We start from the raw sequence: 64086 nt of genomic DNA, 5'->3' as shown, positions 1-64086 counted from the left end.
CGCGCGGTTTAGGAGCATGCATTAATGAAAACACTTTTATTCTGCAAACTTAATTTTAACAGTTACATTTGGTTTTAAGTCGTCCTGCGTGACGCAACTTTTGAATTAAGGTTTTACGCTTCCGCATTTACTTTCATTTAAACGTTTTTCTTTGGTTTAGTTATAACTAATGAATCCGATCCTGTCAGTTCACACCCTCTGACGGTAAAACTCCGTTAGTGGATTTTGAGGGTGTGACAGATTGGTATCAGAGCCATTGGTTATAGCGAACTAGAAAGCTGCATGCATACTAGACTATAACCGCGACGACCCATTAGTTATAATGATACGCACTGCATAGGTTTGTGTAGTCTTGAAATCTTATTCTCTTACCTCTTTCGCTCATACGCGCGCGCATATACACGGCTTACCTGTAGAAATGTCGACGCCACCCTCATCATCATCCGATTCGATGACGCATGCTCACGGGAAGGAACCGCAGTTACCTACTGCCTCGCCACCCCGTGTAGTCCCGGAACTCGAAGCTCCTACACCGAAGAGGTACCGCCTATCCGGAGGCTAGTATGACAACAACGTTAGCTGGGATTGGTACCCTAACATGATCAGACGTATGGTCTACCGTGAACAAGTTCCCCCGTTGCCACACCCGAACCACCCTGCTTATCCCAACACCCTACCACTTATAACCGAACCTGTAGAGCGAGTTCTCGCAGCTATCGTTTCTTGTTTGGAGCGTGATGTGGGTTACATGCGCTACACGAGAGAAAATGTTGCCAGACTGTTTAAAGATGGAACCGAGACTCAGGAGGAGATTGCCCGCATGGCAGCGGCAACGAAAGATATGCAAGGGGCTAGTGATCAACAAATGAAGGTTATGATGAAGAAGATCCCGAAGAGGAGCCTGAGGAGAAACCTGAGGAAGATCCCGAGGAGGAACCCGAAGAGGAACCGGAGGAAGAACCGGCTGAGCCAGAGGCACACTCGGATGTGTCCTCAGGCGACGACATCTCGGGATGATAATACCTAGATGGCTGGAAGAAACGCTGGACACGGACGTGGTAACATCAGCATGACTGCAGCTGAACTCCAAACTCTGCTGAATGACCATGTCGCGGCCGCTTTAGCCGCACACGTTCAGAATCAAACAGGAGGTCCGAATGGAACGTGTACCTTCAAGAACTACCGTGACTGCAAGCCCAGTACGTTTAAGGGCACTGAGGGAGCTATAGGCTTCCTGCGTTGGGCTGAGAAGGCCGAGTCGGCCTTTGAGATGTGTAACTGTCCCCCTGCCAGTAGGGTCAAATTCGCTGCTGGGACACTTGAGGATTCCGCCCTCACTTGGTGGAATTCGAACGTCCAGATCCTTGGATTGGAACTGGCTAACGCAATGAACTGGGAGGAGTTCAAAAACATGATGCGAGAGGAGTACTGTCCGAGGGAAGAAATTTCGAAGTTAGAGTCGGAGTTTTGGTCGTTGAAAATGGTGGGTTCAGAGATTGAAGCCTACACTACTCGTTCGCACGAGTTGGCAGTGATGTGTCCGCGGATGGTGGATCCGCCGAGCAAGAGAATAGAGATGTACATTGATGGGTTAGCACCACAGATTCAGGGTATGGTGACGTCTTCCAGACCAGCCACGATCCAACAAGCGATCCGTTTGGCTCACAAACTGACGGATCAGGCTGTGACCCAGGGTGCGTTACCACCGAGGGGTTCGACTGTTAAAGCCCGTGACAACCCGAGTTATGACCACGCCAGCAACAGTAACAACAACAGCAACCCGAACAGCGGGAAGAGAAAGTTCGACAACACCAGATCTTCATCCTCGAACCTCCCACCGCAACAACACTACCGTAAACCCGAGTTCACCCGGAGCTTTAACACTCAGAATCACAACAACAACAACTCCAACAACAACGGTAGCGGGCAGGTTTCGAGCGGATATGCTGGGAAGTATCCAAAGTGCAACAGGTGCAACTATCATCATGTTGGCCAGTGTGACCGTGTCAAGTGTCAAAGATGCGGAAAGATAGGTCACCAAGCGAAAGAATGTAGAGGAGACCTTGCGGCAAAGGGTGCTCCTAAGCAACCGATGACAACTAAGGGATGTTTTGAATGTGGACAGGAAGGTCATTTCCGGAAGGATTGCCCCAAGCTGAAACATAATGACAACAATGGGGGCAATGGAAGTGGCACTAACGGTGGAGGAAATGGCAAAGGAAGAGCGTTTGTGATTGGATCGGGTCAAGCCCGCAATGATCCGCATGTGGTGTCCGGTAAGTTCCCTGTAAACGATTATTTTGCTTCTATTTTGTTTGACACTGGAGCTGATAGGAGTTTTGTGTCGAAAGCCTTTAGCCAACTTTTAGACCTTACTCCAACCCCGTTAGACGCTGAGTTTCCTGTCGAATTAGCTAATGGTAAAACTGTAGTAACAACTCATATACTTGCGGGATGTAAGTTGAAACTGTCAGGTCATGTTTTTGACATCGACCTTATTCCTTTTACGCTTAGTAGTTTCGATGTCGTTGTCGGCATGGACTGGTTATCCGAGAACCGAGCGGAGATTATATGCCATGATAAAATAGTCCATATTACCACCCCTTCCGGCGAGATCATTTCGGTCCGAGGCGAGAGAAGCGGCATGACCAACAGCATCATCACCCTTATGAAAGCACAGAAGTATCTACGAAAGGGTCATCCGGCAATTTTGGCGCAGATTGTTGAGAAACCCGCGGAGGAGAAACGAATTGAAGACATACCGGTTGTGCGAGACTTTCCGGAAGTTTTCCCGGAGGATTTGCCCGGACTCCCTCCTATTCGTCAAGTCGAATTCCAAATCGAGTTGACACCCGGTGCAGCACCCATAGCACGAGCCCCGTATCGGCTCGCACCGGCGGAACTTCAGGAGTTGTCCACTCAGTTGCAAGATTTGTTGGATAAGGGTTTTATCCGACCTAGCTCATCGCCATGGGGAGCCCCTGTCTTGTTTGTCCGAAAGAAAGACGGGACTTTTCGGATGTGCATCGACTACCGGGAGTTGAACAAGGTGACGGTCAAGAACCGTTATCCTTTACCCCGAATTGATGATTTATTTGACCAGCTTCAGGGATCGAGTTACTACTCGAAGATCGATCTACGATCCGGTTACCACCAGCTGAGAGTGCGCGAAGAAGATATTTCAAAGACGGCTTTCAGAACACGGTATGGTCACTACGAGTTCTCGGTTATGCCTTTTGGCCTAACCAACGCGCCAGCCGTATTTATGGATCTCATGAATCGAGTATGCAAGGCGTACCTCGACAAGTTCGTGATTGTTTTCATCGATGATATTCTTGTCTACTCCAAGAACGAGACTGACCACGAAGAGCACTTAAGGATAATTCTGGAACTACTGAAGAAGGAACAACTGTATGCTAAAGTCTCGAAATGTGAATTTTGGCTTCGCGAGGTTCACTTTTTAGGACATGTGATCAACGAGAATGGTATCCATGTCGATCCCGGTAAGGTAGAGGCCATCAAAAACTGGGAAGCACCTAAGACTCCGACTGAAGTGCGACAATTCCTAGGACTGGCCGGCTACTATCGGCGTTTCATCGAGGGATTTTCAAAGATTGCTCAACCCCTCACCGCTTTGACTCACAAGGGCACTAAGTACAACTGGGGTGACGCGCAAGAATCCGCTTTCCAACTGTTGAAAACCAAGCTTTGTAGCGCCCCTATTTTAGCTCTCCCCGAGGGAACGGAGAACTTTGAGGTACACTGTGACGCATCTATACAAGGTCTCGGTTGTGTGCTGATGCAACTCGAGAAGGTTATAGCCTACGCCTCTAGACAACTACGGGTTCACGAGAAGAACTACACGACCCATGATTTGGAACTCGGAGCTGTGGTGTTTGCTCTTAAGATATGGAGGCATTACTTGTACGGTACCAAGTTTACCATTTACACCGACCACAAGAGTCTCCAACATATCTACGATCAGAAAGAGCTGAACATGCGACAGCGTCGTTGGGTCGAGCTGCTTAAAGATTATGATTGTGCCATCAAGTACCACCCTGGCAAGGCCAATGTGGTGGCCGACGCCCTCAGCAGAAAAGAAACAGAAAAACCCAGACGAGTAAGAGCATTGCAACTTACGATTCATGCCAGCTTACCCGATCAGATTCGCGATGCGCAACTGGAAGCTTTGAAAGATGAAAATCTTCCATCGGAACTCATGCGGGGCATGAACAAGCAACTTGAAACCAGATCGGACGGGGTCCGATATTTTGAGAACCGGATTTGGGTTCCACGATACGGAGAGTTGAGAACTCTAGTGATGGACGAAGCTCACAAGTCCCGATATTCTATCCACCCTGGCTCAGATAAAATGTATCATGATTTAAAGGCACTTTACTGGTGGCCGAACATGAAAGCCGACATTGCCACCTACGTGAGCAAATGCTTGACTTGTGCCAGAGTCAAGATTGAATACCAGAAACCATCTGGTCTACTGCAACAACCGGAACTCCCAATGTGGAAATGGGAGCACATCTCAATGGATTTTATTACGGGTTTGCCTAAGACACCGACGGGATGCGATACCATCTGGGTGATCGTTGACCGGTTGACTAAATCGGCACATTTCCTAGCGATTAAGGAAACGGACAAAATGGAAAGACTGACTCGAGTATACATGAAAGAAGTGGTGTCTAGACACGGAGTGCCTGTCTCGATCATTTCCGATCGAGATTCTCGTTTTACCTCACACTTTTGGAAGTCGCTGCAAAGCGCACTGGGCACACGTCTCGATATGAGTACAGCATACCATCCTCAGACGGATGGGCAAAGTGAACGGACTATTCAGACCCTGGAGGATATGTTGCGTGCATGCGTTTTAGATTTCGGAAAAAGTTGGGAACCCCACTTACCCTTGGTAGAGTTTTCGTATAATAACAGCTACCACGCAAGTATTAAGGCAGCGCCGTTTGAAGCGCTGTACGGACGGAAGTGTCGATCACCACTCTGCTGGGCAGAGGTGGGTGACAGCCAAATCACTGGTCCAGAACTGGTACTCGAAACCTCGGAAAAGATTGTTCAAATCCGAAATCGCATGGCAGCAGCACGGGATCGCCAAAAGAGTTACGCCGACAAGCGCCGAAAACCTCTCGAATTTAAAGTGAACGATCGGGTGTTACTCAAAGTCTCACCTTGGAAAGGTGTAGTTCGCTTTGGTAAGCGAAACAAACTCAACCCACGGTATGTTGGTCCGTACCGGATAACTGAGCGCATTGGTCCGGTGGCGTACCGACTGGACCTACCAACAGAACTCAGTGGCGTACACGATGTATTCCACGTATCAAATTTGAAGAAATGCCTATCTGATGAAACCCAAGTAGTCCCTTTGGAGGAACTGCAAGTTGATGAACAGTTACGGTTCATTGAGGAACCAGTCGAAGTTTTGGATTGGGAAACCAAAACACTCAAACACAGCAAAATTCCAATCGTTAAGGTTCGTTGGAACTCGAGACGTGGACCGGAGTTCACGTGGGAACGCGAGGATCAAATGATGAAAAAGTATCCTCACCTTTTTGAAGGGCTAACCAAACACCGAAAACCGCGAAACCCGGCAAACCGTCAAACATCACCGAAGGTATGAATTAAATTTCGGGACGAAATTTCTTTTTACTAGGGGATGATATGACAAACTGAAAATTTTTCTTCTTACTCTTTCAGACTCTCATCACGACTTGACTCAAATTTTCGGGACGAAAATTCTTTAACATGGGAATGATGTGACAATCGTCAATTTCAGGTTAACTCCGTTAACTCAACTCCGTCAATTCAAACTTTAAGATCGTTGAATCTATAACGTACACTTCATTACATTTAAACTAGGGTTTAAATGACGCGTAACACTTACTACATGTGTAGTCTTTCGGGATTTGCACCGAAACGCAAACGAGTTGACGCAAACGATTGATAAATAAACGATAAACGTAAAAACAATAATTATGTGATTATTATGTGTTAGGATTATGTGCTATGTGATAAAACTATGGTCATGTTAACTTATTGGGCAAGTATGATGGAATGTTCTAGAAAAACAACACTTGGAAAGAAGAGGGACTAGAGTGTAACTTGTATTATTATAAATACATCACTAATAAACAAACCCTAACTTATTATTAACCTACAACCCTAAATCGGCTCTCTCTCCCTCTCTTGATCCACGGCTGCCGTCCACCTTCATCACACACACACACATCAATCAAGAGATTAATCCAAGAACTAGGTGCTAGGAAGGTATACTTGATCATCTCTTACCTCCTTGTTGTGTAATTTTGATGTTTAATGGGTTGTATGTAAACCCTAACTCAGCCGATTATATGTATGTATGTGATCAATATGATAGTTGTTAGTTGAATTCATGATGATTGATAAACTAGATTGATATTGATACATGATTGATTGTTGTTCTTGATTTGAATTAAAACACAAACCCTAATCTTGTATGTATGGTGTGATTTATATGCATGGATAGTAGTTATGGTGTCTAGAGGGTTATATGGATGCATGATAGTTCATAGATTGTTATGATGTTGAGTTTTGATGTGAACAGATTCTGGACAGAATATATATACGATGTTTAACTGACTGTAACGAAGTGTAAACGTGAAAATTGATTGAGATTGTGAGTACTGCAGTAAACTAGGTTGAGTCTAGTTTCTATAAAGTATAAATTCGTAATTTTTGGATAAGTGGAAGTATACTTTTATGATTTTACAAAGACGTGATGCAAAGCTGAGCTGTTAGACCTGCTGTTAGGTTATATTGTAAATTCTATATCTCATGAACTACGAGGCCAATTGGGTTGGTTCCACTTCTGGAAGTTGACTCACTGAGTTAGGAACCAAACCCAAGTGGTCTTGCATTTATTGGATTTTTCGTTTACCGGGAATTGCAAATAACATTCTGTTGTGCATGAATCTGACTGATATGAGTTTACTGTAGTGTTTTGATCATTATGAGAAATCTATATGGAATAAAAATAATATAAAATATGTTCTGGAAACCTAAGACATGTATGTTTCAGTGGTGATTTTTGGTGAATTAATTGAGATGATATGATCGGTGAAATAGTACAATCTTTCAAGTAGAAATTCTGTCATAACGAAACTAGCTGCTGAGTTGTATAGGAATGCATGAAATATGATAGTTTTTATATAATTGTTGTATTTTGACCAAAATACCCTTGCGGGGAATAGTTGCTAGTTTGATTGCCATGAATTGACCAAATTGCCCTTATGGGGAATAATGGTTAGTTAGTCTTTGTTTGTTGACCAAAATGCCCTTACGGGAATAATTGCTTGTAAGTATGTTATTAATACATGACACGAAAGTAATTGCTCACTCGTGTATTGTATCACAATTGTACTTGTTTAAATCACACACGGTTCACAAACGAAACACGAAACATGATACGTGCATAGGTATTATGTGCCGAGTCTAGAGACTCGTTAAACATTCCGACACTTAGAAAATCTCTTTGTTATTTTAGAACGCTAGAGAGTTTTCTACGACGCGCATCACTCGGTGATCTAATTTGGAATATTCTTCGCAAACAGTGAGTTCACTTACCCCGCTCTTTGAACTGTTTTCAAACGTTTTTCACTTGGGGGAGATAACATACTCCGATAAACGCATTTTTGAGATAAACACATATTTAAGATTTTGTTATAAATTATATATATCACTTGTAGAGGCTAAGCGGCACGTAACCCTTGAAGTCCCACGCATCGAACCGGTTAATATTTGGAATAGCGAGTCACTGTTGAGTAGTACTACTGGGTTTGACAAACCCCACCCGACGCTAAGCTCAACTGGAGGTTGAGTGGGTGTAATTTTGGCTAACACTTACCATGGTCTGGGTTGACCTGGTGACGGGCACTTGATAAACAGTCAGCTTCGGTCTCGAACCACTTAGTAATACTTGTTGTATAGATTAGCTACCTATCGATATATAATTTGACATAACATTATCTGGTAACACTTAAACGCTGTAACGTGGTTACACACTTAAATGCCGTAACGTGGTTACGCAAAACACTTAAACGCTGTAACGTGGTTACACACTTAAACGCCGTAACGTGGTTACGCAAAACACTTAAACGCTGTAACGTGGTTACACCCTTAAACGCCGTAACGTGGTTACGCAAAACTTTTAAACGCCGTAACGTGGTTACACAAAACACTTAACGAAAACGCTGAACTCGAACGCTAAACGATTTATCTTATATAACTTGTGAACTCACCAACCTCGTGTTGACCCCTTTTAGTATGTTATTCTCAGGTAGCCGAGGCGGGCGCGCGGTTTAGGAGCATGCATTAATGAAAACACTTTTATTCTGCAAACTTAATTTTAACAGTTACATTTGGTTTTAAGTCGTCCTGCGTGACGCAACTTTTGAATTAAGGTTTTACGCTTCCGCATTTACTTTCATTTAAACGTTTTTCTTTGGTTTAGTTATAACTAATGAATCCGATCCTGTCAGTTCACACCCTCTGACGGTAAAACTCCGTTAGTGGATTTTGAGGGTGTGACACAATAGCAACAAACCACTGCAAAACAGATTTCATCTTTCTCTTTCTTTGAACTTAAACCTATCTAGCTGTTGCTTCAGTCTGTCCTTCTTTATGTCTTTTAATTCAGTGTTTCCCTCAAAAATTTCTACAATGGCATCAAACATAGCCTTTGTAGTAGTGTGATGAGCCTCACTAGTCAGTATTTCCCAAGACAGACCTAATTTTAGCATGGACAGGGCTCTGTCATCTTTCTTCTTCAATTGTCTTTCAACAGTTTGGCTGTTGTTTATGCCATCTGGAACATATGATCCATTTTTTATGGAGTTCCTCATTTCCACATCATTGTAGCACACAGCAACTTCAAACATAATCATCCATTTGATATAGTTTTCATGTCCTAACAATCTAGGAATTTTGTTAGTAGACACCTCTTTTTCATCCACAGCTCCAGACATATTTTTGGTATTTTAAAAGTATTTTTTAAATGAAAAATTACTTAAACTATAAGAAACTTTTGAAAATTTTTAAAAAACAATCAGATCTGTGAAATAAATCCTCAGATCTGATGAATCTGGATGGATAATAAGAAAATATAGACACACAAAGAAAGAAATCAAGGTAAATCTGAGTGAAAAACACTTTTAAACCTTAATGAAACAGTAGATCTGAGAAAATGAAAAACAGGGCAACTAACGTCACAAATCAATGGAAAAGTTGTTAGCTGACGTCATTCTTCATATTCAAAATCAACAATTTTCAGCAATAGTTCTTCAAAAATGCAGCAATACAAGCTCTAATACCACTTGTCGGTCTCGATTGTCTAGCTCAATCACACTCATAACCCACACAAAAGTGTCGACAAGAAGGTTTTGAAATGCTACTTTTGTGAAACAACGAAGAATATCAAAGGCGGAATCAATGATACTCAAATGATTACTGACTAGGACAGAAAAGTAAACAAACACACGAATAAACTCTAAATATTTCCATTTATATTTTGAAGGATACAAAGAAAATCATTTAGGGTTTCTAGGTGAATTTTGGATTTATGGCAGCTTTTCTAGTACAAGATAAAGACAGGCGTCAAATCACAATATTCTTTCAGTGTCCGTTGTGTCATAGGCATGCCCTAAAGTTTCCTTAATAGGCCTGCCCTGTCACCTTCTAGAAACCCTAATCATTGATTCTTAACATATTTAAACATATTACAAAAGTTACTAAGTGTAAACAAGTCTTCGAGTAAGCTTTGCAGCTTTTGTCTTTGACGAGAAGACCTGGTAACCATTAAATGTGAGGGGGAAAAGTTCTCCGAGTAAGCTTTACTTAGAATATTTTCCTTAAAAAATATTCATCAAGCAAACTTCAATCTTCCTGATAATATCAAACATTGCTTGATATAAATCTTACGAGCAAACTTGTTCTTTAGAGATCCCTTCAACCTTTTGTTACTTAACTTATTTGAACAAAACCATGTGTGTTGGTGACACTATAGTTTGCTCGACGTCGAACCTTGGTCGTTGAAAGTCGTTAGAGCAATTTCTTCAGTATCTTTCTTCAAGCTTACTGGGACCACTTTTTATTAACAAACCTTGCTCGATCCACCAAAATACTTGGTTTTAGCTTGGTTTAGTCAAGAGTTTGCACTGAAACAAACCCTGCTTGACTTGAAGAACAATCTTGCCTAATGAAGAGTAGTTTGCTCGAACTTACACTTTAAGAAGAACTCCAGAAGATAACTTTGCTCAGTTTCTATACTTGGCTACTTTCCAAGGAGGTTGAGAAGATTTCAATCTTCCTTAGTAATTTTCTCATCCCAATACGTTACGAGGAAAAGCCTTTGATCGGATGATGATCGCCGGCACAAAAACCCCGGGTGATAACAAATCGTCTATCACCACTATATTAATCAAAAATAAGATTACAATGGTGGAAGCTTTGATCAGTGATTACAATAAATTCTAAGTGCGTGTATGTTGCTAATATTGTAGAGCAGAGTGTGTAATGGTCTGTGACCTAGCTAATCTTAGCTTCTTTAAATACCAAAATTAGATAACAAATATCATTATTTTTATCCTCTAATCAAGCCACTCCTTCAATGTAACCATTTCATGCATTGACCACGTTGTTTAATGACTTTAATTGCGAAATTATAGGTTATATTTGGTCACTAGCCGTTGTACCTGCCATAATATTATTATAAAAAAAACAACAATCATTGGTACGTAATAAGTACCGAGGATCCTTGATCCTGACATGATCTGGAATACATGCTAAGGATAACTGGTCTAGAACATATGCCAGGATAATGTATCCACAGCGTCAAATTTCCGTGCACTAACACAAAGCACAACATTGTAGCTTACCTTGAAAAAGATGATTCTAAGGTTGAAAAGTTCAAAGTGATCATGCCATTTTAAAATAGATCAAAGATTTAAAGCGATTACTGAAAGACGTAATGCTTATGAATCTATCATAACGACTTTCTGGATGCATGCGAAGTTGTATGATAAAGAGATACATTCTATAGTGCAAGAAGAGAAGATTGTGATTTTTGAAGACTCTATCAGAAGGGTTTTGGGTTTTGGAGATGAAGCGACTGATCCTGTTGCTCTTGATAAGAAGCTAGTAAAGAGTTGTTTCTTGAGGATGGGGTATTACGGTCCTTTGGTTTCGAACACTTATCAGAAGACTAGCAAAACACACAAGTTTCTTGTTGATATTTTTATTCATTGTGTTGGACATCGGAAGGAAGGATATGAATAAATTCATCAAAGCAATGTCAAAATGAACCAGAGAAGGAGTCAGGATATGGTGCATGAGAGTAACATATTGATGCAGTTACACGAGCTAGACAAGCTGAGGGTGCTAGCGTATGATAATTCAACATCCTGATTTGTTCACTTCTGATGGACGAGAGATCCTTAATGTGATTGAGCCTATAGTTCAATTTTTTAGGAGAATCATAAATCCAGTCGGGTGTAATATTGTTGATCCTTTGTCTGCTGATGACCAAACTTACAATCTTGATAATATCCTCACTCACCATCCAGATAAAACTCAAAAGGCAGGGTGCGGGTGTAGTTTACATCATGGTCGCCAAGAACATGCAAGTTGAACAAGATAAAGAGGAAGCTGAGCTCAAGGCACAATGTGAAGAAGCAATTAAAAGAGCTTTGTGGTTAAAATATCGATTCATGAAAGGTATAAGACCTATTTTAAGCCTCAAGAGAAGTCAAAGGCCAAATCATTTGAAGAAGTTCGGAAGGCTTATCGTAAAAAGTTCTTTAGCCTTGATGATTGATTTAGAATTTTGAAGATTGTGAAGATTTTGAAGACCATGACTAAGCAACATCCAAGGGGGTGTTTGTTAGTAATTAATGTTTATTGCTTAGGTCTTGTAGGTTTTGTACTGTATAAATAGCAGTGTGGAAAGTCATGTAATGTTGAAAGTAACTGAGTTATACGCCGGATAACTTATGCGGTGCATAACATATGCTTCGTATAAGATACACGACGTATAAGATTCAAGCTTGCCTATATATTAGATAGGTAACTTTACATATACGTTTTAGATTTTGGTCCATAGAATACATGTATAGATATTTTGTCATATTCACTTTGTACGCCACCGTTATCGATTAATATAAAGAAGTTAAAGAGATATCAACGTGTTTTTCACCTTTGTTATGAATTCTGCACATAGCATTTCCTAGTAAATCTCATTCTAAGTGTTCACTCACAACAATTCTTCGTTAAGCATTCACTTACGTCAATTCTACGTTCCTACAAGGCTTCTACAATGGTTTGTTTTGGTAATAGTTGTTGTCCGTGAGTTCATTTTTAACAATACAGGTTGAAAGATGTAGGTTCCCAGCCGGAACTACACAGGAGGGTGCGGAATACCCACGTAATACGATACGAGCGTAAGATATGTAATACGTTGAGACGATACACAAACACACGTTACAATACTAATAAACACGTTGTATTGCAACTCTTCAACACGTGATCTCGAATATCACTTACACGAACTGCCCAAAAATAAAAAAACTTTTTTTTAAACAAGCCGAAGTTAGGCATATATAGGCCTCGACAACTTCGCCTAACAGACTAGGCGAAGTTGTCTTAACTTCGCTTGTCCACAAGTTCGCTTACATCAGGCGAACTTGTGTGACACCATATCTAAAACCAAAACAACCAATCTAACACGATTACAGACACATACAAAACACTAGATACTGAACTACTGACATTATGCACCAACAGACTCCCCCTTGGTAGTAGCTTCATATCTCTATCTTCATTCACGTGTCTAGTAATCCCTAAAATCTCGTGTCACCCGTCTTCAAGCATGAACGCCCTGTCTAACACAAACCGAGACCACTCTCTGGTACTTCTTGGCTTCATCTTTCCATGCAGGAATATAGAATATCTTCTTATCGTTTAGCACCTGCAAGTCAGCTTGAGACTAGTTTACCAAGTGCATGGGATCATACACTCTCAGAACTTCTTGTTCATCTTCATCTTCCATAACCGCTTCAGCTGTTTGGCTATCAACATACCACCACTTTAGATTCTTTAAAACATCCTTAGGCATTGTCTTCATCGGCACTTCTTCCAAACAACGAACCGGCTTATATTTCATCACCATCCAAGGTTTGCCATCAGCTCGCATTCCTCTTTCCTTATCTTCAACTAGCTTCCCTTTCTGCGGCTTTAACAACTCAAACTTTTTCTCTTTCACACTTTCTTTCCACACAATCTTCCCAATAATTCTAGCCATATTATCATCACTTCTATTAATCAACCCCAATTTAGCCAAATCCTTCACCTCACACTCAGGCAAGGTATTGAGAGATCTCAACATCCTCTTAAAGTACTGAATCCCATCAAAGCGTTTCATCACAAATAACCTCAACTGCTCATCATACAGCCAACAAATAATACCCTTCTTCGACTCAGCATACCCTTTGATATTGTAACTCTTTTTGAACATTGTCGGAACCGCTGGCTTCTTTGTCTTAACAAACCACTGGGCGTAGCCTTCTTTCCATCTCGGCTGTTCTTCCCACTCAGACTCATCTGACACATCCATATCTTGACTCACATTACTTTTGTCAACGTCTGGAATATCATGTTCTACACTGTCATCCACAATCTCTCCCTCTTCAATCTCACTATCAATCACAATCTGTTCTCCTATCTTTTCTATCTCCTCAACAGGTAACATATCATCATCACCCACAACATCATCATCCAACATTTCTTCATCATCCACAACCACAACATCTTCACCACCTGATCCACCTGTTGTACCAGTTGACTCCCCCTGAGATGTGGAAGTCCCAAGAGTTTGTTCAATTCTTGGCAACTCACCACCTGCACCTTTCGATGCATTGGGATCATCGTCTCTATCATGACTCTTCTTTGTTCTCAACTCGTCGCCCTTGCAGCTCGTCTCCCCCTGAGATGCTAAGAACTGCTTTAGAGCATCAAAAAGTTTACCATGTTCAACAAGGAGGGACGATTGGATCTTATTCTCTGCTACAAGGCGCTGGACAGCTTGAGTCTGGATTAGATTGATTCTTGACTGTTCAGCAACGACCCGTTCAAGAGCAGCTATCCTTTCATAATCGGATAAGGTAGCATCAAAATCAAACCGCATATGAGAAACGTCTTGAGCATAAGGTGGAGGTATTCCCAAACTAGCTGGAGTGTCAGAAACAGACTGAAAAGTAACCGCGGGTGGTATTGTGACAGATAACCCCGCAGTAGCAACCAACGTCGACTCAACAAATCATGCAACAACCTCCGATGGAGTAAGAGTAGGAGGTGGCAAGGAAACTATCTCCGGAGCCGAAAACTGAAACGTGGTTGGTGGAATACCAAATGATGATGATGTTGTCACCACGGGAACACTGGAGGTGATCGGTACTGTTACAGTCATCGAAGCCGGAACCATGGTCATACCAGATAACGAGGGTGGAGAGAAACAAACCACCCTTGAGCTTTCACCAGCTCCCGAACCCTCACCAGTTCTGGCCCTCTTTGATCGACGTATCAACTGGTCACTCCTCCTCAAAGTCAGATTCACTGTCATCTGAGTCTTTCTTTCTCTTACCATGTATTCTTTCTTGTGTGACCAGAATCTGTCGTGCTTCAGCGATATCGCCAGCGGAGGAGTCAGAGTCGGTTCTCTCAGAATCTGTTATAGACGTAGCTACCATCGAAACATTCACACCAGATGCCTCAGCTTCTGGTGCTTGAACCTCTGCAGCTGGATCAATCTTCTCCATATCAAAGAACCCTTGGCCACCAAAATCAGCTTCAAGATCTACCTGTTCCTCTGGATATGCAACAGGATCAGCAGGCAAAGCCTGCTGTACCACAGGTGGTGGTTGAGGAACATCAGCCTGTTGCTGTGTCGGGTCCCGAAATTCATCTCCACGAGGAGCAATATAAGCAGGGTTCACCAAATAACCAAATAATGGAGTGTGCCACGGACGAAGCTCTGGTTTGCTGCGTGCGCTTGACGACCTACATTACGCAAAGATACTCTTACTTACACTCTCAACATAACGGATGGGACGTCGTTGAGGTAGCATAGGTGCTACATGATTCAAAATCATCTGTAAGAATCTGGGGCACATTAAAAATCTCTCACGAGCGACCGTGCGTCTCTGACGATCGATTTCATAAAACACCATCTGACTGAAGCTGTAGGGCTTGTTGTGAGTCAGGGCTGTCATTGAAGGCTGCATCGTTGCCCCCATACCGTCAGTACCAGCTTTACGACCCGACATGCACACAATCATCACGTGCATCAGAAAACGCCACTGATCCAGCAAGAATCCCTTTCGCCTTTGAGTGTCACCCAAAGAACCCGAATAGACCATACGTAAAAATGCACCATCTCTGTATGGAGCTGAAAAATCTGTAGGATCATCTCTAGTTTCAGTCCCGAACTGCAAAGCAACTCTGATCTGATCTGCTGAGAACTGCACCTCCTGATTGTTCACTGTGGCGCGCATAACCGGAGGCTCAACTCTACAGTCATATTCTACCGTTCGCCAGAAATCTTCAATATTCGGTAGAGATGTGGGGAGATTTGTAGTAATAGCGTAAAAAATACGTGAGCGAACTAGGAAGGAGATGATCTCGCGATAATCGTCGATACCACTAGCATCCGGATCCAAAGTAATGTACATGTTGTGACCCGGAAAGAACTGTCGGTTGTTTTCACCACCTTCGTCACCACCAGCACCACCAGCTCCTGCTACAGCAGCCATATCTGCACAACAAACGGTCTGAGTTAGAACATCGACAAAGCAGATCATAACTTCGCTTGGTACCATAAGCGAAGTTATGATAACATCTTATGTGCAGGCGAAGTTAACCATATGGTGAAGTTGAGTACAACTTCGCCTTAAACATAACTCCGCCTGATAACAAACTAGAACTTTTAAATTAAATAAGATTAGCAGCAGGCGAAGTTATGCATAAGGCGAAGTTGAGTATAACTTCTCCTAACCCTAACTTCGCCTGAGAACAACCAGACTAATTAATTAATTAATTAATTATGAGCAGGCGAAGTTATGCCTAGGGCGAAGTTGAGAACAACTTCGCCTAAAGTTAACTTCGCCTGAATCTGAAACGGCGTAAAACAGAGGTCCGATCATGGTTTGTTTGGTGTTTTTGTGATTGAAAACATGAAAAGATGTTACTATGGAGATCTAGACAATTTACTGAGTTACGAACATATTAGAAACAGATTGGTTTATTAATTGTTTAAAAGTTAGCATAAACAATGTCACACATCGAATCACCACGACCCTTGATTATCACCATTAGTATGAATTACATGTAATACCGAGCCTACACACCTTTAACAGGGATTGGAAACAGATAATACGGATTCAAGGATTAAGTATGCCGAGGGTTAGGAGTATATATAAGTTCGCCGAGGGTTTGACCAGGTTGACCCTTATATAGGTTTGAAAATGCAAGGGCGAAGTTAACCTTAACTTCGCCCCTGTGACAACTTCGCTGGTCAACAGATTATCATTAACTTCGCTCAAGGTCAACCATGGTCAACTTCGCCTCTTTACAAGTTCGCCTAAAGTGTACTCGGAAGCAAAGTGTGCTCGGAAAACAAAGTGTACTCAGAAAACAAAGTGTGCTCGGAAGTAAAGTCTACTCGGAAAGCAAAAAACTTGTATTTTTCAATTTTTAACTTGCACAAAGTGTACCCGGAAGCACTTTCCTAGCACAAAGTGTACCCGGAAATCAAAACACTTGTGATTTTCAATTTTCAACTAGCACAAAGTGTGCTCGAAAGTAAAGTCTACTCGAAAAGCAAAACACTTGTATTTTTCAATTTTTAACTAGCACAAAGTGTACCCGGAAGCACTTTCCTAGCACAAAGTGTACCCGAAAATCAAAACACTTGTGATTTTTCAATTTTCAACTAGCACAAAGTGTGCTCGGAAGTAAAGTGTGCTCGGATTACTTAGTGCTCGAAAACAAAGTGTGCTCGGATTACTTAGTGCCTTTTCATTTTCTTTCACATAACACCAAGCATGCTCAGGAGCAAAAGTGTGCTCGGGAGCAAAAGTGTGCTCGGTAGCAAGGGTGTGCTCGGGAGTACTTGTGATTTTTTATTTTCTTTCACTTAACACCAAGCATGCTCCGGAGCAAAAGTGTGCTAGGAAGCAAAAGTGTGCTCGGTAGCAAGGGTGTGCTCGGGAGTACTTGTGATTTTTCATTTTCTTTCGCTTAACACCAAGCATGGACAACTTCACCTCTTTACCTTAACACAAGTTCGCCTAACTTAATTTACAAAACAGGACCTTATAAATTTGATCAAAGTACAACTGTCTTTTAAAATCCTCCGTTAAAGATTTAAACTTTACGATCAAATAACCAAGTGACCAAGTTTTAAACCATAAAACAAAATATGCATGTGAAAATTGTAGTAAGTAAATAAAAGGGATCAAATTTCAATCTTGACGAGAACCTGCATGTTTTAGAAAAGATCCGAACAGGAATCATACTAATTAAGTGGCTGTCACATAGATCCATGTTCAGCGGTATTGTGACATAAAGACAGGTTGTAAGCAGATATAAAACTTAGTATGGTTTTCATCGCTTCTGTGATACGGATTAGGTTCAATTAAGCTCAAAATTTAGATGGACATCATATGAGAGATTGTGATGCCTCCTATCTATTTTCAAAGCGTATTTGGCTTTCCCCAAGTCACCCCGAGTTGACCTTGACCCGTAGTGTCTGATTAAATAGTAAGTACATATTGATCTTTAGAGTCTTCTTCCCGTTCTCTTTCTTGCCTCTTGGTTGATATTTGAAATAACATAAGCTTCAAAAAGGCTTAACAACATTTTTTTTTAAATAAAGATATTAATACAGCTTCAAATAGTAGACGACTGCAAGTCCCGAATCTGGATCACTGCAGGTACTTGACACACCATCTTCTCGGGAATCAGAACACTCACGGGCTCGTGTATGACAGGGTAATCACTTTTCTGCCTATCATTCGGAAAGATGTATATGGAGACATGCACAACTCAGAATGATTCTCCACATTAAATCGAGGAGATTTAGTTTGTATCACTTCTACTTTTACGCACCATATAAAGCTACCATAACTTACAATGGTTGTTCTAGAGTCTTTTAGGCCTAATAACTTCACCAGTTAAGCACACAGAATTAGTTTTTCTATCACTTTCCATGGTTGGATCAATTTTCTTTTAAACATTGTATTGAAACTTCTTACGAAGTTATAGACCTGAAAAATTATATCATCTCCCCTAAAAAAAATTAAATTATATCGCCCCGATCAAGTCAAAGTCTTCAGGTAAACGGCTATCCTGAAGATCCACTGGATCAGCTGGACCGACCACATACGAGTACGTGTCCTTCTAACTAAGTATAAACGACTACTTCTCAGCGAAAGAATAAAAACCCATCATAAACCGCCTCGGTCACTTTCAGTCATTTGGTTAATGGCTATCCTCATAATCTACTAGTAGAAGTAAGGACCAAACATATCCGAAGATGTATCCTTCAAACTGAAGCAACCGACATAATTCTAAGCGATAGTGATGTTTTTTTTTTAAGAAAAACGGAAAACAAGGTTACTCGGGATTGATCATCCCATTAAGTTCAACAAGATTTTGAAAACGGGATCGGTCAAACGCTTTAGTAAAAAGATCGGCGAAATTATCCAATGAATCAACCTTTTCTAGCACAATTAATTTCTTCTCAGCACAATCCCGTATAAAATGATGACGAATGTCAATATGTTTAGTTTTGCTGTGTTTGAAGGGATTGTTAGTTACTGAGATTGTAGCAGTGTTATCAATGCAAATAGGGGTTTGAGTGAAATTCAGACCGTAATCGCGCAATTGCTGTTGTATCCAAAGAACCTGGGAGCAGCAGTTCGATGCTTCAATTCTTCTACAAAATTCACCTTCTCTAACTTCATTTTTCCATTCGTCACAGTTCCAATACCACTGATTCTACCTCCATTCTCTCCAGCGAAACTAACCCTACCACCTTGAACAGGTTTCCAATCACGTAACAAATTCTTATTACCAGTCATGTGCCGGGAACAGCCACTATCCACAACCCACAAATTGTTTACAGCCCTGTTCGACTGTTCCTGCACAATTAGAGAAAAAGATTAAAATCTGGGGACCCAAGACCTACTGGTCTTGGGTCAATTAAATCTATCGACCGGCATCTGATGTGCGAAAATATATATAAATAAAACAAAAGTCGCAACTAAGCTTTAAAAACCAAACAATCTATCCTAGTTTACACAAATGGCAAGTGTACCGGTCGCGTATAGCAAAGATGAGGAAAGTCCGGATATCGAACTCGAAGACACGTGAAAACGTTTATAATTTAAACTCTAACCAAGACTTACCAAAATATTTAATTGATTTATTTTAGAATTTAATTTAACTACTTAACTTAACTGAATGAAAACTTTTAACAAAACTTTGAAAACTTTGACTGCAGTGATAAAAACGTCTACCTAGGAATGAATCATGTTGATAGAAATAACAAGACAACGGATTGAAAATATTCAAGACACCGGTTATAAAAGATGACACAACTAAAACTTGTTTAAGAAAGTCAAATTACCTCTCAGTCTCTCTAACAAACTCTAACTTATTTTAGTTGATTTTAAAGAATAAACCGGAAAAACAATTATTAACGTATTCAAATGACGACTCACCTCTCAGTCTCACCGACACACTAGCCTAATGGAAACGAATACTACGTCACCAAGGATAGAGGAACAATTTAACTTAACCCAAATTAAACCAACTAATTGCACATAAACACTCAAACTTGACAAGACAAAAACCCGCTCTCGCGCGGTCTTAATTCTAACAAGTAAAAACAACGAGACAATATTACTTCTTATCACCTCTCGGTCTCAAAGAAGGTGTATTTTAACTGATTTTAGATGATTATATTACCCACTTATCCCTACGGTTGTACACCCCGCAAATAAACCCTAAACACCAAGTCAAGAGTTTAACAAGCAATAAATTAACCAAAACCAATTCAATTAACTAATGCAAGAGGATTATAAGTAATAACAAATAAAACACAGCCATCACACACAATCTAATTTATGGTTTAGTTAAACTTTACATCAATAATTCAAGTCTTGAACATTAACAACCCATTAAACAAGTCAAAACCACTCAACAATCATCTATCCTAGGTAGAACCAGCAAGTTTAGCCTAACATAGATTTTGGACAGCCATGCATACTTAAGAAAAACATCATAAACATCAACTTAAACATGATTAAACTCATTCAGGATCCAAACAATATCAATCACAAGACAAACTATCAATCAATTGCAAAACAATTCAAAGCAAAAGACCAAATCAATAAAGTTAGGGTTCTTGAACAATAAGTAAAGTTTATGAGTGTTTTACTATCAAGTATGGCTGAGATCTATGCTTGTTATTGACCCCTAGCAGCTGCACAAGATCACCCTTGATGTTATCCTTCCTCTCCGGCCATCACAACCCCTCAGCCGCCGTCCTTTTTTTCTTTTTTTCTTGCTGCCCTGTTGTTCCGATCGCAACCTGCCCTAGTTAGGGTTTTAGGTTTTTTTTTCTTTTGTATTTCGGGATTATGATGGAATGAATGGCTGGAAACTTCATTAATCAACTTAATATAATATTATATAAGGCCTTTAAGATGTGGGCTTGGGTCGGGCTTTGACTTATAAGTTTGAAAGTTGAACAATTAAGCCCCTAAACTCTTCAATTTAACTCCTTTTTCCACCAAACTTCATCACCTACAAGAAAACAATCATCTTTGTAATATCAAGCATAAACAAACCATAAAACTTAATAATTAAACTAAAAATCAATTAAAACATGATAAAAATGATACGGAAAGTAAGTGTGTTTCACTACACATCAGCATCCAGCACTTTGGTTGCCCAAAGTCAGTTTGAGAATGATTTCTGTAAGTTCTGAAAGGAAACCTTCTCGAGGATTGACTATGAGGCCATCCAAACCTTAGTGAATTAACTGAGTTATAATTGTTGGTTTGGTTGTTAACTGGGAAAAACTGAGACCGATTTCTTTGAAATCTTGGATTAGTCCAATATCTGAAATTTGATGAGTTCGCAATCTTACCCGTATTATAATTAAAATTCCTTTTATTCTCAGTTTTCGAAGGCCTCATACCTCTAAATATTCTCTGGTTTAGAGGACAATCAGCAATAAGGTGTCCTATTTTATTGCATCTGAAACAACTTCTGTGTTCAACTTTCGTCTCAACAGTTGTTGCAGATGTCGAGGTTGCATTACTACCCGTTTGTCTAACATATGGTGGGACGAACGGGTTTAGGAAGAATTCTTTTCATCAGGCTTATATTCCTCCACACATTTTAGTAACACTACCTCTTCTTTTATCTCACCCGATTCGAATGACTTGTCCGAATTTGATGAGACAGAACTAGGAACAGAAATCTCAACATTGGAAATTGGCTTACTCGTTTCGCTCTTATTAACTTCAGGTTCTTTAGTCGAAATTTTGACTGGAACTGTCTGACTAATCTCAACATCAGCAGATTTCTGATTACTAGGATTATAGGTATAGTTATTGTTATACGGTGGTGGAACTTCAGAAAATCCAATTCCCCCTTTGTTAACTGGGGAACGTTGAACACTTATGATGTGATCAAGCATTGCTGAAGAGTTTCTAAATTGTTCAATTTTTCTGTTTAGTTCCACCACTTTTACCTGGTAATCAGCTATCTGTTTATCTCTTTCAGCAATCAGTTTGGTTTTTTCTTCTAACACTTGATAACTAAGATCAATTACTTGTATTTTATCAGCTAGACTTACTTTAAGATTTCTGATATCCTTTTCACTAGCTTTTATTTTTACCGAATAACTGTTTTCTCTAGTTTTAGTGTAGTGATGATCTTCTTTTAACGTTTTAAATTGTGCATCCAAACTAATAAACTGGTCAGTTACTGTTTTCAATTGTTCAGACAGATTTTCACATTGTATACAATGAGGTTCAGAACTTACTCAGAGAGTTGATCGTTCACTTCTGCCATATATGCTTGATTTTCTCCCGTCTCCCGCTCACTTCCTCCAGTTTCGATGTTTACCAAATTAGCATGTTCGAACACTTCCTCAACTTGTATATTCCAGTTGTATCCACCATTCTGTCTAGATACCATAGCTCTATTCTCACTACCACCCCCATGCTGTTGTGCAGGCCTGTTCTGACTTCGTTCGACTCTCTCATTTGTACATTCCTTAGCAAAGTGACCATTCTGTTGACAGTTGTAACATCAAACCTTTGATTTATCAAACCCTGGTCTTTCTCCAACGAACTTTCTACCTGTTTTCTTCATGAATCTCTTTACCCTTCTTACTATCATAGCCATCTGCCACTTCAGATCCATCTCCTCCAAATCATCAGCATCGATCTGATCATATTCTTCATCCAAAGTTGCAGGGTCGACTATTTTACCTTTGATGTAGTTCTCATAAGATGCAATGAAGGATGCATAAAGAGCAAACTGTTGTTCAGCTGATTTAACACTCATGGGCATCTGTGAGTAGTTGTAGCTCGGAACATTAGACGAGAAATTTCCAGTTGTGGCTTGAGGTTTTGAATGATTACTACCTCCAGCTACGAAACATACGTCGCCATCCATATTGAGAATCACATGACCATCACGAGTTGAGTTTGAATTTGATTCTCCCTTTGAGTAGTAGGTAGAGGATTCTGACTTTGAACTTGAACTTGAAGTGACTTTCGCACCATACATTCCCGGATCCTGAACCTGATCAGTTGGTGTCTCCTTCCGAACCATGTTAAGTTCAAAATTTCGTAACTTATTGACTGCTGTTTCCAAATCAATATTGGAAAATTCTTTATCCTCTCTCATCAAAACCGTATACATTTCCCATTTCGGTGGAAGAGCATCAAGAAGTTTCTCTACTATCTCTTCTTCTTTGTATTCAATGGAGTAATTACTGAGTTCGGTCATCAAGTGATAATATCTTGTGATAATATCGTCAAGTGATTCATTTTTCAAGTACTTGAATACAGAGAATTGGGTTTTTATCAGCTTTGTCTTGGAAGCACGTATCCCCACATTACCTTCATAACGATTTTCTAGTGCTTCCCATAGCTCTCTAGCAGTTTTGTACTTCTTGAAGGTATGAAGAATCTCTTATGGAAGAGCCATGGTTATTGCTGCATGAGCTTTACTCTCTGCCTCATACATTTTCTTTTCCTCCTCTTCCATCTTACTGTACTTCTTAATTTGATCACGACCTTCAAACAAGGATGTTGGTGGAATGTATCCATCTTGAATGCAAACCCACATCTTAGCGTCTTGATACTTTCACGTACTGTTCAAACCGATCTTTCCATGCAACGAAATCGGTACCCTTAAGCATTTTTGGAGCTTTAGTTGCTGAACCAGCTTCAACCTTCATTTTTACCAGTTCTGTAATGTTTATCGAAGTCATAGTTGAAAGAAACACGTCTCGAAATACAAAGAAAGTATTTAATTTTTCTTTATTTTGAACAGTGATTAGATGGCGAAGTTGTGCTTAACTTTGCTTGAGCTTAACTTCGCCTGCTTAACTTCGCTGCTTCTTCCTATATTCGTTTGTCCTTAACTTTGCTTGCACTATAACTTCGCTTAACAACTTAACTTCGCTTAACTTCCCAACTTCGCTTTCTCTATAACTTCGCTTAAACCTTATAAGTTCGCTTAAACCCTACAAACGATGACGGCAACTTCTCCTGATGAACACGAGGTTTTTGCAGGTTTTAATTTGACGTATTGCGAGGTATGTGAAGGTATAATGGGTTATATTTGATGGTGGGAGATGGGTAAGACACAAAAACTAGGTATTTCAACGTAAACTCGTTCCGCGAATAGTCAAACAGAACGATCTTGACACCCGTGTGATAATCCCGAACCACACAATCACGAGGAGCAAAAGCTCTGATACCAATTATAGGTTCCCAGCCGGATCTACACAGGAGTATCTCGTAACACGAGGGTGCGGAATACCCATGTAATATGATACGAACGTAAGATATATAATACGTTGAGACGATACACAAACACACATTACAATACTAATAAACACGTTGTATTGCAACTCTTCAACACGTGATCTCGAATCACTTACACATACTGCCCAAAAAAAAACTTTTTTTTAAGCAAGCCGAAGTTAGGCATATATAGGCCTCGACAACTTCGCCTAACAGACTAGGCGAAGTTGTCTTAACTTCGCTTGTCCACAAGTTCGCTTACATCAGTCGAACTTGTGTGACACCATATCTAAAACCAAAACAACCAATCTAACACGATTACAGACACATACAAAACACTAGATACTGAACTACTGACATTATGCACCAACAAAAGATATTGACAATGTCTGAAAGGTATTATAGGTTTAATGTGGTTAAAAGTGTTAGATTAGGGAATGTTTGGGATTGAGTTTGAAAAATGTTTATTGGCTTATCGGCTTTTTCAAAAACTCATTTTGAAAAGCCTGGAATTGGGGCTTTTAGAAAACTGTTTTTTAACCCTTTCAAAAAGCGAAAATAAAAAAAAATTGTGATTGCCAAACACATTTTGGCTTATTAGTTTTTGAAAACATCTAAATATCGAGATGGATAACCTTAAATAGTCAAAAGTAGGTTCAGAAGTTTTGAAATATTCAAATTCGCATTGGATTTTAAATGTATCATTTTGACAATGATTAGTAGTTTGTATTAGTTTACTTGCCATGTCAGTTGCATTATGAAACTTTTTATGTTATATTTATATCCATTTGATTATTACTGTTCACTTAGTGGTTGTTTTTTCTTGAACACATTTGAGCGCAGACAGTGTTTTGGCTTTTGTCTGTGATTTTATTGGTTGTCGGGTAAAGCTTTGTTTAACAGCTATTTGAGTTGTTTTCTAGGGTTAGATGGTTAAATTAAATTAAGTGAAAATGTGAATCGGATTTACAATGGGTCTAGTAATGCTTTTTTAGGGCGAAATGCAGTTTGTGCCAATGATTTTATTCTATTTTGCATAGGAGATTGTTAACACGATTCTTATGTTTTCTGGTTGTGAGTTTGTGTTTGTTATATGTAGTTAGGGTATGAATTTGGTTGTAAGTAACTCTGATACATGAGATTATAGTTATTCGTGTGTGTATATAATTAACGTTCTTTTTCTATATAATTAACATTCATTTTATGGCTCATTTGTGACATAATGTAGCATTTTTATATAACAATTAAAGCATAAATTTTGTTTTGAGATTGCATACACAATCACAAATGCTCCATCTCCATTGCAACCAACTTCAAGTGATCTGATATGTTATATATATATATAGTACATCTTGTGTCTAAAACAATAACAGTTTTTGCTATATATTTACTGCTTTAATGGAACGTTAATCGTTTTCAGAGTTATTAAATGACAAGAACATCAATTTCGGCTATTGCCAATCCCATCAGATTCTACCATGGTAAGTCTATACCAATAAAGGTAATATTACTAAACCCTAAATCTTTTTGTTTTGTTATATTATATATGTAAACCTATAAACAACCCGAATGAACACGAACATGTAGCCATTGTTCGTGTTCATTGATTTAACTTTAAACAAACACTTCATCGGACAAATATTTATTTTCATGTTCGTCGATTAAAAAATAAACATGTTTTTGTCCATTTATGTTTGTTCATTAATAAGCTAAACGAGCATAGGTTAACAAATATAAATGAACATATATGAACAAATGTAAATGAACACAAAGATAAATGAACACTATAGAATTAATTACTATGAATATGTAAAATATAATTTGTAAAATACAAATATTATTTAATTATTTTCTATTGATATGTAAACAAATGTTCATGAACAAACGCAACATGATGTTCATATTCATCAGTTTAATTCAACGGAACAAAACCCAAAGTTAAATGAACATAATAGAACAAACATAAATGAACACAAATGAACATTCCGTACAATCAAGAATATTATAATCAGCCTATTTCATAAACAAAAATATCGTTGCAGGAAAGACGAACGGACAAATCCATCTTAAATCAAATAAAATGCACTATCAAGCCTAAAATTCAAATCTGAAACAACAAAATGTTGGATCATATTAATTGATAAGGAAAAATGTCAAACTTAAAGTGGAGACAAAAATGAGAAATGTGAGAATGATTTATGGCCAAAAAAATCTATCAAAAATATCAAGAAAAATAATTAAAAAACACATAACTTAAAGTATAAATAAAAAACCGGAAAGGTATAAAAGTTATAATAATGATTAAATAAATAAATAAAATGTTTCTCATGTCTTACTCGTTCAAAAAAAAACCCTGAAAAAAGACATAATAATGAAATATTTATTTGGTTATATATATATATATATATATATATTATGATTGCTAAGAGTTTACTTTATATTACAGATGACTTTATCACATGCCGTTGATATCCCCAACTCCGAGAGCGGCACCCATGGAGCACCCTTTGCCCCAATCGATCCCTCACCCGCCTTTGATTTGTCTCATCCCGTACCAACTTTTCTGGGAGCTCACCCAGGTGAGAGCTCGCGAAAAAGGGCAAGGGATGACTATGAGGCGAATCCCGCCTTCTTTGTTCCACTCGTCATAGAGGCACCCCCACCGCCCCCTCATGGAAAGGGAAAGGAGTTAGGAAATATCCCAACTGTATTTGAACAAAACCAAGTGTGCTGGTGACACTTTAGTTTGCTCGAGGTTGAACCTTGCTCGTTGAAAGTCCTTAGAGTAATTTCTTCAGTATCTTTCTTCAAGCTTGCTGGGACCACTTTTTATTAACAAACCTTGCTCGATCCACCAAAATACTTGGTTTTAGCTTGGTTTAGTCAAAAGTTTGCCCTGAAACAAACTCTGCTTGACTTGAAGAACAACCTGGCTTAATGAAGTGTAGTTTGCTCGAACTTACACTTTTAGAGGAACTCCAGAAGATAACTTCTCAGTTTCTATACTTGGCCACTTTCCAAGGAGGTTGAGAAGATTTCAATCTTCCTTAGTAATTTTCTCATCCCAATACGTTACGAGGAAAACCCTTTGATCGGATGATGATCGCCGGCACAAAAACCCCGGGTGATGAGAAATCGTCTATCAGCACTATATTAATCAAAAATAAGATTACAATGGTGGAAGCTTTGATCAGTGTTTACAATAATTGCTAAGTGCGTGTATGTTGCTAATATTGTAGAGCGGAGTGTGTAAGTGTCTGTGACCTAGCTGATCTTGGCTTCTTTAAATACCAAAATAAGATAACAAATATCCTTATTTTTTAGCCTCTAATCAAGCCACTCCTTCAATGTAACCATTTCATGCATTGACCACGTTGTTTAATGACTTTAATTGCGAAATTATAGGTTAGACTTGGTCACTAGCCGTTGTACCTGCCATAATATTAATATAACAAAAACATCAATCATTAGTAAGTTATAAGTACTGAGGATCCTTGATCCTGACATGATCTGGAACACATGCTAAGGATAACTGATCCAGAACATATGCCAAGATAATGTATCCACAGCGTTAAATTTCCGTGCACTAACACAAAGCACAACATTGTGGCTTACCTTGAAAAAGAGGATTCTGAGGTTGAAAAGTTCAACGTGATCATGCCATTTTAAAAGAGATCAAAGATTTAAAGAGATTACTGAAAGATGTAATGCTTATGAATCTATCATAACGACTTTCTGGATGCATGCGAAGCTGGATGATAAAGAGATACATTCTATAGTGCAAGACAAGTAGATTATGATTTTTGAAGACTCTATCAGAAGAGTTTTGGGTTTTGGAGATGGAGCGACTAATCCTGTTGCTCTTGATAAGAAGCTAGTAAAGAGTTGTTTCTTGAGAATAGGGTATTACGGTCCTTTGGTTTCGAACACTTATCAAAAGACTAGCAGACCACACAAGTTTCTTGTTGATATTTTTATTCATTGTGTTGGATATGGGAAGGAAGGATATGAATAAATTCATCAAAGCAATGTCAAAATGAACCAGAGAAGGAGTCAGGATCTGGTGCATGAGAGTAACAGATTGATGCAGTTACATGAGCTAGACAAGCTGAGGGTGCTAGCATATGATAATTCAAGGATCTACAAGGAAAGGACGAAAAGCTTCAAACTAGACAACATCCTGATTTATTCACTTCTGATGGATGAGAGATCCTTAATGTGATTGAGCCGATAATTCAATTTGTTAGGAGAATCATAAATCCAGTCGGGTGTAATATTGTTGATCCTTTGTCTGCTGATGACCAAACTTACAATCTTGATAATATCTTCACTCACCATCCAGATAAAACTCAAAAGGCAGGGTGCGTGTGTAGTTTACATCATGGTCACCAAGAACATGCAAATTGAACAAGATAAAGAGGAAGCTGAGCTCAAGGCACAACGTGAAGAAGCAATAAAAGAGCTATGTGGTTAAAATATCGATTCATGAAAGGTGTAAGACCTATTTGAAGCCTCAGGAGAAGTCAAAGGCCAAATCATTTGAAGGAGTTGAAGGCTTATCGTAAAAATTTCTTTGGCCTTGATGATTGATCTGAAATTTTGAAGATTATGAAGATTTTGAAGACCATGACTAAGCAACATACAAGGGTGTGTTTGCTAGTGATTAATGTTTATTGCTTAGGTCTTGTAGGTTTTGTATTGTATAAATAGCAGTGTAGAAAGTTATGTAATGTTGAAAGTAAATGAGTTATACGCCGGATAACTTATGCGGTGCATAACATATGCGTCGTATAAGATACACGACGTATAAAATTCAAGCTTGCCTATATATCAGATAGGTAACTTTAAATATACGTTTTAGATTTTGGTCCATAGAATACATGTATAGATATTTTGTCATATTCACTTTGTACGCCACCGTTATCGATTAATATAAAGAAGTTAAAGAGATATCAATGTGTTTTTCACTTTTTTTATGGATTCTGCACATAGCATTTCCTAGTAAATATCATTCTAAGTGTTCACTCGTGACAATTCTACGTTAAGAGTTCACTTACGTCAATTCTACATTCCTACAGGCTTCTACAATGGATTTTTTTGGTAATAGTTGTTGTCCGTGAGTTCAGTTTTAATATTACAGATTGTAAGATATTGACAATGTCTAAAAGGTAATATAGGTTTAATGTGGTTAAAAGTGCTAGATTAGGGAATGTTTGGGATTGAGTTTGAAAAATGCTTATTGGCTTATCGGCTTTTTCAAAAGTCATTTTGAAAAGCCTAGATTTGGGGCTTTTGGAAATTGTTTTTTAACTCTTTCAAAAAGCTAAAATAAAAAAGATTTTTGTGATTGCCAAACACATTTTGGCTTATTAGTTTTTTGAAAACATCAAAAGCCAATAAGCATTTTTCAAACTCAATCCCAAACATGCTCTAAATATCGAGATGGATAACCTTAAATAGTCAAAAGTATGTTCAGAAGTTTTAAAATATTCAAATTCGCAGTGGATTTTAAATGTATCATTTTGACAATGAGTAGTAGTTTGTATTAGTCTACTTGCCATGTCAGTTGCATTATGAAACTTTTTATGTTAGATTTATGTCCATTTGATTATTACTGTTCACTTAATTTAGCATGATTGGTTGTTTTTTCTTGAACACATTTGAGCTCAGACAGTGTTTTGGCTTTTGTCTGTGATTTTATTGGTTGTCGGGTAAAGCTTTGTTTAACAACTATTTGAGTTGTTTTCTAGGGTTAGATGGTTAAATTAAATTAAGTGAAAATGTGAATCGGATTTACAATGGGTCTAGTAATGCTTTTTTAGGGCGAAATGCAGTTTGTGCCAATGATTTTATTCTATTTTGCATAGGAGATTGTTAACACGATTCTTATGTTTTCTGGTTGTGAGTTTGTGTTTGTTATATGTAGTTAGGGTATGAATTTGGTTGTAAGTAACTCTGATACATGAGATTATAGTTATTCGTGTGTGTATATAATTAACGTTCTTTTTCTATATAATTAACATTCATTTTATGGCTCATTTGTGACATAATGTAGCATTTTTATATAACAATTAAAGCATAAATTTTGTTTTGAGATTGCATACACAATCACAAATGCTCCATCTCCATTGCAACCAACTTCAAGTGATCTGATATGTTATATATATATATAGTACATCTTGTGTCTAAAACAATAACAGTTTTTTATATATTACTTCTTTAATGGAACGTTAATCGGTTCCAGAGTTATTAAATGACACTTGTGTTAAAATCAACTAGAAGTACTAGGATGCATGAAACTTGATTAACTTAAGCAAACAAGAATTTGTGTTAAAAATTACTAACAAAAGAAACTTTTTAAATTGAAAAAGAGGTTTTGTAAGATTGGTTTGATAAGTGAACATAATCTTGTATAAGTAATTAAAGACTTGTGGTTTGGATTACTTTAATAAACTCTATTGTGAAAATTTTCGGGATAATAATAAGATTTGTAAAAATGCTACTTACTAGTAATAGTAACTTTGTTAATAGGTAAATGGAAAATCTAGGAACAAGTGTTTAATAAATTGTTAAAAGTTTTCTATCAAACTAGTTGAATGAGATAGAAATAAGTTACATTTAAATACATTTGAAAGCTTGAATTAAATGGAAGTTGTTAAAATAACCGATTTTGCTAAATATAGAAACTTTGTTGTTAAAGAACCAAGAATGTTTTTGTTTAAAGGATGATAATGGGATGGATTAGAACTATATTATGGGCTGTTAAGATCTGGAAAGTTTGGTATATAAACACCTTGTAGAGATTATAGAAACAACATGCTCATTATATTGATAAAAGCTTAAGCTAAGGCTTGAGCATGTGTAATGAAAGATTTGTTTTGTGTGCATACTTGGTGCTAGATGATCAAACATGAATTTGATGACATGTTACTTGTTATTATATGTATAATTTTTGTACCAAATGGTTTAGTTTTGACATTATGACTTATATAGCTTGTCGGTAACATTAACGGTCGAAAAGTTTGACTTTTAACGTAAAGCGACATGAGTTTTTGGAACTGAATTAAAACAGCTCCTAAAGTCATGATATTCTTATATTTAACATAAGTTAAAGTATAAGAGAAGTCAAATGTAGAAAAACTTAAACTAACACTATTCGTGTCGCGAAAACCGACACGAAAACATTAAAATGAGTATCTTTATGAAATCGGTAACAAAAATGAAAACCATATCATTGTTATTGAAAAACTAAAGAAATATGATTAAAAACTATATAAAAAGTGTTTTTGATAATTTAAAACTAAAAGTTTTCACAAAATGACAATGTTCGTTTTTAAGTTCGAAACCGACGAAACCGGCAATACCGACTATAATAGAGTCAAAATTCTAAATAAAAAATAAAACTTAAATTTTTCAGTACACTACAGCAACTAAAGTAAATAATTTTTACAAATTATAATATTTAATTTAAATTATTAAATAAAACAATTATTGGTTGATTATTACTTGTTTATATTTTAAGTGTGTATTTATAGAATTATAAGTTAGTAACTCTATGTGTTGTGTGCTTGTGTGAACTTTTAGATTAAGATTATATATAAATATATAAGTATATATATATAAAATAGTAAACCAATTTTTGGTCAAACCTGAACTTAAAATTAACGAACGTGTATTAATATAGGACATGAGCAGTTGGACACCTACCAAAATCGAAAGTGAGTTTTTCCTCCCAAAAGCATATTATATATCTATATTCGCATTTATATATATGTTTTGAAAACTCATTATACTTTACAAATTGTCGTTATTGTGGGATGAATCAATTTGGTTAAATAACTGTTAATTGAATTGATGGCACAGAAATGTTGGTAGATCTATCGGGGTGACGCCCCCCACTTCCATTCGCGTTAGGTTACAAGTGGGAATATTTCGAGTATGGTATGTTTCGAGTCATCAGATTGGTAGCCATACACGCGTTGTATTCTTAGCTAGTTTACAACTAACGCTTTTTGTGCTTAAAGGTAAAATGCGGGTTTCGTTATTGTGTTGTACCGTGTAAAGATCGGTACTGTTGGGAGCATAATAGCCGTACACTATTATATTCATGTGTTATTTATATATAAATTGTCTATGTTTATATAATAAGTTTTTCTCGGGAATAACTCACCAACATTCGTGTTGACCCAAAGAGTATTTAAAAGTGTTTTACAGGTATGGGACCGTAATGTAGTTTCTATAACAAAAACTATGTAAACTCTGATGTTTATTAAATATGTTTAATATTATATATTAAACGTTGTGTTATTATGATTGGCTATCGATTAACAACTGTCACCGCCCGAAAATTTGTTTAGTTGTAAAGACTTCCGTTGAAATTATTGTTATGAGGTTTTTGGGGTGTGACAATATAATATATATATATATATATATATATATATATATATATATATATATATAATAGATATTAGAGAGAGAATGTTGAGATGTTGAAAAATAAAAGTTTTACAATGTATAATGCTTGATGTACAACTCACCATTGCATGTTTAAACCAACCCTTAAATCCATAAATGCTTCAAGCTACGACGCGGGCATCTCAAACTATATTCAAAATTCAAATTTAACACTCTGAATCTCAAACACAGATTCTGTTGTCAAACCCTCAAACCTAGCAGCGGCGATGGTGAGAATCGTTCATTCTCCGGTGACTCGAAAACACCACCAAAATCCCCTATGAAAGTGATAATCGTTCCATCATGTGTCGCTCAATAAAGAACCCTAAATCGATGGTCGCACTCAAACTCATCATTGGCTGGGCTAGCAAGGTAGGGCATATTATTGAATCTTGTTGTCAATGTTTTTAATTGCAAATGATATTCAACAAACCCTAATTTTATATGACGAATTTTAAACTCAAGCACGCCAACATCCTTAGCCTCCTTCTGAATTTGTTTATCGACATGAATTGGGGATGCATTTAGGGTTTATGTTCCACATCTCACCTATTTCAGTATGTTATCTCACCTATTCATTTTTCAAATTGTCAAACTGATTTGAAAGCAATCCAGTCAAGTTGGGTTAAGAAGCAAGAAAGTCGCATTCTTCGTTTCAATTCTGGTACCAATAGCAGAAACTAAGGGTTTCAAGTTTCAATCTCACAAAGTCATGATATGAAATTCCATTCCAATTGTATGTGAAGTGGAATTTTCATGTTATCATTTGACTAGCAGGTTCATAGATGATAACATTTTAAATCACTATTAGGGTTATGATAATTTGTTTGTTTTACAAAAATTGGGTTTAGTTGTGGCGAATTGAGGCAATAGATAATTCTTTGAGTAAGCATTCTATGTTATATTCTCTTTAATATTTCTGTTAAATTAACATTACAGTTATGATAGTTTGTTTGTTTTACAGGAATTGTGTATGTCACAGGCAATAAAAAGTCATTTGAGTAAGTATTCTGTATGTACCAGATTTATGTCAAGTCTTAATTTTGTTGTCACTGTCACAATGATATTTAAATAATTTGTATATACATGTTTGTATCTTTCTGATGCTTATGTGTGTGTGTATACATATATGCAACAAAAAGAAAATGAAGTGAGATAACATCTAAGAAGAATAACACAAAGACTAAGATTAGCCATAAAGTCATGCGAAACCTATATGCAGGTACTTTGTGTTTATCATCTTCGACATTTATCCATATAAGATTCTTTATATCAAGTGAGTGATTTCAGGTAACAGGAAGCGGGCTTGCGGGCTTGGTTACAACAAAAGGGATTGAAGTATGCAAAAAGGGGGAAAAAGAAAGATAAAAAATTGATTTCAAGCTATTATTAGCTCTAATTTATGTAAGTTAAGGCTTATAATGATAATAAAGATTCGGCTTCGAACCGGTATGTTTGCTTTCCCTTTCCCTCACAAGTATATGACTAAGACTTTAATTTTGACATGAAATTTTATGTTATATATGCGGTGGCGGTTAGCAGCAGGAACAAGCTTGGGCTATTGTTATTCTGGCAGCTGCTTACGACGAATTTTGGTTCAACTGTTAGCTATGGCAAGCGCTATGAAATTGTTTGGGAATGAGTCAACTTAGTCAATCGGCTGACCAGATCACATTTGTAATTGTATATGTTTCAGAATAACATTGTTGATTTGATGCGGAAGTCGAGTATGACAGTATGTTGAAGATATCACAAAATTTTACAAATTTCTAGAGGTAAGATTTAAAGGATCCTTTAGTTATAGTTTTATTGAATTTCTTGATGTGGGTTGTGAGAAAAGGTCACAGATTTGGGTTAACTTACTGTTTTAAACATAAACAATTTCATGATTTGGAATTCTTTTAAAAAGGCATGGATTGGGTTACTGTTTTTTTGAAATTGGTAATTTATTGATGCTCAGTATTGACTTATAAAGTCAAACGAACATATAAAATATAATGTGAAAATCAGAAGCTAAAATAAGATATTATATCGATCTATGTGCCCAACCCGGTTCAGGTTATAAACCGAATTGGTTTGGTCAACTTTGGTCAAAACTAAAAGGGCTACAAATCGCTGTGGTTTGGAAACTGGTTCGGGTCTGTCCGAAACAGTTTTGTTTTGTGTAGGTTTTGATCATTGTCAAAGTTACCCTGGTATCGGGTGTTCATACATTTTTTATTGTGAGGCCAAATTAACCCGATAAATCATTGTTATGAGTGTTTTTTTTGTTGTCAAAAAGTAATCTGGTAACCCGTTACACATGTTTACAAGGTCTTTATTAACGTGTCGAAAATAACTTGATAACTGTTTCAAAGTGTACGCATTAACAAGGCCTCTTGTGTTTCTTGATAAAGTTACGTTATATTTTCAAACTTTATGTATTTATATAAACATTTATATGATATGTGCATGTATAGATCAGCAGCAGTTGCATGCATTGATGAAGGGAGAGTAATTTCCCAAATTCAGTCGTGCATGTATAGAAACAGAGCTCAAAAGCAAGCTGTGCTTGGGCTTTCGTAAGTTAAACGAGCTGTACTATTTAGATTTTTTCTTTTGCAACTAAACTGACCCATTGACTGGTTAGCCAAGCAAAGCTATTTAATTCCTGAAATTGCCCGTGGATGTCAAACCACTCTTTTTTCACTGCCTGAAACACCTTTGAACAAATTTCATGTCCGAAAGAATCTGAAAAAACACCCAAAATACCCTTCCCTTGGACTTTGTATAGGTCATATAAACCCTATGTATGTAAATCTCAATTGAACAGAAGCATGAATTTGCTGTCCTAATTTAAAAATAAATAAATTTTGATCGAGCGTAACTAGCAAAAGGAAAGAAAGTTGAAACAAACAAAATACATGACCCGTTTCTGTATGGTAAAAGAATGCTTATTTTTTTCCGCTTTCTGTATGCAACTTTTACTTAGGTTCATGTATTTGTTTGGATCATGATTTGGGTTTTTTTCGTTGATTATTTTGTTTTTTATGCAGTTGGACTTTGTTGCAATTAGTGAAGAAGAAAACCCCATGGATTGAAGCGTACGATATAATGGTTCTTATCGTTTGGAAGGCAAAGCTTGCTTGATGGTGAAGAGAAGGTTGACTACGTTTACTTGCATTTAAGTTCTTTAATGACTCTGATTTTAAGTTGTTTAGCTGAAGGGTATAATCACAATCGGCTGGTATATATCTAATATGCATAATGGCTGTTATTTTAGTGATATCAGAGTTATCTTATTTTAATGTTAGTTATATGGTTTAATAATACTCATAAAGCCTTGAACAACGTACATTTTGCTTGCTTATATAAGTTATCTTTTTTTTTTTTTGGTTTTTTCAACTTAACAAATTGAATCGATATCGATCGCGTTCTTGTTTGAGTGTGTGGGTAGATAATTGATATAGAATATATTTTGAGATGATTGATTAACTATAAACGTGTGTCGTGCAGTAAATTGTCGTATTCGCTGCATCGCGCTGGTTTCTCCTGGTATATATATATATAGAGAGAGAGAGAGAGAGCAAGGTTAAAATAAGAAGTAAAACTATCCTAAAAAGTGTAAGAAGTGGTTTTTACCCTTAAAAAAATAAAACACACCGAACTACCAAAATAAAACACATCGAACAAAAAACACAATAACAATATTTACCATCAGATGGTCAAATCCAACGCCCGATATTACTTCTTACACTTCTTACAAATAACTCACTTGTTATTCTAACATCACCCTATATATATATGTATGTATATATATATATCAATTAATTAAGTATTCCAACAACTTTCCATTATATTAACTAATAAGTAATAACACGAGATCCGTATTCCAAATTTAAACATTTCTCATCCAATACTTTGAACTATTATAAATAAGAGTCACTTGCTTCACTTTATGCAACTTTATAACTTCTAATATTCTAACTCAGAATAATCACTGTTATTTGAACAATGACTTTAAGATTAGTATGTCTTTGTAATTTTCCTGTGAATTACATTCATATGAAATGAAACAAATCGTTTTATTATATCTTAACTTGTGATTATGTATGTTGCTTGATTATACAACTTTTAATTGTAAAATATAAAATCAATTAAAATTGTCATACATAGAATATTAATCACAACAAATTTATCATGATCAATCAATTTCAGATTATAAAGATTCTAAGGATGATTATATCATAAATGTTTAGGTAATCTGTTTTTGGGGTAGTCGTGTTTTTAATTGTTTAAAAGGTGATAAACATGAACGGATGATCTCAAATGACATAATATTAATTGTTTAAAAGGTAAGTTATTTTATGTGTATGAATATTTTTTTGTTAGTTTCATGGATATATTATCATTATTTAGGGTTGGTAATTTGGCACATGCTTGAAAGAACCTTATTTGTCACACGGACAACTATATGTGGCTACGTCAGGAGTTACAAGCAAACCTACATATTACCTTACTATCTGTTACAAGCAGACATGGACTAAACATTTGAGTTTTGATAAACAATGTATACCAACTAATACAACAAATGTAGTGTACATAGTAGTTTTTTTAATTATTTGTATCATATTTGTGTAATCTTAGTTATTATATAATTTTTACAATTTTAATATAAATTGTAATTGTATTTACTTGATGACTAGAGTTTAGAATTCATCAATTATCCATGTAATGCAAGGGCCTCCAATTAGTACAATATATAAGTTATAAAAGAAAATGTTTTATTTGATCAAGCTAAATAGCAAAATATATATGATAGTTTTAATGCTGAGAAAGTAATCAATCTAAGCTTTACCAAACTTGTGAATTTTCAAAGCGATATGAAAACAACACCCATAAACCAAAAATCTAATAATTAATAAGAAATATATTTAATTAATAACTATAACTAAAGTAGTGCCCAATCAAACACCCTTTATGAGGAAGGCAACCTAGAAAAGAATTATACCATGCTTGGTCAATTTTGCCAAGTATTCTCTCTGCAACATCCATCACCTACAAGAAACCCAAATTCCCTAGCTTTTCATTACAAATTTACTACAATGATACCTAAATTGTGTAATAAATCCAAATCAAAATATATAAGTTTAATAAAATCAAACTCAAAACATCGTTGTCATCCTCTCACCACCTCCAAATCTTTCATCTCCTATCATTATAATGTCACTCACTGTTCATACCTCCATCAGTCCAAAGCTTAAACCCCATATCCACCGTAAAAAACCACCATTGAAGAAGCTCCATTCAAGATTCACCATAACAAATTCCCAAAAACCCGAATGCCAATTTTCACCAGCTAACAAGGTCGGTTTTATTTGATAATAGTTGATGATGACAAGAATTATTGTTTTTGTTATTAACATATTGTGATAAACAAACGCTGCATTTGGCAGTGTGTCGCGGCTGTGTTGTTTGGAGACGCGTCACATCAGTCAAGATTGTATCCGTTAACCAAATGAAGATCAGAAGGTGCAGTTCCAGTGGCAGGAAATTATAGGCTTATTGATGCAGTTATAAGCAACTGCATCAATAGTAATATTACGAAAGTATATGCGCTTACACAGTTTAATTCCACTTCTTTAAACTCGCATCTCTCAAGAGCATATGCGGGTGGATTATTAGCAAACCATGAATTTCTTGAAGTTATTGCAGCTTATCAGAGCCCGGAAGATGCTAACTGGTTTCAGGTTCTTCACTAATTACATTGACATTGTAACTAAATAAAGATAAACCATACTAATTTTCATAAATAACCAATGTATTAACTTATGATTACAAGAATATTACTACAGTAATAATCCAGATTTTTAACAAAACAACTAAACGGTTCGTATATATAGAAACAAAAAGTACAAAAAAACTAGTAACTTTCAAATCATATGACTTTTGTTTTGTTGACTCGTTTGACCCGTATAGGATAAAATTAGACAACCCAATTCAGCTCGTTCTTAAGTAAATCATGGGTCGTTTTGTGTCAGCTATGGGCTCAAACCGAACCAAAAAACCAAAAATTTGTTTTTGAGAATTAGAAAACCGGTCGGTTAAGTTTGGGGTTTTCCGGTTTTAGTGTTTTACCATTTCAGACTTTAAATTTTTTGGCTGCAAAAACTCAGCCCAAAATATTTAATTTGGGCCTAAATCTTTTTGTTAATCAATTATTAATTGATTATTACATATTTGTGCTAATCTCCTTGGATTATATTGTTTACTAAAATTCTTATAAATTATTTAAAATTCAAAATAAAAGATGAAAATCTGTAATCTTGGTTTAGTTTTTCCGGTTTTAGTTACATACAAAACCAAAACCAAAACCAAAACCAACCAAAAATTCAATATACCAAAACAAAAACCAAACCATCCATTATTGTTTGAATATGGTGATTTCACTTCAGCTATTTCGGTTTCATGAGCACCCTTAATCAAAAGGGCATTGTCACATCTAGAACAAAACACACAATTTTCAGTAGAAACATTAAATAACATTTCTCTAAATCTTTTACACTTGAAAACACAAAAACGTTTATAGAATGTTTGGTTTTTTGGTTATGTAGGGAACTGCAGATGCCTTGAGAAGATGTTTATGGGTACTAGAACAACATCCAGCCGTTGAATATTTAGTACTCCCAGGTTACCATCTATACAAGATGGATTACCAGAAGATTCTAGATGCACACAGGAACAACAAGGCGGATGTAACGGTTTCAGTTTTGGATAAAACGAGACAGTACAACACGGGTTTTGGAAGCTTCAATGTAGGTTATGGAAATCGAGTCATTGGTTTCGATAAGGAACCGGAATTAACACCAGTTATATCAAAGTTTAATAATGGTCTTAACGAAACGTTTTCTGGCATGGAGATTTATGTCATAAATAGACATGTTATGATAAAGCTTTTAAAAGAGTGTTTTCCTAAAGCAAATGATTTGAAGAATGAAGTGATACCTGGTGCAATATCTTTGGGGCTGAAGGTTAGTCTTTATTACCATTTTGCCATTTCAATAATGAACGCAACAGAGTAAATAGTTTGCTGTAAATACGTAATAACAGGTACATGCATATCGGTTTGATGGATATTGGGAGGATATGAGAAGTATTGAAGCATATTACAAAGCGAATATGGAAAGCACGATGAAAATAAACATGAAATATAAGTCGGTAACTCTGAAAACCTTAAAAGAATGTATAGTCCAAAACCTAGAGGTGGCAATTTTAACACTTCAAATACGTAAAACTTACAAGGCTAAGGGTAGTGGGGCTTGATCCAACCCCAAGTGATCCAATATATTTACGTCACGTAGGTGCTGACGTGGCACATGATCAAGCCCCAGAGGGTGTAGTGGTCCAGGTGATCCGGGGCTTGATTGAATTTTTTTTTATATTTTTTTTTTGTTATACACAAATATAAATTAAAATATTCCATTAAAACATAAATGAAAAGAAAAATAAAAAATACATAAAAATAGCGTTTTTTATTTTTTGTCGTCAATTTCTTCCGAATACGATATTTTTCTTCCTCCATTATCGCTTGGTCGGATGGTGGTAGGTGGCTAAAGTTTTTGGCTAAAAAAACCAAACTCTTGAAATGTTTTTTTTATGTCGAGCTTCACCAATCGAGAGGAGGCCACTTGACAATTCCTTAATTTCCTTTTTATAATCTTCATCAACAACTGTTTTTTTCCCACGGTCCCTGCCCGGAGTGCGGCTACAACCTTGGTCTTTCAAATGACCTTCGGACAAGTTTAGGTCGAAGTCAATTTGATTCTCCGACCCGCTTGAAGAGATGTATGTGTCGGATGCACTAGTTTTTGTACGTTTAACCCCTTCGGCAGAGTCCTCCGCACATAGTTGCATCCATTTCGAGCACTTCCTTAGCAACCCCCACAAGTAGCCCTCGTCAAACGTCATCCCCATCCCGTACCTCCTCAACACCTCTTGTTTCCATTCATCACAATTGAATTGGTAAACCGAAAGATTATCGGACCCACTCGGCCGCATTCGGTTAGCATTTCGGTTATGTCGGTTGGTAAACAATCCTACAAATTTACGAGTATCGGTCCACCGACCCGATATCATATTTTCGGTACGAGCCCTACTCCCCACTTGATTATAAAAACAATCCCGAACCTTGGCCCAAAAAACTCGAGCTCTTTGAAAGTCGGCTACAAAATAAATAACAAAAAATGTAATAATTGCACACAAAACTTAAAAGATATATTAAAAATAAAGTTCGCGAAATAATTTACCCGCGTTCCTATCTTGGGATATTTCAATCCAAGCTTTTGCCAACGCAAGGTTCTCTTCTATAGACCACGGGTAGACTTCCTGTCACACCCCAAACCATGGCCTAGGCGTATGACACGTATGTTGGTACCATATTTGTAAATATATCAAAGTTATGTGCGGAAGTTATAAAAATGTGGATTATTATTTACAATCAAAAGACGGGATTTATAAAACACCCGTTTTAAAGTATTACTTGTTCATTACAAACCACCATTTATATTATTAATGTTTAACAAAAGATCTGAGCCATCGGATAACATAGCACTTCGAGCTTCCAAGCTCCTATTCTTAATTACCTGCAAAATGTTTAAAAATACGTCAGCAACACAAGCTGGTGAATATGCTGACACTAAAATATTTTCTTTTACTTGATTACCCCTGGAGACATAACTGAGGTCCGGCCCATCGTGGCTTAGGAATAATCAAGCTTTAAAACAAACACAATTATAAGCTCAAGTCTCTACACAAGACACCCCAGCAAACACCGCAGCGTTCGACATTTCTTATGTACCATACGTATACACATGGTCAGTCTCAATCGAGCGTAAATTAGGCCCGGTCCATCGTGGCGGAGGTCATGACCAAGTGTGGTGCGGTATGCGCACCGACTTTTTACCACATATGTAAGGATCCAAACAAACGTACACGACAGCCCGAGGGCTAGTGATTACTATTGTTTATAACGCTTTAGAGACACGTAGTCCCATGTAATTCCTTTTCATTTAATTGACTCGATTTAAACAAGTTTGTAAATTTGGGGCGTATTCACCTTTTCTCTTGGATCAGCTTCACTACACTGTCCGAGGGTCTTTCCACTTTCTTGCTATCTCGCACCTATAGTATGAGTATAACTTTTTGTTAGTTGGACATTCAATCCGTCTTAAGATCTTTAGTCACTTTTAACAATCTATACCTCGATTATATTTTCTTTACTTTAAAACTTTTAGTTAAAACGTAGTCTTTCTTTCTTTCTCTTTTATAAGTTAAAACTCCCTTCATTTAACTCATTTACTTTTCTTTTTGTTTACAAAATAAACCTGTAGTTTATTTTACTTTTCTTTTAAAACCCTACGTTTCTTCTTCTTTAAGAAACATATACTTTCTTTTCCTTATTATCTAAGAATAATTATATTAAACTTAAATAATATTTATAACAAAGAATTATACACTAATCACATTGATATCATATTTATATTCCTTTCTTTTCTTTTCTTTGTTATGTTTTCTTCTTATTTTTTATTAAGGTATCGAGTATATCCTCGACTTAGGGTTTTAAGCCTTTTAACAATTTATTATTATTTTATTTGGCATCATGCCTACATTGGTTGGCTTATAGAAAAAAACCTACACAATCAAGCAACACTTCGATGCCGCTTCGTTTTCTTTATCTTCTTGATCAACCCCTTTTCCTTGGCATGCAAACGATGCACTCTAATCTTCACCACACTTGTCGAGACGCTTATCGAGGCACCCAATCTTCACGGCACGTATTTCGAGATGGTCGTCGGGTCGTCTTGGCCTTCAAGATAATAATGTCGGTACTTTGGGGTTTTGCACATAGATCGAGAAATATCGGAATTTGGGCTCGGGAATCGAGTTATGTCGTTGCACGCTTTACGAGGCCTTTATAGAGATGTTAGAGAGAGAGATATGTGTGAAATTTGGTGTGGAAAATGAGATAACCCGAGCTTGCTATTTATAGGCAAATCAAGGGTCCCATCGCGATACGCGATGGGCCCTTGATAAGCCAGTCGCGTATCGCGATGTAGACTTGTGAATAGCCCTATAGGCTTGCCACGTGATGACACTTAGCAGACGTGATGCCACGTGGTGGACGTTGTGCCACGTGTGGACACGTGACAAGCTACATGCCCTGCTTGTCAGACAACCCATCGCGATACGCGATGGGTTTCCCTTCTGATCCATCGCGTATTGCGATGGGTCAGGAAACCAGATATTTCATTTTAAACCCTAAGGTTTAGAATTTGTCATTTTTGGTCCTTTAAGGTTTGAAACTTGGCATTTTTTATCCGAAATTTCACAATGTTACACTTCCGCTTAGTCGGTGCCGAAGGACCATCCGCTTCTCTGGTTTTCTTCCCCTTTTTGTGGGATCATTTTGTTGGTGCCGGCTCCGGTTGTGTTTCCGGGACCAAATATTCGGATTGTGACATATCGGAGTAGATGGACGCTTGAAACGATTCGTCGTCCAAGTAGTTCAATCCCTCGAGATATTGAGGGTCGTTGATGTTGATATTACCGTAACCCGAGCCCGACATGATTATAAATTTGAGAAATTTATAGAGGTTTTTAAATTAGTAGAGAGAAAGGGAGTAAGATTGGTGTGTTATTTTTATAAATTGTCGTTGTTATTTATAGTGGAATGGTATAGTTTGTTATTAAAAAAAAAATCCTTCTTCTCCCCAATGGTAATATTTCCCCCCTCCCCATGTCCAACGGCTCTTTTCCACCCCGCAGACCGGCTCGCCCCGGCCGTCCGTGCCCCTGTCCACAGCTAACGGGTAATGGTGTGCGTGGCGGCCACGTCGTCCGCGCCCCACTACCCTCACCCTAACAATTCTCCCACCATCGAAAGTTATTGTCTATGTTTCTCTACTTGTCTTATTATAAACGTCTATTTTCAAGTGTGGTTAATTTAGTAACTTTCCCATATTACCCTTATCATTAAAAGTTACAGGTTTTATAAGTTAATATCCATGTTATCACAACCTATATTATCATTAGGGTTTATTAGTATTAAGCATCCTATATGTCCTATATGACGTAAATTGGGCCGTACACTCAATACTAATAAACCGTAGAGGTGGTTTATTAGTATTGAGCTCACGAGTCCCGTTTACATCTATTAAATGTCTATGTTCTTACTTCACTCAATATGATTATCTTTTTTCAAATATGGATAATGTACTACTTTTCTATATTATCCTTGTCATTAAAAGTTGAAAGTTTTTCAAAATAATAGATATCTTTAGTGGGTAAAATTGGCATTCTCTAACCAAAATCAGCATCAATTGCACATATGTTGAATGTCTTTTTGGTTTAGATGAAATGTGTCGATCGGGCTGAAATTCGTCCAACATGTATTTATAATGAACAAAACCTCTTAAAATCATGCTATTCAAAAAGTTGGATTATTTTTTGTAAATGTAACTTTTGTAAAGATATCGAACATACTATCCATAAAAAAGATGCTTTTTTTTGGGATAAGAGTGTTTCCAGACACCTGACACCTGAACGGGAAACAAAATAAACAGTTTTGAACAGTTACCGAACCAGCATGACCCGCAACTTTTGCCACCTCTACAAAGAGCTAAAACTAAATATTTATCTCTCTTGGTGACAGCTTTCACGATAGGAATTTTCCATTGTACACCCTGCCTCGTCATCTGCCTCCATCTCTAGTAACTGACGCTGTCATAACAGATAGCACCATTGGTGATGGTTGCATTTTAAATGTATTACATTTTTATCAAATTGATAGAAAATGTATCTATAAATACATTATTTTCTTCTTATTTACGCAAACGTTTTTTGTTTTGAAAAGTAGAAATGTAGCATTAGAAGTTCAGTGATTGGTCCAAGAACTAAGGTTGGAGATGGAACTGTTATACAAGATTCAGTAATCATGGGATCTGATATCTATCAGGTAAATGCACTCATCATTAACGAAATGTATTAACTGTCTAAAATAACAATAATTAGTCCTGTAAACGTAAAGAACGTTCACCGTTAGTAAAGCATTTGGTCGGAAGTTTGTAAATCTAATTAACGAACAAAAACCTGACTAAAAGATTTTATACATTTAATTAAACGAACAAACACGCTCACATGTTTCATTCGTGGGTATTCGTTTATGTTCATGAATTTATGTTCTTTTGTTTGTGTTAGTCAATATATGTTCATGTATATGTAAATAGAAAACTTATATGTATATAGGATTGGATATTCTGAGAACAAGTGCCACTCAAAAACATGTTTTCTAATTTTTTAAGAATTTGGAAGAGCTTCTATACACTTTTAGGAGTATTTTCGTCAAATTAAATATTCGCTGAGAGAACTATTTATTAAAAAATCGACAAAAAAATACCGTTATCGCATGTTACATATGTTACATGCATTTTTACATAGGCGGTCACATATGCTAGATGCTTAAATCGTGGATTTTTGTCGATATTTTTAAGTATATTCTCTTGGCTTTTCTTTTTCTTTTTTTTTTTTTTGTAACGAAAGTACTTCTAATTGTTTTTTAGCTTTTTAACGAACAAACATATCATTGGATTAATTGTTCATATTCGGATGAAGTTAAATGAAGGAACAACATGCCATGTTCATGTTTGTTCAGTTTATCATCTACAGACTTAACAATAATCGTTTGGTACAAAACAAGTTTTTATGTATAGAAAAAACAAAGATTTTCTTTAATAAGTGCGTTCAAACAGAGTGTGTCTGAGCAGAGCATTGGTGTGGGTGAAGGTTCGTTTATAAAGAAAGCTATAATCGACAAGAATGTAAAGATCGGCAAAAATGTTAAGGTAATGAAAATGCAATTTGAATATTGTTTGTTCTAACTTGTAACCAAAGTTGGTTTAGTAACAACAAAATAATATTGTATTCTTTAGATCATAAACTGGGACAATGTAGTAGAAGGGAACAATGAAAGCGAGGGCTACATCATAAGATCGGGCATAATTGTTGTGTTACGCGGTGCAGTGTTCCCCGATGAAACCATCTTGTAAACAGAAATCATTTGCAGGCAGGTATTCATGATTTGGTCTCCATATATGGAGAATTTTGCTGGGATCTCTACTCTATACTATAGCAATTTGGTTAATTGTATAAAAGGAATGAAATCATCAAATTAATTTAATAAAATCATTACAGGTTGATTTGATAACTAACTTTAGTTGAACGAAAGGATTTGTATTCGTTTACGTGGAACCATATATAGAGATAGGGATCTGGGGGTGTTGAGTTGAAGTGTGAACTTAAATATGATTACAGATAATTAAATCGAAGAGATCGAAAGCAACAAACAATTAGCGAATCGAAGTGAAGTAGATCGATTAATTAACTATATGAGGTACCTGACATGACGGGTCCATTACGGCATGTATGAGCAACTGAAACCTAATCGTAAAACGAGGGTGAAATGAAACTACTAGCCAAATTAACAATAGTTATTATACTATATATAAATTATAGGAGTTAGAGACCTACTAAATTTTAAGAGGTTATTACATGTCATACAAGTAATAATACATAAACTTTTAAAAATTTAGGGGCAATTTAGTCTTTGCTCATTCAAAAATAAGTTACAATAATGGTCCTTTAATTTTAATCAAGTTTTGTTAATTTATTAAATAGTTACACATTTCCCCCTAATTCTAGTTTATATAGTTACACATTTCCCCCTAATTCTAGTTTATATGGTCAGTCAAAACGAATTGGGTTAAAAAATAGTTTATATGAAATTACTATACATTTCATCTTTGATTTTTGCTTGTCGCCACCAGTTACGCGCGTTTAAGCATCAGTTACGTGGATGACATTCCGAGTTGCTCACGTATAGACATTATGTGATGCGCTTACTGGAACCGGCTACATGTCTGATGCCACGTTAAATGCATACCACCGCCGGGTTACTCACACACCGTTGCGAGGTTACAAACATACTAACACCAATTACGTTTGCGCGTACACCGCTGCATCGCGCGGGCAACTGGCTAGTCTATAATGGAGGGTACGTTAACCCTCTTAATCATTTGCTAGTAATTTTTTTTCTACCACAAGTTTAATAATAAAAAGAATATAAAAAAGAGAAATTCTCAAAAGAACAATTTTTTAGAGAGAGAAAAAATTCCCTTAAATTTCCATTATTCCAGAAATGTCTTAAATATTTGGATTGTGACGTCACTTTGGAAACATTCTAATGCGATTCAAAATTACTTGAATCTCGTATACTCCGTCCAAATTTAAAGTGAATCTCGTCTTTCCCGTTTAAATTTTAAGTAAATTTCGTCTTATCCGTCCAAATTTTGAGAAATTTTTTTTGTTATCTTTTCTAACACTGTTTCTCTCTCCTTCAACATCTCTCTTATTTTCATCATCATCATCATCATCATTCATCTTCTTATTCTTCTTCTTCTTCTTCTTCTTCTGTTGATCAGTTCTTCATGTATGTAATAGAAAACATGAATATTATGATAAACCTACAACTAAAACATACCTGTCACAGCAGAGAGAGAAGCCACGGCTGATGAGAAAGATCCAGACGACATGATAGTCAGCTTGGTCGAGTTCCCCTTTAGGATGTATATTAGTGATGGGGATTAGGGTTCTTGAGAAACCGAATAATATATGGAGATAGAGGGTCACAAAAATATTATGTGAGGTTTAGGGTTATGTTCAATGATGTTAACAGTCTCTCCACATATTTATATACACCCAAGGGGAAACCCTTGATTAGCAAGAAAGGGTAATTTGGTCCATCAACAATTACGTAGCTAATAATAATAAGGTATAATTAATTAACTTTGATCTATTATAATATAAATGATCATGAGGGCCATACATAAATATATATATATATCCATATATTTATTCTTACATTCTCCCACTTGTCCAAATAATCATTTATCATGAGCGTTAGATTAGTCTGCAGATTTTAACACTCATTTTAGCTTTAAACTCAAACTGGAGCAGAGAAATATAGTCATTGAATTGAACATCAGCTCAAGACCCCCATTAATCATACTGTAGTCCATGTTTAAAACCTAAGTAGTTATGATCAAAGTTTTATAAGTAAGCCCTTCAAATATTTTATTTGTATAATAATTTGTCTATATGTTATTATGCATGCAAAACATATTAAGAGATATACAAAATCAAAACTGAGGAAATTTTATTAAATAAAATGTAAATAATTACAATATGCAATTAAATAAGGTCTTCAGTAAATCTCATATTAGCAACATGTTCTTCAAAAACTTTAGGTGGGAGATCTTTAGTCATCGGATGCGCTAGCATATTATGTGTACTAATATAATCAATATAAAGTTCATTTTCCTCAACTCGTTCACACACGAACAAATACTTTGTATCAAGATATAAACTAGCTCCATTCGAACTGTTACTGTTCGAGTAATTAATGGCAACTGAATTATCACAATAAAGCTTCAATGGTTTAGAAATGGAATTGACTAATTTAAGTCCAGAGATCAGATTTTTAAGCAACATTCCATAGCAGGTAGCCTTATAAACAACTATATATTATGCCATCATAGTGGAAGTAGTCGTTAACTGTTGCTTATGACTCCTCCATGATATGGCCCCGCCTGCTAACATAAAGATATACCCCGAAGTGGACTTCTTGTCATCTTTGCATTTAGCAAAGTCAGAATCAGAATAACTGTAACGATTCCGGCAAATTCAGGTATACCCTAGCCGGAATATACTATTTACGTGTTATTTAATATTGATTATATGAGTTATAGCACGTTTATACGAATATATATGGTTCACAGTATGAATCATACTCAATTATATAGTGAATCATATTGGAATTACTATTAACCAATGAACGATTATTGAAACCCGAACGAATCGGGAATTACATTATAGTCGAAGTATATAATGTTTAGTGATATTTACGAGGTATTAATGCTTCGGGATAAGTGAATTATAGCACAGAAAAAGGATTTCGATTTATTTGTACGTCGGTACGATAAACGAAACCTTTAACACCAAACCAAGCAAGAGACGATCAATCAAGCCGAAAAAGATGCGTAATTATTAATGACATGATGTTTTAATGTCATGGGTTAAGTTTTGAAAGTTTTTAAATCAGTTTTATGAAAATTTTACTTTAACCCGAAAAACGACCATTTTAATTTCGTTTCAAGCCGAATTACGAGTTTAAACGAGAAACGAACTGAACCAGATTATCCACAACATTATCCGGATTGTGTAATCCAAATGTGTGGACAATATTTGAGATGTGGGCCCCCCCCACACCCCCTCTTTGGCCGGCCCCTATACACACACTCATACACATTATACTTTTCTTTTTTTTTTTACACAAAAACACTCTCAAACTCTCTCAACTTTCAAGCATTCATCCAATCCCTTGATCTCCAACCAAAAACTTGAAGGTATAAGCATGTTTTGATACTTGAATCTTGTTTTTAATTGCATAATTCTTGAGAAAAGGAAGTTTCATGTGAAAAAACGGGTGAAAACCCGAGATGAAACCGATTCTCGTGTGATCAAAGGATGTATACAAGTTATACAAAGGATCTTGATCCAAGTAATTAGTTAAAAGTGTTTAGAATGAATTTTTACGGTTGAAATCTTGTCAAATGAATTTTCCATGTGAAAGACGGGTGAAAATCCGAGATGAAACCGACTCTTGCATGACCAAGAGATGTATACAAGTTATACAAGGGATCTTGGTCCAAGAAATGAGTAAAAAGAGTCGAGAATGGATTTTTACGGTCAAAATCGTTGTTTTGATGTTTTAACCGACACTAGGAAAGAAATGGCTTGATTGTGGGTATAACTTGCTTGGTGTGGTGTTGATGTGCTTGTAAGTGTTGTATCTAGCGGCTAGCAAAGGCTAGAAACCGAGATCCTTGCGATCTAAAGCTAGAAAACACAAAATAGTTCGGTTTTCGTGTGTTTATGAAAAATGGACAGATTTACGTGTGCTTAGAGTCGGGTCACGAAATTTCACAGAGATGATCTACACATGAAAATATGAGATCTGTGAATTTTTGGTAATTTTTGGATAAAAGATGAATATTTGGTGAATTTAATGCTCGGTTTTGGCCAAAAATAGTGAAAAATAGCAAAACATGATGAAAAATTCCAGAAAATTTAAGATAAGCTTTTTATATCATATAAAAGTCACCCACAAAATTTGAGCTCAGTTGGAAAAGTCTAAGTAGGCTTTTCGGTGAAACGAGTTCTAGTGCTTTCTAGCTCGGTTTTGGGTGAAAATGGCTTGAAAAATAAGTTTTAAATTCTGGAAAAATTCCAGGAAGTTATGAGGATGATAGAGATCATCCCAGAAAAATTTGGGATTTTTCTAAAGTGTTTTGGTATTTTCGATATATTTAGTATTTTAATAAGATTTAAAAATAGATAAATAAATGTAAATATAGGAAAATAAATCTGGGAAAATTTTACAAAATTCCTTACTGTCAAATTAAGTTTTGTGCAAAATTTCAAGACCCGAGACTAATCGGGTAATTATTTGTGCTAAAAAGAACATAAAAACAAGTTTTTAAAGCTTAAAACGTGAAAACCGGCAAAGTTCGCATAAGCGAGCTGACTGGTACATGAAAACTCTAAAAATGGACTATTTCATAAATCTAAGTAAATTAAGTAAAAATAAATCATCCGAAAATAATTCGGATGATTTGGGTAATTTTACCCGATTTTACCGTTTCCGGCACCGAAATATCGGGAACGGGCCCCACGGCCAAACGGGGTGTCAAACCGAGCTATAATTTCATCACCTTAACTAAATTGACTGTCAAACTCTAAGCAATGTCACAATCTGAGTCCTTAGAAGTGTCACGGGGTTAACATAGTCCCCGAATCGAGTACAGTACTGGGTTAACAATGTTCCCAGATGTACCGATTGATACATATTTAAGTTATGGGAATTATATAGTAACGACTAGATATTATATTACAGATCCAGGCACGTAGCTGTTCCTTGTATTACTCACCGACTCACAAAAGGTGAGTTTTCACGAGCCCCTTTTAATGAATTGTTTTAATTATATTTTCCCGGGGCGGAAAACATGTCTTATTTAAGTATTTAAGTACATACCGATCGTATGGAAATACTTGTACATTTATATATATATGGTCTGATGCACAGAATATACAAAATGTTTATCATGTGTTATTGTTCTGGGGTAACATAGTTCCCAGGGGTTATTATTGTTCTGGGGTAACATAGTTCCCAGGGGTTATTATTGTTCTGGGGTAACATAGTTCCCAGGGGTTATTATTGTTCTGGGGTAACATAGTTCCCAGGGGTTATTATTGTTCTGGGGTAACATAGTTCCCAGGGGTTATTATTGTTCTGGGGTAACATAGTTCCCAGGGGTTATTATTGTTCTGGGGTAACATAGTTCCCAGGGGTTATTATTGTTCTGGGGTAACATAGTTCCCAGGAAGTTAATGGAAATGTTCTGGGGTAACATAGTTCCCAGCATGATTATATTGTTAATAAATGATTATTAAAATGATTTGTCAGTGTTTATTTAAATTAGTGAATCTCACCAACTATTCGTAGTTGACCCGTTTTCTTTACATGTTTTCTAGGTATGCCCAAGTTGGAATGATTGATATGTGCTTAACTATCTGTGCTACCTGTTGGAAGCTTGCTGCTCTATGTTTTGTAATGAATATATATTAATGTCTTATTGGTAATATATGTGTGTGACACCTAGACTGTAACGCATCTCGCAACAATGTAATATGTTATAAATTAATGTAGTGGTATTTTCTTTATAAGCAATGCTGTTGATATCAGATGTGTCTGTTGCATCCCGTGTACGTTTCCGCTGCGGTTACGGGGTGTTACAATAACCTACCACTTCTAAATTATCACTTCTTCTATAAGTTTGTTTGTAGTCTTTTGTCCTTTGAAGATATCGAAGCACCTTCTTAGCTGCTTTCCAGTGTTCAAGGCTAGGATTAGTCTGATAACGGCCTAACATTCCAGAAATATAAGCAATATCTGGACGAGTACAAACTTGTGAATACATAAGGCTCCCGACTACTGATGCATAAGGTATCAATCTCATTTGCTCCTTTTCAACCTCTGTTTTCGGACAATGGAATGCCCCGAAAACGTCTCCTTTAACTATTGGAGCTGCAGTTGGGTTACAATGTTACATATTGTAATGAGTAAGGACACGGTCAATGTAGGCCCTTTGAGATAATCCTAAGTTCCCTCTATGTCTGTTTCGGTGAATTTCGATCCAATAACATAACAAGCATCTCCGAGATCCTTCATGTCAAAGTTACGCGAGAGTAATCGCTTCGACTCATGCAACATGTCTAAACTATTACTTGCCTATAGAATATCATCTATGTATTGGACAAGTATAGTAAACTAACTCCCACTCATTTTGAGGTATGTGCATTGGTCCACTTGATTCTTTGCAAAACCTTGTTTCTTCATGATTTCATCAAACTTTAGGTACCATTGACGTGATGCTTGTTTTAACCCATATATTGACTTCTTGAGCTTACAAACTAGATGTTCTTGACCTTCAGGTTTAAAACCTTCAGGCTACTTCATGTACACCTCTTCGTCTAAATTGCCGTTAAGGAAAGCGGTTTTCACGTCCATCTGATGCAGCTCTAAATCAAAATGAGCTACTAGGGCCATAACAATCCTTAATGAAACTTTTCAAGAGACAGGTTAAAAGGTCTCTTGATAGTCAATTCCCTCTTTCTGACTGTAGTCCTTTGCAACCAATCTCGCTTTATAGCGTTCAACGTTCCCATTTGGATCAAGTTTTGTTTTGAACACCCATTTACATCCTACGGGTTTGACACTGTTGGGCAATTCTACCAAATCCCAAACGTCATTTTTCCTCATGGAGTCAAGCTCATCAATCATTGCTTTATTCCATTCAGAAGACTGATCACTGCTCATGGCTTCATTATAAGAGATAGGATCATTAAGCTTTCCGGCGTCAGCTTCAGTCAACTAGGTTACATAATCATCAAAGTTAGTAGGTCTTCTAGATCTGGATGACCTCTTGAGTTAATTAATGGGTTCAACATTGTCTTGGTTTTGAGTGTTTGATGTGCCTTAATCTTCTGTTATAATGGGTTCTGAGTGTGGAGAAGGTGGTGCAGAAGGTTCAATTGCATGGGGTACAAGAGGAATAACCGGAGTTACAATAATCGATGAGTCTTCCCCCGCATCTTGTATTTCTTGCAATTCTTCATAAGGATTAGTACTGCTCCCACTGATCTTGTAATTCTCCAGGAACACGGAACGCTTGGTTTCAACAATATGAGTGACATGGGAAGGACAATAGAAACGACAACCCTTTGAATTTTTAGGATACCCGATAAAAAAACAGGTAACAGTTTTAGGGTCAAGTTTCTTTAGCAAAGGGTTATAAAGTTTTGCTTCAGCAATACAGCCCCATACTTTTATATAATTAAGACTCGGTTTCCTTCCTGTCCAAAGTTCATAAGGAGTTTTATGGACAGACTTAGAAGGAACTCTATTGAGTATATGAATGGCTGATTTTAAGGCTTCAGTCCAGAGAAATAGAGGTAAATTAGTGTAGGCTAACATACTGCGTACCATATCCATAAGGGTTCGATTTCTCTGTTCAGCGACACCATTTTGCTGAGGAGTACCTCGCATGGTATATTGCTTCACGATCTCATGACCCTTACAAAACTCATAAAATGGACTAGGGGCCTGACCCACATCAGTATCTCTTCCATAATATCCACCTCCTCTATCTGATCTGACAATTTATTTTGACGATCTAATTGTTTTTCAACTTCAGTTTTATTATCTTTAAAAGTTGTTATAGATTCCGATTTTTCTTTAATGAGATACATGTACATATATCGGGAATAATCATCAATGAAAGTGATAAATGAAGTATGTCTAGCTATGCCAGCAATGGAGTAAGGGCCACTAATATCAGTATGAATGATTTCTAATAAATTAGAGCTCCTGATGGCACCTTTCTTATTTGCTGATGTCATTTTGCCTTTAAGGCATTTGACACATGTTCCAAAATCGGTGAAATCGAGATGTGGTAAGACTTCATTCTTCACGAGGCGGGCTAACCGGTCTCGTGAGATGTGGCCTAAACGTTGATGCCACAACATTGAAGAAGTCTCTTAGTCTTGTTTCTCATTAATCTTTGTGAGTTATTCATTAATATTATATGGCAACAAAGATTTAGAAAAATTATCATCTAGTTCTAATCTATAAAGACGACCATCCAAAAAGCCATAACCAAACACTTGAGAATTTAAAGAAACAGTAAGTTTGCCATGACTATGAAAAACATCAAAACCATCCATGTCTAACTTTGGACCTAATACAAGATTCCGATTAATCTCAGGAATATATAAGGTATCACAAAGTTTAATACATAAACCAATTTTCATTATTAATTGTAAAGTTCTCACATCCTTGACTTCAAGTTCTTTATCATTTCCCAGTCTTAGTGTTCTTTGGTTTCTTTCCAGCTTCCGGATTGAAAGGAATCCCTGAGTAGAATTGGTCACATGAACCATAGAACCAGAATCAAACCACCATGTATTAGCGGGAACAGTTAAATTATAGGACTCAAGTGTCATAAAGAGATCATTACCTTTCTTAGCCAGCCGCTCCTTAAAGTCTGAACAGTCTTTCTACTTATGAATGTACTTCTTACAGAACTTGCAGAAAGGCTTTCTAGTGGAGTTCTGAGAGCTGGTTGAGGCACCTGTATTAGTCTTCTGAACTTTAGCAAACTCCTTTCTGGGATTAGTGTTCTTCCTATTCTTGGAACTGGTGGCAAGGTAAGCAACTTCAGGTTTGTCCATCTTCATACGCTCTTCCTCTTGCACGCACATAGCAATCAGCTCACTCATAGTCCATTTGTCCTTCTGGGTTTTGTAATTGATCTTGAAAACTTCATAGGCAGCTGGAAGAGAGGTCATGATGAAGTGCACCAGGAAACCATCACTGATCTCCATGTCTAATCCCTTCAGCTTATGGGCCATGTCATTCATCATCATAATGTGCCCACGAATGCCACTCTTTCCATCATACTTAGTAGTCACCATCTTGAGAATAAGAGTACTAGAATGCGCCTTAGACGTTCCTTTGAATTGTTCCTCCACAAAAGCCAGATAGGTTTTAACATTTTCATAGTCTGGAATGGATCCTTTTATGGGCATGCTAATGGAGTTTTTTATAAGCATTAGAGACATCAGGTTACATCTCTTCCATTTTTCGAACAGTAAGTGCTGAGTAGGAGTGCTTTCAGCAGTTAGTGCTGGAGGTTCATCCTCGTTTAGAGAAAAATCGTAATCCAGGAAGGCGTGATTAAGCATAAGAGAGTCCTTCCAGGCAGCAAAGTTATCTCCAGTTAATGATGTGATTCAACCATTCGGAGCTGTTATTGAAATTTATATGAGAATGTTAAGATACTAAACTAGAAGAAACTTAGAGTGAACTAGGGGCAATTTAAACTAATGCAGGCATAGATAAGAACCATTTAAATTATGAAGCTGTGATAATAAATGTCTATTGTTAACATCGAAATAATAGACTAATATAATCAATAAAAGTCTACTTAAATAAAAGATAAATCACCTTTGGGCAGAATTAAATTTTACATAAGTATATGTGCAAAACAATTGTAACACATCACCTTCGGGCAGAAGTGAGACAACCATTTTAATCATGCACGAGTTAGTTTTGCTTTGATATAGATGTATCGCATCACCTTTGGGCAGAAGTGATACATTTAAATCATGTTTAAGCTAAACTAACACAACTTGTATTTAGACTTGAATAATATGTTAGATGTATCAGATCACCTTTGGGCAGAAGTGTACATTATCATTTATTCAAGTTAAGCCTTTTGTATGTTTTCTAAAAAATTAAGTAACATGTATGTTTATATTATAAGTATTTACAAAACATTGGTTTAGTTAATAGAAAACAAACTATTAGCTCGGATCGAACTCAGTGAAATTAGTGTTCTGGTTTGATGCGTTTTTTGGTTTTAGTGTTTTCGGAAACTCAGTGTTCTCCGAAAACTGTTTCAACTGTAAACACATACACCCATAAGTTGATGAACAGTTAATCATGTTTGATCTGAATTCTTAGGGATTGTTTGTTTATCCAAGATTTGATTATTTTGAAAGTAATTCCTTTATTAAGTTTACAGAATTCGAAATATCTTGGTCTAAATCTTAATAAAAATTTAGTAAAACATTATAACAATCCAGATCTTGAACCAGATTATATCGGGTTTTCGAAAAATTGTCAAGAACACGAAGATCATTAATTTAACAGATTTCGAAATACTTCAGTTTATATCTGATATGAGTTTTAAAACAGAAAAATTGTTAGGGTTTCTTATATTCGGGATTAAATAATGATAATAAAATAAAACGAATTAATAAAAGAACCGAAAATTTTTAGGGTTTATTAGATTTTAGTTCATGTCTTCCGGTTTAGATCCTGAGTTAATGGAAGACATGAAGAACTGATTAATCAACATCGCTTTGATACCATATGTTGATCAGTTATTCATGTATGTAATAGAAAACATGAATATTATGATAAACCTACAACTAAAACATACCTGTCACAGCAGAGAGAGAAGCCACGACTGATGAGAAAGATCCAGACGACATGATAGTCAGCTTGGTCGAGTTCCCCTTTAGGATGTATATTAGTGATGGGGATTAGGGTTCTTGAGAAACCGAATAATATATGGAGATGGAGGGTCACGAAAATATTATGTGAGGTTTAGGGTTATGTTCAATGATGTTAATCAGTCTCTCCATATATTTATATACAACCAAGGGGAAACCCTTGATTAGCAAGAAAGGGTAATTTGGTACATCAACAATTACTTAGCTAATAATAATAATGTATAATTAAATAACTTTGATCTATTATAATATAAATGATCATGAGGGCCATACATAAATATATATATATATATATATATATATATCCATATATTTATTCTTTCTTCTTCTTCTTCTTCTTCTTCTTCTTCTTCTAACCGAAGCAAATTTCGGATAAAAACATAGTGAGTTATCATTGGGTATTTTGTTGTAAAATATGGTTAAGCCACCAGTGACAGCCGGAAAAGGTTGGTAATGCTCCTACTCATGGCTGGATGTACTCCGGTTTGAATGAGATGATGAAGAAGAGGACGATGAAGATGAGGAAGAAGAAAAAAAGAAGAGAGAGGTTGAAGGAGAGAAAAAGAGTGTTATAAAAAATGACAAAAAAATCTCAAAATTTGGACGGGAAAGACGTGATTCACTTTAAATTTGGACAGAGCAGACGAGATTCAAAATCTTTTTTAATCGCCTCGGACCGCTTACCAAAGTGACTCCCCAGTCCAAGTTTTTAAGACATTTTTGGAATAATGGAAATTTAAGGGCCACTTTTTGTTTCTCTCTATAAAAAGACTCTTTTGGGAATTTAAAAGTAAAAACAAAAAACACAACTCAAAATTGGATAAAATGTAAAGTACTAAAAATTTATAACTGAATTAAAATTCAAAAATTCAAAAATTGGAACGGATAGAGATAGACATAATAGACCTAGTTTTCATATTTTTCATATTTTGCTAAGATATATGCTTTTCTACTTTTTTTTAGTGTTCACGAACTCATCCAGTTAAATGAGAGATGTTTTTTAGAAGAATTTCAAGTTTTGGTGTTTAAACTTCAATCCCTTTTAGATCGTCGTTTCGAAATATGTTTTATATTAATCTAGTCGTATGCTCCTTCCGAATAAAGCCCTAAAACATTAGCTTCAAATTCGAAACTAGCAATGAAGTTAAGTTATTTTAACAAGGTCCAAATAAAAAAATAGGGCCAAAGGTGAGACCAATGATAAGTTTGTGGTGTGGAGTTATTATCAACCCAACTGAAAATTACGAGATTATTGATATACAACTTGAAAAAAAAAACACTTAAAAATAACCGAATTTTAAAATAACTTCATTTAAGTCATACGTCATGCTTGGAAAAAAATCACTACTATACAACTATCATATATATTTTAAAGGGATAACTTCATAGAATAGTCTCGGATTCTGAAATATTCATCCTCTTTAGGCTGTTCAACTAGATGATATTTACTGAACTTCCACTGTCCACCATGATCCTGCGTACAAAACAATTAGAAATATAAAGAGTTATGACTAGACCATCGTGCTGAGGATCCAAAATATTGTTCATGTCCTTGTCGTCGAACGTGACTCTGTATTCTTTGGGCAAGGCCATTGTCTTAGTTGGTCCCTCGGGTCTTTCTACTTTGGCTACTTTGGCACTCCTTCTGGCTGCTCAGTAGGATGTGCCACATATATCTGATCTTCTGGAGATAACATTTACGATCAGCGCGGCCGGTGGTGGAGATTTTACCTTTTTGAGATCTTGCTCGGGATCCTGGTTTCGACGCTTCTTTCCCAACAACTGTTTTAAGTGACCTTTGCTGAGTAGGTAGCTGATTTCTCTCCTTAGAGCAATGCAGTCTACAGTTACATAACCAGAGTCTTCATGAAAAGCGCACCATTTGTACTTGTCTTTCCATGCACCATTTTTCTCATTCCTTCGCGGTCATCTTGCCTTTTCACCTAGATCCTGCGTTGCACATATCAATCCAGGGATGTTGATGTGGAGTTGTTTGAAAAGTTCAAAAATATTCCTGTGCTGAGCTTCCAATCTCTCCTGTTTCAGCCGTCCAGGGTATGGAATAGGTGGAACGTAATTTCAGAATGGTTCCATAGGTTGTAAGGTGCCTGTTGGGATCAGTCTTTCCTACGTTTTATCAGGGGATTCCTTCTCCATAACTTCTGAAGTTGGTGAGGCAACAATGGTTGTGCCACTTCTTAATGTAACAGCGTTGGCTGCTGCATTTGGGTTTGTTATTGTGTTGCTTGGAAGAGCGCCAAGTGGTTTTTCAGACAATTGTCGGACAATCTGTCCGATTTGAGTTTCTAGATTTTGCAATGATGCTTGTTGACTTTTTAGGTCAACTTCATGCTTTAACAATACTATGCTAATATCAATGGCTCTTAAGTCGGTCTTCTTTTCTGCGTCATTTGTCTTGGTCATGATTTGGATCAACATTTCTTCAGTTTTTGAGTAGCTCGGATTTTGATGGCTACTAGAACTATGTTCTTGAAATTAAGGTTTTAGGTTGGAAGGATTGGTTCAGCGGCCTCTTTTCGAATCCGGGTAGAGTTTGAGTGTTACCTCCGTCCTTCCAACTGAAATTAGGGTGGTTTCTCCAACCTGGATTGTAGTTGTTGCTGAAAGCATTGTTTTTACGAGCGATGAAGTCAACTTCTTCCATAGCCATATTGTCTTGTTTGCAGTCACTCGTCTTATGAGTTCCTCCACAGGTGTCACAGGTGATCTTGGTTTTTGATGGCTTGGCTTGAAGTTGTTCGAATTTTTTAGAGAGTGCTTCAAGCTGTGCGGTGACAAGAGTGTTGGAATCGACATGGTTCACTCCTTTATGTGTTGGTGTAGATCTTGGTGGATATAAGCGAAAATCTTCTTTGCTGCATTCTCTATGATTTCGAATGCTTCGTTAGGTGATTTGGATCTCGGGTCTCCACTGGCGACTTGGTCGATGGCCTGTTTGTTTTGACTGGATTGTGCATCAAAGAAAGTTTGTACTTGCAACCATACACTCAGTCCATGGTGTGGACATCTTCTAAGAAGACTTTTGTATCTCTCCCATGCTGCATGTAGCGATTCATCATCATCATCTGTCCGGAATCTGGTAATGATGGCTCGGTATTTGGCAGTTTTATTAGATGTAATGTATTTGAGAAGAAATTGTTCAACCATCTGGTCCCAGTTGGTGATGGAACCGGAAGAAAGAGATTCTAACCATTCTAAGGCTTGACCCATTACAAAGAACGGAAAAAGTTTGAGTTTGATCTGATCTTCTGAACAGTTTTGGATTTTAAAGCTTCTGCAGATTCGTAATAATCGAGATATATGAGAAAGAGGGTCTTCGTCGAGGAGACCGTGAAATTGAACTGAATTTTCCACATTATGAATGGTGCTTGATTTGATTTCTAAATGCTCGGTGATATCGGGTGGAGACACTCCATTGCCATAGCCTTTCATGAGTTGGCTTGGCATATTGGCTCATGTTGGGTTCATTGTTTTGTGCTTCCATCATTTTTTCGGTTTGATCTTCTCCTGATGTCGTAGAGTCTATTGACTCGTCTTTGATTGTTTTAGCGGTTTCTGCAGTCCGTTTACGTGTTCATCGGCGAAAAAGTCGTTCCGTTTCAGAAATTGGAGAAGAAGCTCAGGTCCGAATGTAGAAGACATACACGGGATTAAATCAAATCTAAACTATTTAAATTAAACTAAAGGTTAGTAGAATAAAAATTAAAGGTTAGTTAAAGTTTAAGCTAAAGTAAAGGTTAGACTAGCCTTAAAAAAATCTAATCCAATAGTTAGTAAAAAGAAAATAAAATAAAAGTTAAAACTTTATACAATTATAAACAATGATTAAATTAAAACTTGGATTGTTTTTAGAAACGTACTATGTCCCTGGCAACGGTGCCAAAAACTTGATGTGTGCGTGCGGTGTGGTAAAATATAATGGATGGGAGATTTATCTTTTGCACAAGATCGTGTTTTAAATTTATAAAAGTGATTTCTAGTAAGACTAAGCAGTCATAAAATAGGCAAGTGTACCTATCGTATATGCAGAATAGTATTGGTAAGAACCAAGTATCGATATGCGGACACAAATGTTACTAATAGTGAATCTTTGTTTTAGTTCAATCGGAGGGTTTTAATCATTTTGGGGTTGATTTTTAAACTTTAATAAGAATACTTAAATATAATATATAGGTGACAACAAGAGAAATTCTAAATGAGTAATTCAATTATATGAAGGTTACCATCTAGATCAAGAATCGAATCCATTCTTCCTTGATGATTATTAAGTAAACATATGATAAACTTGCCCTAATAATATATGATAGAATAGCCCCTCATTTCTAAGTGAACATATTCTATGACATAAAAGAAAGTAGCTTGCGTATTTTCAAGTCAACCCTTGCTTAATCTCATACTACCACGAGAATGTCAATTTAAGTAGGCAAGTAGTTTGGTAAAGTAGAAAGATTAGGATTGACTTCGATTTCTCAAATACCAATCCCAACAACTTCGGGTGGTTATAGTTTAGTCACACAACCTCCCATTGGTTGATTTAATTAGGTTATAATTATACATTCCATTAACTTATGATTTCTTTTACTAGCATGATAACCTAAGCAATCGTGTTAACAATGTTATTTTATAATTATCAAAACTAGATAAATAGATCATAGCTTATATCTCATCATTTCTAAGTACAATATAGGGATCCATGTTTTATCTTGAATGATTTACCAAGGTATTCTGTTTACCATTTCTAGTCTCCAAGAACATGAGTGAATCATGAATGATTGTTAATCTTCAAGCTTGATGTATTGAGTTAAAGTCATAAAACATTGTTCATCAAAGGATAATTACAAAATAACCATGTACTTTACCAAACTGAATCACCTGTTCAACATAATCATCAAGTAAAACAAAGCTTCTTCATAGAAATTAGATGGTAAATGGAGTTTAGCTCATAATGAGCATGGTTATGAACATCAAAAGAGATGAAGATAACAAACACATGATCAAACTAGAACAATCTAACCAAATGTTGGATGAATCTTCCTTCTTCAATGTTGATGGATGATGATGATGATGATGATGGATGATGATGATGATAGATGATGATGATGATGATGATAGCCTCCAAGCCTTCAAACTCTCCACAAAACCTTCAATATGAGTGTAAAGTGGGTGTTATTATAATAGAAACCCGTATAGAAGTTTTCTTCAAGCACACTTGATGAATGAAACATGCTCCGCTATATATAGGCAATCTTGGCACTCAATTACGGCCCCGTGCTCCAAGAGGCACGCCCTCGTGTCCAGCTGTCCTCTCGCATTTAATGCTCTGTCAGATCGTACATGGTGACTCTGCACGGGGGCGTGCTTCCTGAGGCACGGCCCTGTGTTTTTTGGTGTCTATTATATCTTCTTTGTCTTTTCTGAAAGGTGACCACGGCCCCGTGTCCACCTGTCCACTATTTTGTCTTTTCTTATAGATTTTTTTCTTTTCTGAAAGGTGAGCATGGCCCCGTGTTCTCTGAAGCACGACCCCATGTTTTCTTGAAGCACGACCCCATGTTTCCTGAAGCACGACCCCATGTTTTCTGAAGCACGAGCCCATGTTTACTGAAGCACAGCCCCATGTTTTCTAATGCACAGCCCCATGTTCTGTGAAGCACAACCCCATGTTTTCTGAAGCACAGCCCCATGTTTTGCTTTTTTCTTTGATTTTTCTTTGTCTTTTCATTCGTGTCTTCGTTTGAGGCTTGGATTTTACTGAAAATACATTTTAACATGATAAGTAGTTATTTTAACTATATTATACGATATAAGTTGCAGTTTATAGAGATATTTGATGCTAAGAAGATGCGTATTTTTATATGCATCGCATTACTTAAAGAAATATTTACATAAGAGAATTTTGTCTCATGGACATTACTTATCAAATTTAAACAGAAATAGAAAAGAACCTTCATCTTCTAGAGCTTTCAGACTCTGATCTTTAGTCAAATTTCACTGCAGCAGCCTTTTCCTTGAATAATGAGATCTCCCTGTGTTGTGGATGTTGAGAAGGTAGAATCCATCTGATTATCTCCTCAAGATCCTCCACATGAAGATACTCTAGGTCATTATCATGCTCTATTATGCCCACGGTCTGTCCAACTGAGTTTCTCAGGATAAAAGATTGACTCTTCTGTTCATAGACTATCTTCGAGAATTTTCCATTTTTCTGGACTTCATAATTGGGCCTTGACAATTGCTGCCTCATGCTGATGCATTCTCTCATGTTGGCCAGAGGGTTTGAGTATCATTTTGCGTTTTTGTAAGATGCTTCAATCATCATGATATAATTCATCCTCCTCTGCCTCTTTGTTTATTCAAATTGAGAGAGCTCCAACTTCCTTTTCTTGTTGAGAAAAGGAAATACCTTTCTAGATTGATCTTTTAGGAAATTTGAGAGTTCATTCCTTTGCTAAGTGGCAAATATGTGTCTTTCTTGATAGTCATACAGGTTAAGTCTTGCCAATTCTTCCAGTTGCTCTTTGTTGAAATCTTGAAAGTCATATTTAAATATAATATTCTTTAGTTCTTCATTGGACGTAATCACTTTCAAAGTTTTTGTCCTGGAATCAAGATAAAGGTTCTTTGATAGGTTCACCTCTGAAGGTGGCTTTTGTTGTTTTTGAAGTGTTGACCTTGTTGTTGGAATGGGGATTCTTATAGTGGAGACCCTAGGAGTATATTTTATTTTGGGTTCAGGTCTACTCACATGCTCTGTTTGTTCAAAGAGTCTCACAATTTGATCCTTTGTCATCATAATCAGCTTTAGATAATCTCCTCTTCTTTAGCTAAAGTTGTAATCATTTCCATTTTTTCTCTGTTAAGTTGCTCAGTTGGGGTGGATCTTTGTGACTTAATTGGTTCCCTTCTAGGTCCACATTGGAAGGATAGTAATCTTCTTTGTTCTTCTTCCAGCCTTATCCAATGCACCTTTTCAGTATAAAATAATTCTTTCAATTGTGCTTTACCAAGGTTATTAAAGACATTTTCAACCATTCCCTTGCTCATCATTAGTCCTTTCAAAGTCTTGATTCTGTATTCATCTTCCCACGAGAATAAGTCAACTTTGGCACATGCTTCAGCCGGTTCCTCTTTCACTTTAATCAATTTTGGAGGAGCCTGAGTTGGTTTAGATTGTGATTTTATTTCCTCATTGTATTTTCTCAACTCTGACTCATACAAGCTGATCTTTTGAGCAGACATCAACATTTTTTACTTTCTTCCCTTCTCCTCTAGTCATCATCAATCTTTGGAACAAAATTTCTCTCTCATCAGCCCATTTCTTCTTTGACATTCAACCCCTTTTTCTTTAACAGTATTAGGATAAGATTTGGTTTTCTCGGAATTTTTCTTGAAACTTTCTTCAACTTCCTTCTTGCTCATGGTATCAACTTTCTCAATACTTACACCATGATCAATTAAGCATTTACATTTTCCTTCATACTTATTATATAACTGATCAATTCTGTGTTTTTCCTCAGAAACTTTCCTTCTCTTCTTTTTCAATTCTTTCTTTTGTAGATTTGTACACACCTTCAATATCATCATAACTCTTGTGGCTCTATTGTTTGTGTGAGAAGTTGTGAAGCCTTAGATAAGCCAGAAATCATTAGGTGTTTTT

The 64086-nt window shown here is 36.6% G+C and overlaps 1 protein-coding gene and 1 pseudogene across 2 annotated transcripts; one reads left to right on the top strand and one right to left on the bottom strand.

Annotated features, from left to right (window-relative positions):
• Positions 1-11657: 11657 nt before the first annotated feature.
• LOC143604328 (inactive glucose-1-phosphate adenylyltransferase small subunit 2, chloroplastic-like) lies at positions 11658-45700 on the top strand (annotated as a pseudogene). Its single transcript, XR_013148269.1, has 11 exons — positions 11658-11769; positions 33583-33619; positions 35078-35179; positions 35654-35732; positions 38054-38347; positions 39212-39628; positions 39708-39811; positions 44308-44419; positions 44512-44610; positions 45404-45496; positions 45584-45700. The product of XR_013148269.1 is annotated as an inactive glucose-1-phosphate adenylyltransferase small subunit 2, chloroplastic-like (transcript).
• An 8686-nt stretch (positions 45701-54386) lies between these two features.
• Positions 54387-55073, bottom strand: LOC143604327 (uncharacterized). The gene has a single exon (XM_077080842.1). The coding sequence runs from the start codon at positions 55071-55073 to the stop codon at positions 54387-54389; it is 687 nt and encodes a 228-aa protein (XP_076936957.1).
• Positions 55074-64086: the final 9013 nt, after the last annotated feature.

This window comes from Bidens hawaiensis, unplaced genomic scaffold, assembly GCF_021521415.1.
Source record: "Bidens hawaiensis isolate Kalapana, Puna unplaced genomic scaffold, B.hawaiensis_p1.1 tig00064752_1, whole genome shotgun sequence".
NCBI lineage: Eukaryota > Viridiplantae > Streptophyta > Magnoliopsida > Asterales > Asteraceae > Bidens > Bidens hawaiensis.
The sequence above is the reverse complement of the archived record's forward strand: the minus strand, read 5'-3'. Positions and strand labels throughout refer to the sequence as shown.

What these genes read in the sequence shown, in the direction of transcription:
- LOC143604327 (XM_077080842.1), bottom strand. Translation starts at nt 55,073, where the DNA reads ATGCTTAATCACGCCTTCCTGGATTACGATTTTTCTCTAAACGAGGAT.